This window comes from Symsagittifera roscoffensis, chromosome 2 (assembly GCF_963678635.1).
Source record: "Symsagittifera roscoffensis chromosome 2, txSymRosc1.1, whole genome shotgun sequence".
NCBI classification, from domain to species: Eukaryota; Metazoa; Xenacoelomorpha; order Acoela; family Convolutidae; genus Symsagittifera; species Symsagittifera roscoffensis.
The window spans coordinates 63,793,926-63,866,014 of NC_087063.1; the positions used below are offsets into that span (position 1 = coordinate 63,793,926).

Consider the following 72,089-nt stretch of genomic DNA (forward strand, 5'->3'; position numbering starts at 1 on the left):
TTCATTATTGCTACACTTATAGGTACTATAAGTTGTTGGTACATTTCAGATAACGTCAAACGCCCCCTGAGGAGTGATTCGTCGTCAGCCTTATGGAATTTTACATTTGAAAATAATGACCGGCCATTATTTTCAAATTTAAAATTCCATGACTTCATGCAAAAAAAAACAATTGAAATTTTTCGATTTTGAGTTCAGGACATCGTTTTTCTTCCAAATGGTATAAAAATTCGTCAAAGTGATCAAATTTTACTGGTCTGAAGAAAAAAATTATATATAACCAGTCACTTTCTTCGATAATCAAAACAATGAAGCCGACGTAACTCAAACTGTTCAAAATTCAGAAATGTAAACTACAAAGAATTGTTCAATTTGCTTTGGCCTCGAAAAAAAACGGATAATTAGTAGCCGATGAAAATTTAACTACGCCTCAATATCAATCTTTTAGAAAACTATAAGCGCGCGCTGAATCAACAAACTGTGAAAGCGGGTTGAATCACAAAATTCCAAACTCTGCAACCAAACTCAAAAATCCCAGAGAAAGTATAAGCGATCAAACAGTCAGAGAGCGTGGACACAATTATCACATGTTTCATGATACTGTAATTCACGCTAACAAATTAACAGTTGACAAAAATGGTCTACTATCCTTCGAATAGCTTGGATGGGTTTATCGCTGACACTAATGCAGAAATTTAAAACAACTTTTGTTTCTTGAACTACCTCATTGATTGATTAATATCAGCCTGAAAATTAATTAATCAGCATTTTAAAAATTGTGATCTGTAAGGTTTTTTGCTCACAACTGTTTTTTTTCTATAATTTTTAAGACTTTTTGGAGCTGACTTTTTGATTTTCTGGTGTTCTTCCAAGATGATTTTTTTGGATGCATTTTATAAATTACAAATATGCCATTGAACTTGATTAATTTTACTTTTTTGACAAATGTTGATGATTGTCATAGTTTTGTAGGACAAATTTGTTTCTCGGAAAATAGAAGGCACCAAAGAGGGTGGGGTAGGGTTTATTGAGTAGATTAAAAATCCTTGTGGTTCATGATGGAGGATAGAAGTTTTAATATAAAAGAAAACTCGAACAAGGATAGCCGGTTTTTGTGCAAGTAGCACATAATGTTCAGATCATATCCTAAAAAAAAACTAAAAAAGTTTTCTTATCTAATTTCTTTTTTTTGTGCGAGGTGTAATGAAGCTATCTGAACGAAAAACTAAATTTGAGGCATTTCCGATATTTATTGTAAATTAGGCAAATTGGAAAAAGTTTTCTTCGAAAAATGACTAAAAAAACAAAGTATTATAAAAAAAATCCAAAAATGTTTTTAGCAGAAATTTTCTTGAACTTTTGAAGTTTTTTATTCACAGGACGGTGCTCGAAAAAACTTTGAAAACTTATTTTATTAGCGTTTTCAGGGCTTGAATAATTAAATCATGGCTTATCTACTAATCTGCGACTATCGTTCTATAATAATAATCGCTTTACTCGCTCGAAGACGAAAAATCAAAAACTTGAAACCGATTTTTCTAGACAATGGAAAACTTTTGGAATAATATCTTAATTGTAGCTTGAATCAAGACTAAATATTCTTTATTATGATGTAAAACTCAACCCAGTCCGATGATAATTTGTGGTATCTGATTTTGCGTGGAGAATACTACGTTCCTCCCCATTTTCACTGATCGGAACAGTTAAGTCATTTTCTGATGACTTGAAATGAGTTCATTGTATATCGGCATGCTCAGTTCTAAAATCTCATCCAAGTACGTTTGGTCCTCTTCGCTCAGTTCAGGCGAGTTATCTTTATCATTAGATTTGAACTCTTCTGACTTCAGGGCTGCCGAGTGAAGGTCCAAGTTCATTATGGAGTTGTCTTTGATTTTGTGAGCGGTAGGAGGTTTCCACCAACTACATGGCAGATCCTCTGATGTTTTCATGCTTAGCATGGACTCCTTTTCAAATGGCAAATCTGCAAATTGGCAGAGAGATTCGATAAACTCCGCGCAGTTATCGCTCCCAAGGTCAGTTGAGTCGAACACACGCCATTCACTTCCGCTCTCAGTCAGGAAATTGCGCAACTTCAACATGACGTCATAATTTTCGTGGATCTTGGAATGCTCTTTTAGCAGTCGTGGTATGTCCATGAAGTGTTTCGTTTCTCCATTAACAATTATATTCGATAGAGCTACTTCTTTGGGATGACGAACTAATAACGCATGTTTGAAATCCGTTCCTTTGAACCAACTCGCGAAATCGTGATTTTCTACAAAGTAGGGAACATCTTTCCAAACTATGTTATCATTAGTGAACGGTTCTTTTTCAACCATTTCTCGTAGATCGTCAAATGTGAATTGGTTGTCGTAAAAGTACGAAAAATACGCAAATGCGAATGGTTCGAAAATGCATTTTATTGCCTGGTTCGAGGATAAGGATTTTAGTATGATGGTGGATTTACTTCTTGGAACTATCCATAGCATTAATTTACCCATTAATTCCAATCAGTTGACGCAACGATTTGGTTCAACAAAGCTTGTGAAAATTAGTCACGACATTATAACAAGAAACTGTCTGAAAACTTAGAAGTTTGACACGCCCTCAATTAAGCTTTTCGAACATATGATAGAGATAAACTAGGTGATTGCTTCAAAATTCCAACAACATCAATATTTCGGTTTTCTTCTCGATCCTGCGCTCTTAAGCGATCTCATTAACTTGTCATCATCTTGGACAACTTGGGAACAAAACATTTATACGAAAACTTAGTTTTTCTCATAAAGCGTCAATGAATAGGCAGCCGACTCAAATTTTTATCCAATATTATAGCATATGTGGAAATATCTGGCAAAGTTATTCAAGTAGATGTCGCAAAATGGAATTGGTTAACACGCAAATATCAATACGTTGTTTATTTGGAAAATCGGCCTTTATTTTGTCGAAAACGATCAAATTCTTGGTCACTGAAGGTAGTCAAACTAAACCTTGGTTACTTCGAAAACCGACCTTCCATTTGGTGAAAACAACCTAACTCCTGGTCACTTCAAGCAGTCAAACTCAAAAAAGGCCAAGCTTAATTCTACAATATTTGAAAGGCGGATCTCGGATCTTTAAAAGATGGGATGCCAATCTGTGAATTCTGTTTTACGTCTGAGATAGCAAATGGGTAGATTGGGAGCAAAAGTAGGAGATTCGAAACTGCGTATGAGCACGTATCCAGTACTAATTAATTACTGTGATATTTATACCTGCGCAGCGTTATAGCAACACTGTGCATCCCGATGCAATTCTGGAATTTTGCCGATAAATTACCGATTTAAAATGCGAGACCAAATCGGGCTTGAAACGTTCGTTTTTCCGACTGTGCCAGAAAATTTGTATAATTCACTTTTATTATCGGCTCACTTGTCTACTTTTTGGCTGAGGAACTTGACAGACACAATAAAAAATGAGCACAAAATAGCTCTTAAAAGAAGGAGAAAAGAAAAACGCTAGAAAATACAGACCAAAATATGCTTGAAAGAAAATCATTTTCAAAGACTTTTCGAATCAGTGCAACTCTTGGAATGTTCCGACTGCCCTTTAACATCTATTGAGTGGAGTTCGGATGGGAAAAAACTGGTAAAACTTTGAAAAACAAAAAGAATTTTCTTCACTTTATTTTGGAAACCATCACCCCACACTTAAATACAAAGCGATATATCTAGCATTTAGCAAAATATTGAATGGGGACCAATTCGCATACGTCAGTTCAATTTGGAACGATTTCTAAGACGGATTACACCTCCGCTTACGCGTTAATAGCACAAAATTTATCGCGGGTTAATTATCCCAAATTGGCAATCTTAAAACCCCCATAATTTCACGAAAAATAAACACAGATGAAATGTCTTTTTGAAATTAAAAAACGAAATTGGTCTGAAAAAAAAACACCTCGAGCACAAATAATCAGTCGGTTCCCAAGTTATTCACCCCGCGTTTTTTAACCCTTTTGTTAACCCCCTCTCGGTAACCTCAAAATCAGATAACCCCACTACAATGTAACCCCTTTTAATAGCTTTTGAAAACTAAAAACTAATCCGACCGGCATACCTTCTCAATGTTATAGGTTATCTCTGTTTTAAACGCGTGAATGAGGCATTATTTCTTTAGCTAATCGAAATGGCTTCTCTGGGCTCAATTAGTACACTTAATTGAAATACCACTATAGGTGTAAAAAGGACTTAAATTGAATCAAACTATCGTTATTAGCAGGGGGTAAATTGTTGTTGGGTTTCTCTTGTTACGGGGTTATAAAGTTTGGGGTGTAAACATCGCACATACTTTGGTCCAGCAAATTAATCAATTGCCAACTTTCAAAATTTACAAGAAATTATCTCGGTAAAATATCTTTTTGCAGTTGAGCTGAGAAGGTCGACCTCCTTAAACGGTTCTAGCTTGTTTTCTTATTTGTATTTGTATATGAGACTAAACATAATTCAAATACCGGATGCAGGATACTTGTCTAGCTAGAAGACTTGCATTGCTAGAAAGGTCAGAAATCGATTTGCTCAACCTGAGGCAATGAATGATTACTGATTCCCATGTGACGTAATTCAAAATTTTAACTAAGCTTATGTTCGTAAAACAATCAGCAGAAAGTTTTTTTTTAATTCGACTTAAAAAGACCTTTAAGTTCAAATCTTGATATCGGATACCAATAAGTTGTAGTTATCCATAGTTTCGTCCAAAATCGTTTTCATGTTTTTTATCTGCATTTCAGTGAGTTCAGGTAAGGCTGGTTTCTTGATGCTGTCAACGAACCCTTCAGTTTTCAATGCCGGCCCGTGAAAATCGAAGTTCATAATGGCATTATCTTTGATCATGTGCGATGTAGGGGCCGTCCACCAGGTACTAGGCAGCTCTTCTGAAGATTTCATGCTGAGCATGAGATCTGGTTCAAATGGCAGTCCTGCAAATTGGCAGAGAGATTTCATAAACTCCGCGCAGTTATCGCTCCCAAGGTCAGTTGAGTCGAACACGCGCCATTCACTTCCACTCTCAGCCAGGAAATTGCGCAATTTGACCATGTCAGAGTACATTTCCTTCAGCGATAGAATTAAATGCCAGGTCTCTTTCAAAAGAGGCTTGGTTGCTTTTATAGATTCACATAGCTACAATACGTAACTGACAGTTGAACTGAACCTACAAAACTGATAGATGGGGATTTTCAAAAAAATTCTAACCTTTTCGTTTATAGGTTCACCAAATTGATTTTCCCAGATCTTCAAAAACACTATGAAGACTAGTTCGCAAAAAATTCTGTGCCACAGGCAATTTTTCAATACAAGCCGTGTAGTTTTTATGGCCCTTGTTGGTACATTTTGAAGTTTATATATCAAAAATAGTATCCACGGAGGATCCCTTGGGAGCTTAGGGATTCGAATCCCTGGAGGGAGGAGCGTCATGTCTTCTTAATCCGCCCGTGCAAAAAGTTACAACGTGATTCAAGGATCAGTTTCCTCGACAAAAAATACGAAGCCCTGGTTAAAATCATTTGCGACCTTTATAACATTGATTATTTGAACGAACATTCCAGCTAATTATAGCAAATTGTATTGAATTTTAAATATCTGTAATTATGGTTTAGGACGCGTTTCAATTTTTAGTATGAGCCATACCCTACCGCCTTGTGAGACGAGCCTGACATAGTAATCTATCGCCGTTCCTTCATTTTCGGATGCCCAGTGTTGATGTCTAAGAAGTCCATGAATCGTATGGGATCACCATTTACGGCAATCTGGGACATCAATACGTCTTTTGGGTGTCTGATCAGAAGCGCATGTTTGAAGTTTGTGTCAGCAAACCACTTTTTGAAATCTAAATTCTCGACACAACTTGGAACGTCTTTCCAAACTATATTATCAGAGGTAAATGGCTCTTTTGTCATTACTTCTTCGATATCTTTGAACATGAATTTGAACTCGTAATAGCGAGCGAAGAATGCAAAACAGAATGGCTCGAAGATTCCTTTGATTTGCGGATTTGATGCCAAAGATTTCAAAATAATCGTCGATTTTGCTCTGGGAACTGTCCATAACATCAGCCGACCCATTGTAAGCTATGAGTTCAAATAACGAAACTGTTTGCGCTAGTTAGTTAGACCTAAACATACCCAATAGACAATTGGAAAAGAGCCATGAATGCAAGGAAACTGAAAAAAAAACGACTTGTTTTTTCAAAAAAACTTCAAATTTTGAATTCCAAGAAAAAAACATATAGCCTTAAAGCTCTTTGAATTTTAAGAAAAAATAATGACTGGCACTTTTTTGATAAAAATAACTCAATTTGAGAAAACTGGATCAATACGTAAACTTTTTATTCCGCTGGGAAATCTGTAAAAAAAATTCAACTTCCGAAACTAGAAGTCGATCATGTTTTTCTTGACCTCTACATTTTTTTTGTTCGCTAGTGGAGTTTGCCTTCCTTTGAAGAAAGAAATGAACTGAATTCAAAAAGAAATCAGAAGTCAAACCGCGACAGATCTTGTGTGAGCGTGAACAAACTTTTAAACGTTCCTGAAAAAAAATCACCAAGACTTATGTAAGAGTATTAACTACGCTCATGACTCTTAAAAAGTCAATGTTGTCTTCTTACCTCAGAATTTACTAAGCGCTATTGAGCTTATAGTGACATGATCAGATAAAGATAATTCAAAGGAAATACGCACACAGTAACAATCTAAGATTCATTAAAGCACAGCCAGTTGATTTTGATAAGAGTTTACAATATGTGTGTTCTAATACGATGAAAATGATATGAGTTGTAACACAACAGTTTTCTATCAGGCTTTGTGCCATAAACTCACACAAGCTAAACTGAGCTTCGCGAACATAAGCTCGAATTGAAAAAAAACAACGTATGAAAATAACTTAGTCTAGTTCATAGATTAGGAGAGACAAAACGAACTTCGTTTCATTCTTGCGATACTAAATTTAAACAAACGTTTTTAAATAATATGCAGATGCAACTTGAAAGAAATTTCTATGAAGGAACCAGTTAATATTTGAAAGCTAGATTTTTTTTCTAAATTTGAGATCAACAAAAAAATCCAGAGAGTTAATGTTGCAATACTGTAAGCCAGGGCACATGCACAGAAAAAAAACGATCGAATAACAATAAAAAATAATGGTGTAAAAAACAAACAAAAATGATCGAAGAAAATAGCAATGAAAGTTAATGTTGCAAAAAATCGTAAAGTAAAAATATGCTGCCAAGAAAGACAGAAAAGTTAGCAAAATCTGCCAGAAAAAAAAGAGCGAATAAAAAACTTGAAAAAAATCACAGTTCCCAGAGATAATTCAAAATGTGGAGCCTGGAATAATAATATCGGAGCAATTTGAAGAGGTATCTTATTTTACTCAATCTGGAAATGGAGCAATCACCTTGTGCTACAATCAGAAAACAGATAATGAAGATGAATTGCAGTAAAGAAAGGTTTTTACCCAAACTTTTCTTCCAACAATTTTACTCTTATTGTTATCAGAAAGAAAGAATTTATTTCTCCCATATCAATTTCTCACACAAAATCGTCAAAAATAATAAAGAACCAAAAGAACCAAGGAGAGGATAGACAATGGGCCAAAGTAAATACCCACTGAGAGGCTACCCTTGAAAGTAAAGATTATAATTACTTCTTGATTTTAAAAATAATCTTAGTAAATTAATTATTTTGAGTATTATCATTTTTATCTAATTATTTAGGTTAAAGCAATTTCTTCTAATTAACAGTATATCAAGGTTAGCTTAAAGCTGCACTATGTAATCGTTTCGCCATGAATTTAGTCTTATGTTTTTGATATTTAAAAAAAATTTGAAACCAATTATTTAATTTTTTTTGAAAAATTCGTAAATACCCACTGAGAGGCTACCCTTGAAAGTAAAGATTATAATTACTTCTTGATTTTAAAAATAATCTTAGTAAATTAATTATTTTGAGTATTATGATTTTTATCTAATTATTTAGGTTAAAGCAATTTCTTCTAATTAACAGTATATCAAGTTTAGCTTAAAGCTGCACTATGTAATCGTTTCGCCATGAATTTAGTCTTATGTTTTTGATATTTAAAAAAAATAAAAAAATTTAAACCAATTATTTAATTTTTTTTGAAAAATTCGTATTTTCAATAAAATGAAATTCGAGTTAAATAGATATCGTAACTTACAAGCTCAGTAATTACAAACCACGATGGAAGCGCAATACATCTTATACAGTATCATAATAAACAAAACAAAAAAAAATTAGAAAAATCACTCAAATTTCACAAAAAGTGCAAATTCTCGAAAACTAAGAAAAATTAGACAGCCATACTTTCGGGATAGATTCGCAACCTCAAATCAGATTCTATTAGTATCTAATAAAAGGGTTCAAGTTTGTTCTTTTTATGAAAAAAAAGATTATTGAAACATTCTATGAACCAGATCATTTTTGCCAAATATGTAATTATCCTTAAACTTATGAGCAAAAAAAATTTGTTTATTATTGGACATAAACAGCAACTTTTTCAGGAAGTATATTAATTGAGATTTAATAACTTGGAACCTCTATATGTCAATGAGCATGAATTTCTTTTATTGTTACAGAATGGCAGATCAAATGTACCAGAACTCGATTTTCTTGTATGCTAAACATAAGTTTTTAATGAAAAAACTGAATTCAAAAAAGATGTCGGGTGTTGTTGATTCAGAGAAGCGAAACAAAATTTTTGCAAATCATACACGCGAAGCTCATGAACAGTAAGAATTCTATTGTCAGTAAACGTTCGAGTGATGCTTACAAATTTTCTTTTGAAGTAAATTATTCTAAGAATTTTTCGATGTATCATTAGAAGTTGGTTCAATATTGTATAGCTTGTACCACCGTGAACCAACAAGCCATATTGCATTGATGGCTTGACGTTAGAATTGTAGTACTTCAACAGCACTGATTTAGGAACAAAATGCCTCATTTTTGAAATGACTCGACAATGTCTGCCCATTTTTGTATTTACTTTTGAAATGATAAGTAAGTATCAACTGGAACACCAAGGTATTTGCAAACTACGCCAGGATTATAAACAGTGATATTTAGTACTACATTGAGGTTAGAAACACTTCAATTTTTTATCAAATATAATTGAACTGGTTTTATAAGAGTTTAACGTTAGTTTGTTGCAATTCAACCTTCAAAAAATTTTATCACAAAAAATTTATCACAAAAAAGTTATCACTTCCATATACCTTGGGTTGAAAATTTCAGTAATTGTTTCATTGAACTTTTCGCATGGTGTGTTGCTTATTTGAATTCCTGAAAATTTACCTGTTTTTTTTTTTTCAATTTGGGTGTTTGTACCACTAGATAGAAATAAAAGTTTGAAGCGGCAACGAAGATGAAAAAACAAAGACAGACGCCGAAAAAAGATACACAAAATCGCGCTGCAAAAGGTCGTACAAAAATTTTGATTCATAATAGAAACAAAAATGCTGTCATTTTTTCAGTAAAAAGCGATTGAATTATTTGAATGAAGCTATATAGAATTGCAGGAGAACTAAATTAAGAGTTCCTTTTACACAGGGGTGGATCTAGGATTTTCTCGAGGGTGGGGGCATATTTTCAAAAAAAATTCGAAGTTTAAACGACCTTTTTTCAGGTCGAACAAATTGTTTTTCCGCGTGAGCTCTCCCAAATCACTAAAAAGTCCCTGTTTTGGCCAAAATTTCTGCGCCGCAGGCAAAACCTTTAAAAAACAGACAAGAAAATCTTGTTTTTTCCGCCGCCTGCTCCCCTCTAGCGCTTAAATTAGTATTTTCTATGATTACTCTACGCTCTCAGAAAAAGCTGGACCATCTGTGTATTAAGTGTCCCTGAGCGAAAGAAAGACATTTATTTCAGGCGCAGATCTAGGAATTTCTCGAGGGGGGTGTGGATTTTCAAAAAAAGTTTGAAATTTTTGTCGACCTTTTTTTTAGGTCGACCAAATTGATTTTCTGAGCTCTCCCAAATCACAATCTTTTGATACAACTAGCGCCAAAAAACTTTAAAAAAACGATTGAAATAAATTCAGCTTGCAAGCGGAGCTTCTCACCAATAGCGATGAAAAAAATGTGCCAGAATGACAGCGTTCAGAGTTACTATAAAAAAGCGACATATTTATTTTTTTTCAAAAACTTATCAAAATATTTCAAACGTAGGTACGATCTAGCCATATTATTAAAAACTCAAAATTTTTAAGAAGGCGCTATTGTTTTCTTCTGAATAAAAGAATAAGGCAAAGATCAAATAGAAAATTTCAAAAAAACTTTCATAAATTGTAAATTAAATGGAAAATCAAAAAGCATCAAAAAATAATAAACTAATATTTCTAGGAACAAAAATTTTTGCACATAATCGGAAAACCTATAATTGCTTAATTTTGATAGCTTAAAATGCTGAATTCATAGGATCAATTATGCCGATAAAAGATATCAGACAAAGACATTGTTTGTCACGCGTAAAGCATACCTCCCTTGCGATTAAACAATTCGGGTAGAAAACGACCCGCTATTATTTAAGGTATACCAATTAAGTTCGCGATGCAAAAAAAAGCATCACCTCAAATAAGTGAGTTTAAAACATTTCAAATATCTTAGTAAAATTCGCAACAAAAAATTAAAGCCGCGGCGATGTATGCTCAAAATACTTCAGCTGACATTTGTTCAATAGAAATCTAATTTTCAAAATTTGGAGACAACTTTCGGACAATTATAATTATCGGACAACTTTCAAATATCGGAGAAATTAACACAATGAGAAAAATGGATGCATAGTTAATTTTTTGTTCCGCTAGGAAATCCAATTTCGAAATATGAATACATTCAAGTTTTTATCGCACTATTTCCGCTTTCGTAATTGGAGAGCGTAATGTCAATTTGTAGCAAATTAAACTGAAAAAAAAAATCAAATCGTGAAAAAAAGGGAAAGTTAGACCGTGAAAACTAATATCAAACAGTGAAAAAAGTGCATATAAACAGTGCATATAAACCAAACAAAAAATTTAAAAATTTGGCCTAATATGAATTCAATTTGACGAAAATCTGTCGGGATATACTATTGCCAGCGTTAAATTAGCCGTAAGGCAAAGTTAACAGTTCAGTAACTACGAAAACCAAAATTGTGTAGAAGGCCGTAGAGCGGGTTAAAAAAGCTACACAAGTTATTGAATTAAACACAGACGAAGCGGAGATTCGCACCACTTGCGATACATCACTATCATTAAAAAAAAATGTTGAAAAAACTAGGCGAACCAAAATTTTCGTATGTCTCTATGACGGACACCTAGGGCCCAACTAAAGCTGAAGGTACCTGTTCGATATTTTTTGAATTTGTTATACTGATCCGGGACGAAATGCGTATTGTCAAAAATTGGACTTTGACCAAAACCTTAGTTGTTTCTCTACTAAAATAAGGGAGAATAATGAACATTTTTGAGAATTTGGAGTTTTCCATGAGGATAAACGGAATTAAAAAATAATGATCAGCCACTTCTGCAGGTAAAAATCGCGCAACCGCTTCTTTCGATTGAAATTTTCATCTCAGATTCGATCGGTTACTTTTAAAGAAAAAATTCAAAAAGTTTCTAACAAACGGCCAAACAAAGTTCAGAAACTTGACTTTCCGAAATACATGGCTTTTTTTCTGCTAAAAGCAGGTCGTAGCCGGTAAAGTAGAAAAGATTCTCAAAATTTCAAGTTTCTCGATTGAATACTTAATCTGAGAATCGGCACAATAAATTTCGATGAGTAAAAAAATTCCAAAAAACGGTTTCAAAAGTTTCACTTGTTTGAAGGCCATAATTTTTTTCCAAAACTAGCTGGGCGTAGAAAATTATTAAGGTAAGCTTCCAACAACCAGTTGTGTCGACTTAACTTATGATATCAGATTCGATAGAATACTAATCGAGAAAAGTCCAAAAAATGGTCAACATATCCAGAAAGTTGACATTTGCTAGAATCATACCTTTTTTTTAAAAAAATTGGTCGCGACCGCTTAGGAGGAAACAATTCAACCAACCTCTCATTTCGATTGAACCCAGAAACCTAAGTTGCGCAGAGTAGTTCTCGAGAGAAGTCGAAAGTTTGAAAACATGGTTTAAAAAAATTTAAATTCTGACTTTTCTGAGGGCCATACTTTTCTGTGTCGAAAAAAATTGGACATATTCGCGAATGCAAAGGAGCTTCTAACAACCTGCTCTTTGGATTGAACCCAAAATATCAGACATTACGAGTTTTCAAAAAAAGCGTGCCGAAGAGAAGAGAAGCAGATACACGCTAATCCGAAAACCAGACCTTTGTCTTCGCAAGCATACGCGTATCCTTTCGGCTACACGGGCTGAAACAATCTTTGAATTCGAACTTATTACAAAGCAAGTATCAAATGACTCATTGATACTGTTAATCAAGTAGTTAATCTGAAGATGTCTGTTCTGAGTTGCGAACGGTACCTTATCCAGAGCACAATATTGAAACTAATCAAAAGCTTTGAAGACAAATAATAACAGGTAATAACTCTTTTTTCGAGTTATGTTTTTTTAGATATGGGCAATAATTCACACATATGACATTAGGTGATAACAGTTTATTTTCAAAACAATCTAATTAAAACGCTAAGTTGTAACAAACAAGGTCCAACAAACTACGACGAAGAATAAGGCAAAAAAAATCGTTACGCGTTTTTTTTCCAGAGGCTCGGAGAATTTGATTTAAAGCTTTCAAAATAAATGATCGGAATTGAATCAATATTATATGATAAGGATGTAAAATAATTTGTTTAAAAATAGGTGAAGAAGCCGACAGATTTATAGCCAAAGCTCAATAAGCTCAAAACTAACCGAACATTTCAGGCAGCCCCAAAAGTTTCCGTTTGACGATCTTGTATGTACAGCCTATACAGCAAGCACCCAAGAGACCTATAAAGATGGTAAATGTAAGTGGTACATGAGAAAGAAATTTATCTAATTAGAAGCATTCTGTGAACAAAGTTATTTACAAAAAAGTATTACCCGATTATAATAACCTGGCTCTTTCCTGAGAAAACAAAAACCACGACCTATTTAACTAAGTCTTCACTAAGTTCACCGACACCCAAACATTCTTTTCAACAAGTTCAAACCTTTCGAACTTCAAAACCACAAGGAACACTGATCGCAGGCTTAACATCTATCTCTTTTGGAGCTCTTTATCTTCAAACCTCAATATTTCGAAGAAAAAAAATACAAAACTTGCACCCTTGGTTGGAAAAAAACGGAGGACTGACTGTATACCACTATGCTTGCATGTGAGATAAATATATTGCACTTCAGTTGCCTAAGGCGTTTCATTCCACGTGCATTTCTTTTTTTTACTTTGAAAACTTCGAAGACATTTTGTTCTATATATTTTATTTCAGCTACAAACCAACGAATTGAAAAACATAGCCAACAGTCAGTTAGAAAAGAGTAATGAACCTAAGGAAAAAAACTGATGTTTTCCAAAAAAAACTTTCAATTTTAATTAAAAAAATTAATTTTTTTGAAGTTCATTTAATTTATGGTTGGTTCTTTTTCGATAAAACTAACCCAAGATGAGAAAATTACATCAAATAGGTAAAAATTTTATTTCACTGGGAAATCTGATAGTTAAACTCCATTTTCGTGCATAGATACGATGGTTTTTCGTGACCGTTAAATTTTTGCTGTTCGATAGAGGAGTTTGCCTTCTTTTTAACTATGTAATTGAAAGGAAATTATACGTCAGTTAAAGTAACCAAACGTCAAAAGGCGAAAAAAAAACATGAGCTTCAACAACTTTCAAGACTTTTTCAGAAAAAAACGATGAAAAAAATCACCACGGCCTATATAAAAGTCGAAAAACATAACCACCACTATTAAAAGAGCTTTTAATATTTACATAGCGGCGATCAATCCGAAAAACAAAAAATTCCACAAGAAATTGTCATTTCTTTAAGTTTTTTGAACAAATAATTTAAAAACATAGATATCTTGTAAAGCAAACTACCTGAAATTTTCAAACAATTCCCGATGTGGCAACTCAGCCGACAAAACATAAGCAGACAACGCCGTCTAAAAATTCAATTTTTCCCGGAAAAATTATCAATTTCATACACACTGACAAAAAAAACAAGCGCCGGCCGGGACTCGAACCCCAGACCTTAGGGTCGAAGGCAAAAGCGTTACCTCCAGGCCAAGTAAGAAGAAGTCTCGAAGTAACCAAGGTTCACTACAAAGCAGCTTCAAAAACTGCTACAGGATTGTTGCAAAGTTGTTCACGGGAAACAAAAGTTCAGTTCCCGATTACAAGACATTTGCTCGGACAAGCGTAAAAAATCAAACAAAACACAAGTAACTTTATCACGTGCGAATTCTGCAATCAAGATCTGCACGGGAAAAAATCTAGTAGGCGGTTGCAGCACCCTCGCTTATCGCAAGAGTAAACAATTTTAATCAATTAATGTGCAAATGACATTTCAATAATATAGCCAATCGAATATTGGAAAAAAGTAATGAACGCAAGTAAACATAAACAAAACACTGACTTTCTTGAAAAATCTCAAATTTCGAATTTCAAAGAAAAAAAAGGTTGCTCATTAAGCTCTTTGAATTCCCAGATCAATTTAAGATTAACGCTTTTTTGATAACAGGAACCCAACTAGAGAAAACTGGATCAATAGGCAAAGTTTATAATCCGCTGGAGATCTAAAAATTAAATTCCATTTTCGAAACTAGAAATCGTTCACGTTTTTTTTGCGTCATTTCCACGTTCGTATTTGGAGAGCACTATTCACGTCACTTTCAGCTGATGAATTTCAATTAGTTCGACAAGTGCATATATACCTAAGTGCATATATACCTAAGTGCATTCAATATGTATGAATGCACATCTGTAGTTATTAAAGACTTTTCCTGAAAAAAAAAAAACAAAAAAACAGCAAGACCTGTATAAGAGTATTCACTACGTTCATTACTCTTAAAAAATGCAATTGAAACTATGGAAACAAATGGGCACGCTAAATAGTTTGAGGTTTTGCTTATAATTTGTATCCCATCCCAGTACAGGCGCGGATCTAGAATTTTCTCGAAAAGGTCCGATTTTTAATGGAGTACGATATTTTGTAGGCCTAACAGTCAGCCAAATTTATTTTCCGAGCTCAGCCCAAAACACTATGAAGACCTCATTTCGGATAAACCGTGGCAGGCCAAAAATTGAGAAAAAAACGGATCAAACTGACATTTTGGGCCCTTATTGAAAAAAAATGATTAAAAATGCGTTTTTCTTCGGCTCACTTTCCCATCAAAATAAAAGCATTTTGGCGTCTAGGACGCCTTAAGAAAAAAGTTTTCACTTAAGAAAAACTAGTACTTAAAGGTGACTCTTTGAGCAATAGTTGACCTCTAAACTTTTTATTTCAAATGATGAGTGGTCAAGGCCCTTATCGTTTCGTGACGCTCGTGCTAAATCATTGAAATTCAAATATTTAATTTCATTCAAAAAATTCGGACTCACAAACCAAATTCGATGTATTTACACTGATTACAAACTTGATCACAAAACTGTCTAGCAGCTTCACATTCACATGCCAAACGGATTATTACTACTAAATTTGTAACTATTTTCTTTAACTCGATTTTCTACAAAAACTGGTGGCAGTGGTGCTCCATTCGACGAGCACTGTTTTATAGAAGGACCAGCATTATTCGCGGAGAAATCAAGATCTCCAAAATTGTCCGAGAATCTTTCATTTTTCTGTTTGTCCCACGCAATAAATACTTCTGTAAGGTCATCTTCGAATGGTTCTTCGGGTTCCTCATTTGCAATGACAGTATGTTCAAAGGGATTTGAATCAGAAATAAGGTCAAATTCACGAAGGTGATTCCATTTTTCCGAGGAGTGAGAATTTCCAAATGGATTACCAGGAACTGGACTGTCGAAATCCATTAAATTAATAGATTCTTCTTGCTCGCTTATATCGTTTGGTTTTTCACTTTGTGAAACCGGTACACGAGTCTGAGGAGAGGAGAAACTTAAAGACATAGCAGGTCTAGTACGATTGCCAATGGATGACAAGTCAAGTTCCTCGCTTCGACGTTTGTTATTTACATCAGGATGAGGTAAAGTATGTGAGGATGATGATGCCATTATACTACCAGCCGGGGTGACCTAAACAAAACAGGTATTTGAAATGAGAATTCGCAAAGCAGGGAGAAAGAGGCAAAAACTAGAAAAAAAAAGAAAAGGTATAATTCAACCCATAATTTCAGATTTGGCAGGGTGTTCCAAAAAGTCTTCCAAAAAACGGTCAAACGTCTGACATTTCGGTGTAGCAGCTTATGCAGGGAAAATCCAACCAGAACTTGTTTTTCTGGTTGAATCCTTAATCTCACATAGTAGTTTTCGAGAACATGAGAAAAATCCAAAAAATGGGTTGAAAATTCCCGCATCGATTTCTATTGATAACACTTTTCCAAGGCGCCTCAATAAAAAGTAAAAAAAATCTACACGTTTTCATAAAACTGTTATTATCAAACAGGAACTAGCTAACAATAAACTAGAAAATGCTATGCAACAAAAGTAAACTAAATATAATGCTGTAAAAGTGCAATCTAATAAATGAGCATTTTTCCTGATGACTTAGGTTGAAAAAAAGTAGAGTCGGTATTATTTTTGAATGTACAACCATAGTTAAATTTGTCAACATTTTTTCGCCACTAAGTGATGAGTTTTAAGCATATTTGAAGACACCTATTGTAATTTCTCCTAATATTAAAAAAAAACATTGCTAACTGACAGAGTTGGAAAGAGTAATGAACGCAAAAAAAACTACTTCAACTTGAAGAAAAAAATACGCAAAATTCGGCTGGTAGTATAACTTTCGAACTTTGAAGAAAAAATATATGCAATTAAATCTCGCTGAATTTCGCGAACAATTTATGCTAAGAGCTTTTTTTGATAAATTCGCCCATTTTCGAAATAAGAAGTCCATCACGCTTTTCGTGAGCTTTACATTTCTGCTATTCGATAGTGGCGTTTGTCTTCTTTTTACACAGAGGCGAACCTGTGCTTTGCAAACTCTTGCGAGAACACGACCAAGAAGCAGCTCTATCAAGTGAAATAAGAAAAAGTAGAAATAAGCCCCGAATTAGCAAAAACTCGGGTACATGTAGGATTCAAATCTTCGACCTTGCTCTTTTGAGTTGCACGCACTAACCACTCAGCCACGGAGGCGCAAATTCCCTAAAAACTAGCCACTAATACCGAAGCTACATATTCTAATAAATTGCCAATTCGATGCTGCAAAAGGGACACCAAATACAAAAAGACACAAAGCATAAAGCCAAATTTTGTATAAAGTCTGCATCTAAAAAAATTGAGATATAATGAGTTGGAAAATTTTTAAAATCGAGCTTTTAATCATTGTACTTCTGTTTGAAACAAAAAACTTTTTTCAGTTCATTTGATGAATTAAAAATGCATCAACTGTAATAACTTTTTACTAATCAAATGTTTAAGCAAATTTGACATTAAATTGCTACAGCAGCCTACCGTTCGAAGAGCCAACAAAAGTGTAAACAAAGGAAACGAAATGAACTTTAAATTCAAACCCGAAAAAAAAATTGAAAAATTGAGCAAGAACAAATTTTAAGAATTTTTCCTAAAACAAACACAAAAAATCGCCAAGACCTATGATAGAGTACTAAAAACGAAACCTGCTGGGATTCAAACCTTGGATATTTTGTGCGTATCTCTCAAACTTCTTAGCGTAAAGACAGGAAAATATGATCTTACTCAGCAGTAATAGCATTGATCAATTCTTACATGATTTTCTGGAATTGCGCTGACATAAAACATGGATTTGCATTGTCCGATATCTGTGTTGCTTTCATTTGATCTAAATTGGATAAACATGAATAACTATCTTTGCTACAGCCACTTGGAATAAATTAAGAATAATTTACATATTTGAGCACCCTTACTTCATTGTTCTTTCGTTGACAGGTGCCGCGGGAAGTTTGAATTCGGCATCAGAGTGACGAAGGTGCCTAAACAAGATAACTCACCAGTTACAGGCATGAAAATTTATAAATTCCCGTGTACGATCGATTTTTGTTCCGACCATCCCCTTGAGACGTACGGTGTTTTATTTTTGCTGAGAGGATTATATGATATGAAGGCTGGGAGGATTAGAGAGTGACCTCAAAAATTAGTTCTACAACAAATTTAACGTCATTTTAGCTAGGAACAACCCTTCTTTGGTGCATTTTTTTTAAAAATCGGATTCGATGGCACTTGATAGAAAACAAAACATGAAATTTTCGACGAAAATGGATATTGATTTCAATTTTCAGCAATTTTTTATTTATGATTTTTTCTCGATCAGTCTGGTCCGAACATTCTGTGCTAGTCGAAGAGCAGCAGACTATCCTTGTTTTCCATATTACCTGGCTCTTTAACTAAAACAAATTTGCCATATACACCCACCCACAGATTGGATTTTTTTTTTCATTTGGGCGGAAAGCCAGACGATAAGAGGCTGTCAATCGACCATCTGTGTAAAAAAAAATAAAACAAGGACAGCCGGTAGGTGTTCATTAAGCACAGAAAGTTCCGACCATATTCTTGAACTACAAAAAAATTTAAATTAATTTCAGTTTTTTCGTGTGATGTGATGAAAGGATCTAAACAAAAGAATGGATTTTAGGCATTTCCATAATTTAAAAAACAGGCATACTGGAAAATTTTACAGAAGACTTTTGAGTTTTTGAAGTGCTTTGTTCCCAAAAGGGTGCTAAAAACTTTTGAAACTAATTTGACTAAACTTTTTAGGGCTTGAATAGAAAGATCATCGCTGATTTTGCTGGGTAATTGATTTTGCGAAGGAAAAAACTGAAAATGGTGAAAAACTTTGTATTCGGGTGCTTTTAATGATTGGAACAACAAGACTAGTCATTTGTGAAGAAAGACGGATCGAACGGTCCATATAGCAAAATTTTTCTCATTTCTAATTCTTCGGTCAATTTCCTGGAAACAAAAAGGTTATAGCCAAAATGCTTGAAAGCCGACAGCTAAACCAGAGTTGGATGACTCCAATCATACCCACTTCCTTCTGTAACTCAGTTTCAACACAGAGGCGTCTCTACGGTAACGCTGCCTAATTTGCGTCAGCGGTAGCCAAAAGTGTTTTTCTTAGCGCAATTTTCAGTGAGCGCGAAAATCAGTTGTCGCGTGTCACAGCCGCAAATCAAAACTTTAAAAAGAAATCGCCCATTTCTTTAGTCTTTATTTATTGTCTATTTCGTCAATTGAATTTTCTCTATGTAATTGTGGACTTATCGTGCATTCTAATAACAATTAAATGCCAACCATTCTGGGCCCAATGGCACATTCTGCGTTTTGAAGTAGAAAAATATATGGCCTTAAAGCTCTTTGAATTTCGAAACATTTTATGATAGAAACTTTTCTGATAAAACCAACTCAACTTGAGAGAATTTGATGAAACGTTTTTATCCCGCTGGGAAATCTACAAAAATCCGCTTTCAAAATAAGAATTCGATGACGTTTATCTAACCTTTCTTGTTTGCAATTATATGGTGAAGTTTGCCTTTTCCATAAAAGCCAAGCTGCATTTTGCAAACACAAGCAATCAAAACGCCAAATATTATTTTAAAATGGGTCAAAAAAGAAAAGACAGATGAAATTTGAAACCGAGAAGGGATCTTATACAGCACCAAAAAACACAACTTTTGCCGGTAACAATTTGGAATGTAGAAAAAAAGACAAGCACAATAACTTTGAATATAGCAAACTGAAAAAATATAATGCCAAATTAAATCTAAATTATGCATTTCAAACACTTCGTAAAAAAACTGGGTTGCAAATTTTCTCAACATGAAATTTTATGACTTTCTGTAGTTCGAAACAAATAGCTATAAAATAAATACCTTTGAATTAAAACTGAATCAACTGTGTTAACTTATTACTAAAGATAGCCAGCAGACAGTTTAAAAGTGTAGACCAAGGAAACCGAAAAAAACTTGTTTGAAATTTTTTGGGCATTTATCAACTTAGAAAAATAACACATTGAAGCTCTTTGAAATTCAAACATTGCTTGTGATTGACACTCGATTCGTTAAATTATCCCATTTAGAGAAAACTGGACCAATAGGTAGGTTTTCTATTCCACTAGGAATTCAGAAAAAAAAGCCCAATTTTTTTGGGGAATTCAGAAAAAAAGCCCAATTTTTTATCAATAAGTCATTCGATAAGCGAGTTTATACAGAGGCGAAGCTGTGCTTCGCAAGCACTAGCCATAACACGACAAAAAAAACAGCTTTATAACGTGAATAGACCTCTATACGTGAAAATCAATTCATCTTTTACAATTCATCAAGTATTAACTCATATGCAACTAAAAAGCCATTGCAGCCTTCTGCTGAAAAGTTTCATCTAAAGTAGCACTATTATTTGCGATTTAGGTTTAAAAAACGTAGCCTTGTAGAATCACAATACGCTCCGCTTGTTAAAAAAACATGATACAACAGGAAACCAACACAGACTTCCAGATTAACGATCACAAAATAATCTTTGAAAAAAAAGATTTGCCGACTAGAGAATTCGGTTCACGGAGCTCCATTATATGAGTCCCAAACAACCACCGTTGCACCATCAGACCGTGCTGCCTTCTATATTTAACACACTATCTAAGAGTTAACACCAAACAGCTAATAACGAGCTTGAATAAAGTCAAAAAATATGCTTCTAACGCAGAGGCGAACAACGACAAAAACGCAGCTCTATAAAGTGAAATAACAAAGAGTAGAAAAAAGCCTAAAATTAGTAAAAATTCGGCTACGTCTCGTATTCCAGCTGCAACCTGGAGAATATTAGTCTCGCGCACTAACCACTCTGCCACGAACGCTTAACGATCAACAAACACTGGCTAAAAATAAAGCAGAGAAAAGATGCGATGAAATTGCTAATACTGAGCGTAAGAAAAAAAATATGTAAAGCTCTCTGAAGTTTATTTAACTAATACGATTGCAATTTCTTGAACACAGCCAGCAGAGAGTTGGAAGAGTCAATGAACGCAAGAAAACAGAAAACTTCAATTTTCGAAATAAAAAAGATCGACTTAAAGCTCTTCGAAATTCAAGAACAATTTATGATCGTCACTTTTTCGATTATTGAACTAACCCAACTTGGGAAAATTGCATTATTAGGTAATTTTTAATACGCTGGTACATCCGGAAATTAAATTTCACTTTGGAAACTAGAAGTCTATCGAATTTTTTACAACACATTTCTGACTTGTCCTGAAAACAAAACAAAAAAAAAATCATCACAATCTGTAAAAGATTCTACTTTCATCAACTCCTAATAAATGCAACCCAATTTGTGAAAAATGAATCAATACGTAAAATATTTATTCCACTAGGAAGTCTGAAAACAAAATAACTGCACGATTTATCACGCAATTTAATTTATTCGAATGCAAAACTTATCTCCCTCCTTCTTTATAGCAAAAGAATTAGAATTCAATTTGAGAAATTGAATTAAAAAATCAAGTCAAACCGGAAAAAAAATCAAACTTAAACGTACCTTACTTTGAAGACTTTTTCCTGAAAAACCAAAACGATAGCATGATCTATGCAAACATCTTCGCTACATTCACGAACACTTGAACATAACTGGCTAAAGCTTTAAAGAAATTTGGGGCAGCCAAAATTGAATATCCGAATAATGCTCTTTTCCGGTTTCCATCTCTTCTTAAAATTTAAATAAAAAGCAATTATGGGGCAATTTTTATTTGAGAAATCTATTAACAAACCTTATTAAGTGACGCACGCCATTTATGAGTCTACATAATAGCTAAGTGACGCAAGACATTTATGACGCATTGCATTAGCATGTCCAGTCAGTTTGAAAAAAAAAGAAATTTACCAAGTAAAATGCCTTTATTTATAGAGCGGACGCATTTTATCTAGCATACGAAACAGTTCATTCAAAACATTGGCCCAGGTTCGAACCCTCTTATTTTGTTCCGTGTCTCCTTCCCTACCTCTGCGCTACAGATCCATGATACCTTGAAGCTAAAGTGCTATTTGTAATATAATAGTCAGTGTTAATATCCTTAGCATTGGCTGTACTTAATAGCTGGTTATTGATGAAATGAACACTTTCAAAATGAACACATTTTTTCGCAACAATATTTGCGACTTAGTTTGGATAAAAAGAGAGTTCATACTATAACACAAGCTTTGCTTGTGTAAAGAGTCTGAAATACCTTCAGCGTATCTTAATAAAGGGGGCTGAAAAAACTCATGGAACAGACCACAATCATAAGGGTAGGAAAAACAACCAAACATTGAGTTCCTCTAATCTACGTGTAGGAACTACAAATACACTCAATTGCACTTAGCACCAAATATATCTATCAACTCACGATATCAAAGTTGGCGGAGAAACATAGAATATGGAAGCTCCTTTCGCTCCTTCTGAGAGCTTGTTCTTCACAGACTTCCTCACCATATTGGATCGACTTTTCACTTCATTTTGAAATCTGCTTGTTTGATCAGTTAGCTGAAATAGACAAAACGAACTGAATGCTCGTCAGTTTTTAAATATAAATCATTTTTCACCTTTCGCGATCTTAAAATTAGTCTGCTCTGAGTAGTTCGGCGAACAAAAAACATAGCCAATAGACGGTTGGAAAAGAGTCAATAAATGCAAGTTAGAAAGAAAAATTACTTATTTTTTGAAAAAGTCTCGATTTTCTTCCGAATTTCAAAGAAACATAGCCAATCGAAGATTGGAAGAGTAATGAACGCAATTAAACATGGAAAATACTGACTTTCTTGAAAAAAATCTCAAATTTCGAATTTCAAAGAAAAAAAAGATGCCCTTTAAGCTATTTGAAATTATGATTGGCTCTTCTTTGATAACATTAACCCAACTTGAGAAAACTCTCGCAAGTGTAACTATGAAAACTATGCTGAGACACGACATTCTGACAAAAGAGTTTCCCAATATACAGAATTTATTATTTAGAAAACAAACGGTTCTACTGGTTCTCATGCCACAAAGCGATATCGACCTCATCTACAATGTTAACAGTGCGCAAACAGGCTGGGCACAATCCAATGATCAAACTGGCATTTACCACAAAAAGTCAATCTGTATAATAGTTCTTTATCTTAAACATAAATTCTGAAGTTTTCAATCAGAAAACAGCCAATTGAAGATTGGAAAAGAGTAATGAACGCAAGTAAACATTAAAAAACACTGACTTTCCTGAAAAAATCTCAACTTCCGAATTTCAAAGAAAAAATTAGATACCCTTTAACCTCCTTGAAGTTCTAGAACAATTCATGATTGGCATTTTTTTGATAATATGAACCCATCTAGAGAAAACTGGATCAATAGGTAAACTTTTTATTCCGCTGAAAATCTAAAAAAAAATTCCATTATTGATACTAGAAATCGTTCACGTTTTTTCGCGCCATTTCCACGTTCGTATTTGGAGAAGGCTATTTACGTCATTTTCAGCAGATGAATTTCAATTGAACTCAAAAAGTGCATTTATACCTAAAGGCATTCAGAAATGCATCAATATGTATGAATGCACATCTGTAACTATGAGAGACTTTTCCTGAAAAAAAAACAAAACACACAAAAAAATCGGCAAGACCTATATAAGAGTCTTCACTACGCTCATTACTCTTGAAAACAGGATGGCCCTAAAGCTCATTGAATTTCCAGAACAAGTTATAGAAGTTTTAGATAAAATTATTCCAATATAAAAAAACTGAGCCTAAATTAAACGTTTAAAAAATCTCGCGACTTTTATAAGAGTCTGAACTACGTTTATCAACACTTAATAACGACTGTTATAATAGCCAAGTTTCTAGAACAATTTATGATTGTCGTTTTTTTTGAAAATTAACCCATTTTGAGAAAACTGGATCAATAAGTAAAATATTTAATTTGCTGACAAATCTGAAAAGTGAAAACCATTTTCGAAACTAGAACTGGATCACGTTTTTCGTGACCTTTACTTTTTGCTGTTCGATGGTGGAGTTTGCCTTCCTTTTAACATAGTAAATGAACTGGATTCAAAGAGAAATCAAAAGTCAAACCTGTAAAAAACAAAATTGAGCATGAAATTTTCTTGGAACAAAATGTTTTAAAAAAATCACCAAACCCTATATAATAGTATTACCTACGTTCCTTACCCCTAAACACATAGCCAACAGTCAGTTGGATAAGTCTCAATGAACACAAGGGAACCAAAAAAAGAGACCTAAATTTTCTTCAAAAATTAACTTTCGAAACTCAAAGATAAAATATATAGCCGTAAAGCTTTTAAATTTAACTTCCAGAGCCTTTCTGGTGAACATTCATATTCAGAAAAAAGCATAGTTTGAGAAAACTGGATCAATAGGAGTTTGTGTTATTCCGCTGGGAAATCTGGAAAACAAAATCCACTTCGAAAATAAAAGTGGTCCACACTTTCTTACGTTTCCGCGCAATTTGCCTTTCTTTCGCCAAATCATATTGAACTCAACTTGAAAAAGTCAAAAGCCAAGCCACAAAAGATCAAAATTAGCGTGAACAATTTTCTTAAATATTTTCTTGAAACAAAAACAAACAAAAAATCACTACAATCTATATAAGTGTCTTCACTATGGTCAGTGACACTTAAAAAATGGGTTTAGAGAATGTAAACGCATTGTTAAGTGAGTTATTTAAAGTAAGAAAATCAAAATAAAACATTGCGAAAAAAGTCAACGTTTGGGTAATAATTTAATACTTCTTTATGGATAAAAAGTTGCAGTTAAGTATAAAAGTTATTTTTGTGTTGTCATTTTAAAATTATTTTCTTCTCCAGGTCACAGACCTTTGAGTATGCAGTGTCGACTTTGAAGTGGAAGTTGTCTCCTAGTTTAGCCGCAGGGTTTCGCTTTTCTGACTCAGTTCTCAGCACCCAGTTATAAACTAGATCGAACTGCTTGTAATGCTCGTTTTCACTCTTCTGTCTGCCTGATGAAGATCGGAGAATTCTTCTGTTGGCGTCGATGAACTGAAATTGAGGACAATTTAAAATTTAAAAAATAACACAGGCATAGCTGCGCTTCCCAAACACTAGCGAGAACACGACAAGGCAGCTCTATAAAGTGCAAAAAAAATAGTATAAACAAGCCTCGAATTAGTAAAAATTCGGCTTCGATCTGTCTCGGTCTCGATCTGCAACCTAGAGATCACGCACTAACCACTCACCCACGGACTCTTAATAAATCACAAACACAAGCCACAAATAAAGCAGAGAACAGATGCTATAAAGTTTCCAATGCTACAGATCGTGATTATAGCAAAAAAGCCACCAAATAAGTGAACACTTTCAATGAAGGCTTTTATTTGCGAGTTAGGTTAGGAACAAAGAAGGTTCGTACTAATACACTATGAAGGGACAGTCAAACTAACATAGTTCACCGAAAAATGATTTTTTTTACAGGGCGGAGATTCGTTAGTTAGGAGGATTGAAGGATATCCCCAGAAAAAAATTAGCACAAAACTGACAGGATCGGATGCCGATTTCATATTATACAGAGGCGAAGCAGAGCTTCGCAACACCTGCAATACAGGTCAAATTTTTTCTAAAAAAATCTATAAGCAAAAATATCGATTGATGTTAAATTTTAGGATAACAAGTCGAAAAACATATTGCTCATCAATAAATGAGCACTCAAACAAAATTTTAAAAATTTCATAAGTCAAACCGCAAAAATTTCTCTTCAATTTGGGAGAGAAAAACCAAACAAAAATTGAAACAAAAAAACATCAAGCACTAAATATGTGTCTTCATATCGTTCAGCGACACATCAAATTGCATTTTTATCTCTCTCAAAAAGTTGCGTAATTTAGACTTTCAAATTGCATTCTTACCTGTTCAAAGTATTGGCATTCAGTTAGCAGCTTTCTATAGTCTGAAGGAGCTCCAACTTGTTTCAGAACACTACTAGACTGATTCGAAGAAGAAACACAAGATGAGGCTATGAATTTATCACGATCAAATTTCACTCCATCTTCAAAATCAAGCTCATTTCCTTTCTTCTCACTGTCTGTTGAATCACCGTTATCACTTATCTAAAATTGTTTTACGCTGTTAATAACTGGGTGGGTAATAAGTTAGTAATCTGGTTTTCAGGGCAGTTCAACCTACATTATAGCAATCTTTGTAACCCAGAATTAGATGTGCGATGAATCTCTGCGCGTTTGAGAAAGCGCAGTGAGCAAATTCGTCAATTGTGATTTCGCACTGCGTTAGTTTCTTCAAAAGAGACTTCCAACCACTTTTCAGAGCGTATAACTAAAACACATTACTTGAACCTACTTAAAATGCTTATATCAACTGTTATACTAACAAAAAGATCAAATAATCGCTAAGTGAAAGTCGCAGATACCGTAATTGGATCCATGAAATTATTTTCAGCATGCACTTTGAGTTAAAGCCAAAAGAAAGTAGCCTATTCATTCCTGCTGTATCTCCAAACCCCGCACCATTTTCGACACAGTGACAAAACTGCACTTCGCAAACAAATGAAAAAACTGCACTTCGCAAACAAATGACAAAACGGCAAAAAGTAGCAATAAAAGAGTGAAAAACAGAAAAGGAAGAAAAGGTAAAATTATATAAATTCTGATATGAACTGGCATCGAACCCGCGAGTTTGAGATTCAGAGTCTCACGTCCTAGCATCTTTCCCATGGCTGCTTGAAAGGCAGTAAACACTAGCACTAATAAAACAGATACTGGGCTATAATGATTATGCAAAAAAAGTAAACCATATATAATGCTATGGCTGCGAAATGGTCATTAATTAAATGAGCAATTTCATCTGAAATTTGGGCTGGAAAAAAGACTTCGTAATATGACACTACGCTCCGTTGTGCAAAAAGCAACGGTCGTATCTTAAAGGGATAAGATTCAAAAAAGTTTCGGATGACTAACATCATGAAAAACAGCTGAGGGCATAAAAAAGTTACTCACCAGGAGTTGGAGACAGATCTTACAACAACGAGACGGGAGTGCAAAAACAAGCGTGGAAAACTATCAAATCTTAGCTCAATAAAAATAAGCACATTTTTAAATTTAAATTAACAAGAAACTTGAAAAGAAAAAAAACTGCCAACTGAGTGTGTAAAAGAACAAGAACACCGAAAAAAATGATTGAATATTTTCAACTTTCGAGTTTCAAAGAAAAAATGAATCAGGTTAAGCAATTACTTCTTGAATTGACCCAATTCCAGAAAAATAGAATTCGTTTAGATTTTTCCTGAGCTTTAAGCTTTTGCTGTTCGATGAGTTTGCCTTCGAAAGAAAAGAACTGAGCATAAAAATCAGAAGTCAAACTGCGAAAAATCAAATTTATGCCGAAATCTTGATGAATTAGCTACAGGTCCACTTGAAATACTTTATAAGGTTTTGAAAACGTGCTCAGCTGGATCTACTTAACAATCCCCCCTCCCCCCTATTAAGAAAGGGGGAAATTGTTAAGTATATTACTTGCAGCGAATTTTCGGCAGCGAATTTTCGACCAATCAGAATGCAGCAAAACTCGAATTTACATACAACGCTCTAGTTCGAATTTACTGTTTTTATTTACAGGGGTGGATATTCTTTAGTAGATACAATAAGGGGGGAGAGATTGTTAAGTAGATCTGTTCAGCATGCAGCACTGTTTATCTATTAAGCCGACAGCCTAAAGCAGACAAAAACTAAAAGCCAATACTGTCATCCGGTCTGGATCGACAAACTTACCTTATATGTATGTTATTTATATTACTAATAATCTTAGGCTAAACGCCTAGACGGCTGGTCACTTGACCTTGATAGACAGAGAGGACGAACTCTAATTGAAATAAGAAACAGAGTTGAATTAATGTTATCTGTCAACTACTCGTTTTATATCGCTCCGACTTAAAAATAACGTTTATCGATCCATTCGGATTCAAGGATTAGAATATCATAACCTCCGGTATTACATGGCGCAGCCAGCAGGATATTCCAAAAACCCACTGAATATTCCCCCATTTTGGGAGAGAGCGTCGGGCGAACCACCACTAGAATGGACAAAGTGGGCAGCTATATTGGAGATGGCTGTATTCGCAAAGGATGGGATCGAAATACGGAACTTATTGAGAGCCAAACCAACACTCGTCGAACCCGCTGAGCCTATGTATGAACTTGAAATACAGGGCGAAACAGACGCACAAAGAAAAATCGGGAGGTGCGCAATCAAGAGAAACGAGTTGGTTGGGAGAATCACGTCATAAAAGCCCGGGAGAAAGGAGTACTATGCAACTCATACAGATGGGACGAAGCAGACGCAAGAGTCCGGAGTTACCTCTTTCTCTGTCTGGGAGCCGAGGGTCAAAGACAAAATCAACAGAAAAGACCTAACCTTGTATTACACAATGTAACTACACAAGAATTCATGACAACACTGGAAGATATCTTTGTTGCTAACAGAATTGTAGCGTTCGACAGATATAATTTTAGTTGCCGTAAACAAAAGAAGTCGGAAAGCCTGGAACAATTTCAGGCAGATCTCGTCGAATTAGCCTCACGGGCTGATTGTGGAGACAGAGAAGATGAATGGGTTAGAGACATGTTTACAGCACACGTGCACAACGAAAAAATCGCGGAAGAACTGTTAGCACAAACACAGACTCCAGTAATTCGTCGAGTATGCAATTCGTCGAGAAAAAGGAATTGAACATAGTCGTACTATGAAGATAAACCCATTCGGGGGACAAACTACACCAAAACAAGAACCAATACATTATATTACTCGGGGTGGTCGATATAACTCTGCGAATAACCAAAACTCACAAAGAGGTCGAGGCGGTTTCCGCGGTCGACCATATCCGCGCGGAGCACAAAACACAAGAGGGCAACAAAGAAATAACAATACAAACAGCTCAAAACAATGTTATAAATGCGGAAACCAATACAATCAGACACCTGCAATCTTGCCCGGCGAAAGATAAAATTTGTTCAAAATGTGCCAAACGAGGTCATTTTGCAAAAGTTTGCAGATCTACAAACGTTAATTATTTAGGAACCCGGCAGGACGAACAACAGGAAGAAATAGAAACAGTAAGCCTTGAAACCGATCCGGTGGCTTTTGCCGAGTTTACATCAAATAACGGATGGGATGAATATCAAATAGACAAATTCTCGGTTATGGCAATTGTTAAGTATATTACTTGCAGCGAATTTTCGGCAGCGAATTTTCGACCAATCAGAATGCAGCAAAACTCGAATTTACATACAACGCTCTAGTTCGAATTTACTGTTTTTATTTACAGGGGTGGATATTCTTTAGTAGATACAATAAGGGGGGAGAGATTGTTAAGTAGATCTGTTCAGCATGCAGCACTGTTTATCTATTAAGCCGACAGCCTAAAGCAGACAAAAACTAAAAGCCAATACTGTCATCCGGTCTGGATCGACAAACTTACCTTATATGTATGTTATTTATATTACTAATAATCTTAGGCTAAACGCCTAGACGGCTGGTCACTTGACCTTGATAGACAGAGAGGACGAACTCTAATTGAAATAAGAAACAGAGTTGAATTAATGTTATCTGTCAACTACTCGTTTTATATCGCTCCGACTTAAAAATAACGTTTATCGATCCATTCGGATTCAAGGATTAGAATATCATAACCTCCGGTATTACATGGCGCAGCCAGCAGGATATTCCAAAAACCCACTGAATATTCCCCCATTTTGGGAGAGAGCGTCGGGCGAACCACCACTAGAATGGACAAAGTGGGCAGCTATATTGGAGATGGCTGTATTCGCAAAGGATGGGATCGAAATACGGAACTTATTGAGAGCCAAACCAACACTCGTCGAACCCGCTGAGCCTATGTATGAACTTGAAATACAGGGCGAAACAGACGCACAAAGAAAAATCGGGAGGTGCGCAATCAAGAGAAACGAGTTGGTTGGGAGAATCACGTCATAAAAGCCCGGGAGAAAGGAGTACTATGCAACTCATACAGATGGGACGAAGCAGACGCAAGAGTCCGGAGTTACCTCTTTCTCTGTGTGGGAGCCGAGGGTCAAAGACAAAATCAACAGAAAAGACCTAACCTTGTATTACACAATGTAACTACACAAGAATTCATGACAACACTGGAAGATATCTTTGTTGCTAACAGAATTGTAGCGTTCGACAGATATAATTTTAGTTGCCGTAAACAAAAGAAGTCGGAAAGCCTGGAACAATTTCAGGCAGATCTCGTCGAATTAGCCTCACGGGCTGATTGTGGAGACAGAGAAGATGAATGGGTTAGAGACATGTTTACAGCACACGTGCACAACGAAAAAATCGCGGAAGAACTGTTAGCACAAACACAGACTCCAGTAATTCGTCGAGTATGCAATTCGTCGAGAAAAAGGAATTGAACATAGTCGTACTATGAAGATAAACCCATTCGGGGGACAAACTACACCAAAACAAGAACCAATACATTATATTACTCGGGGTGGTCGATATAACTCTGCGAATAACCAAAACTCACAAAGAGGTCGAGGCGGTTTCCGCGGTCGACCATATCCGCGCGGAGCACAAAACACAAGAGGGCAACAAAGAAATAACAATACAAACAGCTCAAAACAATGTTATAAATGCGGAAACCAATACAATCAGACACCTGCAATCTTGCCCGGCGAAAGATAAAATTTGTTCAAAATGTGCCAAACGAGGTCATTTTGCAAAAGTTTGCAGATCTACAAACGTTAATTATTTAGGAACCCGGCAGGACGAACAACAGGAAGAAATAGAAACAGTAAGCCTTGAAACCGATCCGGTGGCTTTTGCCGAGTTTACATCAAATAACGGATGGGATGAATATCAAATAGACAAATTCTCGGTTATGGCAATCGCTGAATCTTTTGAGATCAAAAATACAAATCTCCTGTCGGAAGATGATCTGAATGGCCATATTGTGAAACTAAAAACAAATTCAGAAGAAGTATTCGCTATCGCTGACTCAGGAAGTCCAATGTCGTTTTTGAATGAAAAAACCGCACGGCGCCTTCAACAAAACGATAGATCAGCATTATTCAAGTGTATTCCACCGGACGACACAGCAAAAAACCTGGCTTGTTATAATGGTGAAACAATAAACCCGAAAGGACGATTGATTATAACATTCGAATCAGGAGGCTGGAATATTCAATCAGCTCCGTTCATCATTGTAGATGATCAAAAAGCCAATATCATTGGACGCATCATACTACCACAAATCAGTGTCAAGTTAATACAAGAAAACACAAACAAATTGTATTGAATGTACGCGAACAAGAAGAATCGGATCCGGAAATTAAACAACGGGTCAAAGATAATTTTCAGCAACTATGCATACATATTGGAAAATCAAAAAATCAAATGATGAAAACTCAATTCAGTCAAGACTTCATGCCAATACAACAAAAAGGACGACGTATTCCGGTCACTTACAGGAAAGAGTTGAAGGGGAGCTAAACAAATTGATGGATCAAAATCACATCATCAAACTAGATAAATGCTCAGACCGACAAATTATTAGTCCAATTGTAATCACAGTAAAAAAGGATCAAACAGTCAAACTCGCGTTAGATTCTAAGAAAATCAACAAATTCATCCACAAAAATAAATACCAAATGCCTAACATTGAACTATTGTTGGACAATATCGCGCAGGTGGTAAAATCAGACAAATCCAAACAAACACTATTCTCAACACTCCACCTTCGCTACGCATATTCACAAATCCCGTTGCATAAAACGACCAAAGAACAAGGCAACTTTAGTCTTATTGGGGTAACGCTAGTGGAGCTTATCAATTCCAAACAGGGTTTAATGGCCTCACGGATATGCCAGCTGAATTTTAAAAAGCGATCGACTTAACCCTTACAAATTGCACGAACACTTACGCTTATTTGGACGATATTTTAATCGTCACAAAAGGATCGTTGGATACACACAAACAAAAGTTGCAATCAGTTCTGAAAAAACTAGACGAGGAAAATCTGGCAATATCATTGGATAAATGTAAGTTTGCATGCAAACAAGTGGAGTGGCTAGGATTTTCTGTTAATAGTGAGGGAACAAAACCACTTGTAAAAAAGACTGAGGCTATTGAAAAACTATCACCACCAAAAACTTTTAAACAATTAAAAAGTTTTATGGGTTCAATACATCATCTCACACGGTACACTCCAAAATTGGCACAAACCGCTGCCGCATTACTCCCATTGCTAAAAAACAAAGAGAAAAACAGACCACTTGAATGATCCACAGAACATAACACAACATTTAAAAACATACTAAAATTGGTATAGGAGATTAGGGATTAGGAGCTGCGCTCGAACAATTTTCACCAGAACGGTGGGTTACCGTAGCGTATGCATCACGTTTTCTGAACTCACTAGAGGAAAAATATTCTGTTAACGAACTTGAACTATTAGGGGTCGTGTGGGCAATCGAACATTTTAAATACTATCTATATGGTAAATATTTAACCGTCATCACTGATCATCAAGCTTTAATCAGCGCTTTAAACGCAAGCGAACGATCAAAAACAAGTCAAAGCCGGCTCACACGTTGGATTGACCGATTAATTTCCTTTCACTTCGATATCAAACATCTTGCTGGGAGTAAAATGGGACTAATTGACTACATATCCCGAAACCCGGTCGGATTGGCAATAGCCCCTAGTGAGTATGATGAGGAATTTGTTGTAGCATCAATTAAGAAATTCATTAATAACCTGGAAATGATTGACAATGTCATTCTAAATAATCTGGCCAATCAGAACAAAGCACCATATGAGCTGATCAAAAAGCACGCGAAAAACAAAGGGCTATTGAATGCTGCTTCAAACATTCAATTACCAGTGAAACATTCCAAACATTCCGCAACCGGTCATTGCCAAACTAACCACATAAAAATCAGTCTCACTCAAAATCTGCTGTAAACCAGTCAACTCTTCCGATCCAAACGATCTCAATATCGAACAAACAGAAAAAATTTTGTCCATATAATTTCATTTCAAGGACATAACAACGCAGCGATGAGCCGTAAAGAAATCAAGGGATTTAAAGGAGGATTCATCCCAACGGAGCTTCAATCATCATGGACAAGAGGACGAAACGAATCAACGGAAAACTGGCAGGGCCCATCAGATAGAGAAGAAAGCCTTTCGGACCCCAGATGGCATAAAAAACCTCCCACAAAGGGAAAGAAAGGATACCCTGAAGTACAAAAACACCACAGCAAGAGCACACCAAACAAACAGCAACGCCCGTACGGGTCGCCAGAGAGGTACTTTCGGCTAAGAAGATCGACATCAGTAAAAAGTCAAATTTCCCGAAGATCACCTTCACAACTACGAATACATCCGGAAACAGAACGGATCGGATCACTTCAGGCTACAACATGAAAACGACACCGACCCAAACACAATCGACTACTACAGCAGCAACTACACAAACATTTACATCCGAACCACGAAATACAACAACTTCTACACAAACACCCGAAAAAAGCACAGTCACGGATATCTGTGTCAGCCATGTAGACCCGAACATCTGCGTACAAGAAGTACAGACACACAACATCGAACCACCAACAATGGGATCCACGACGTTAAAGCCAGTCACAAAATGATAACAGAAGAACTGGTCACCACGGTGGAGAAAGCTACAAATACGGTTGAATCTGAAGAGGACACGCCATTGTTTAGACAAAGAATACAGCGAGTATTGGGCGTTCGATTCATCGCCGCAGCCACCAAGAAAGATCGAAACCTTCGCCCCCTAATAAACTTTGTCAAAATGAGGGATTGGGAAGCAATCAAGGCTTCCTACGGCCAGTACTGGTACAACATTAGAAACAGACTCCATGTCCGAGAAGACGAAAGAATAGTCATCCCTACACAGTTGAGGCAGACAGTGCTCGATAGTCTGCATCTGACACACCCAGGATCGGCAGCGATGCTAGACCTCAGTAACTATATATGGTTTCCTCGCATACATCGGGCAATTGTGCAGATAGCACAAAATTGCAAACACTGCACCGAGCAAGGTAAAAATTTAAAACCCATCATCGGAAAAAAACATTCGTTCCAAATAGAACCAGTAGTTGAACCAAATTAGGAAGTACAATTGGATTTTGCAGTGCCACTTCCGGATGAACTAAATAGAGACGCATATATTCTATACACAATAGATAAGTGGTCAAAATTTCCAACTGCAAAAGTCGTTACAAACACAACAGCGGATATTGCCATTAAATTTATGCAACGATACATTTCCAATAACGGGGTACCCCGAAAGATAAGATGTGGTCATGCACAAACATTTAGAGCTAAAAAATTTCAACTGTTCTGTCATACAAACAATATTAAGTTATTATTTGCACCGGTGGATGATCATAGAGCAATAGTGGTAGTTGGGAGAATGATACAAACTTTGAAGCGTAGATTAGCGGTCATGAGAACTGACAAAACAAATACACCATAGAAACTCGCCTCAGATGTAGCAGAAATTATTAAAACACTCAGAATTACACCGCATAGCGTAACAAAAATTTCACCATTTGAGGCCCACATGGGACGTACACCAAACACACCTTATCAAACGTAGCAACTAGTAGTTCACCTAACAATTTGAATTGGGAGAATGCAAAACATGCATGTTTAGATCGCAAGAATCTTACAAAGCCGCCCCTACCCGCTGAAGTAATGCACGACTTACAACGATGGTCGGAAGACGAAGTAAACATCAACAAAAGAGATCAAAAACTCCAAATGCCGCGGGACTTGACAAACTCAGACTTAACAACACAACAGAAAGACACAGGTGCAAAATCTAAAGCTATAAAAATAGTCAAGGATAAATTAAATTTAAGGTATAAGGGATTACAAACAACGGTAGACAAAAACACGAAAAAACGGATAGATCAGGTAGCACGGAAAACATTAAGAAGAGCAACCAAGGTGAAGGATCCGAGAACATTGGAACAGTAATATAAAACCATAGACGGCAAAATACTTGCATATACCCCACACACTGCTTGGGTTCAAACATTCGGAAAACAATCAAGATTACTAAGAAATAGTGGTGTCGCATTTGTACCAAACCCTTTAATATACGGACCATGCAGACCGTCTCGCCTCAGTGATTACGTTGCTTTTAAATCCGCGCGGAGATCAGGACCTTGCCTACGTTTTTTAGACATCGAGAATCCTACTGCTCCCCAGCACCCAATGTTCAAAGAAGACGAAAAGACTGGCCTCCCGAAAAGTTGACACAAAAGAAAAGGATGCTAACACAAGGAAAATCCGATAGTACGACAAAACGAAAAGCAAAATCAACAGGGAAACGGATCGGCGGGCGACCAACAAGGAAACTACAAACGAGTGGGATGAGTATACAAGCAGAAACTCCGGCCGGGACTTCGCAATCTAACAACAACATACCACAACCAGCAACACCAGACACCGACAATCACGAAGATGACGATCAATCATCTGCCTCATCCGAAGATATTGCCCCATCGCCTAAACGGCAAAACAAGAAACAGACTCCTCCAGCGAATGCAACCGAGCCATTGAGAAAATCAACGAGAAACCGCCAATCGGCGCTTTCACATGCTTTTGGGAACCCGGTACCCACTAACGCGATCGAAGATAAGAACGATGAAGAGACGAAACAACCAATTAAACTTCAAATTGATTCACCACCGGACAAACAAACCGACAATTATCCAAGTTTAAAATCCCTGATACAAGAAATGGGTTTTTCTGGAAAAACCCCTCAAAGCAGAGCATGCGTCAAATTCATATAAGCAATTAGCCCGAAGAACAAGACAGGCACACCGAGGTAGTCGATTTAACCTCGCCGCCCATTGAAGATGAAACAACTGATACCAACAACGAAATTCTATTCATCAACACAAAAATCTGTCAAGAAAGCGGGGTGGACCAAAACAAGAAAAATGTTGATGACGGGGAACACGAAAGCCAGGGGAAGACAACGTCAAGCAAGACATACAAACAGAAAAAATGATGCCAAAAGAGTCCTATCGAGACTATAGAACTCAAAGCTATTAGTCCCAAGGGGACTTTAAAACTCAATTTAACAAACAATAGGTATGACAAATACATTGCGGTATGACAAATACATTGCATGGTTTTTTCAATATAAGTCGCAAACTTATATCTATGACAGCGAAACTTACATCTATGTAAAAAGTTAAGCTTTGGTCTCAAGAAACAAAGCAATAACCCATGAAACAACTAAGATTATTCATAAGTTTTATGGTCGTGGCTGGTACATCTGACTACGTACATGATTGTGGGGAAAATGATGGAACACTCTAGTCTCCCTGTTGTGCATGTTGTCCAGTCGAGTGAATCTGGCCGACTTATCTGGGTCGTCCAAGTTAACTAATACATAGTAGCCGGTGTTGTTTTTATCTGGCGCATTCTCTAGATTCGTCTCAATTATTTCGTTCTTAGCTTTTTCAAATATGGAGTCGTGGATTCCAATAATACACGGGAGGGGAGCACTACAAAAAAATTTGATTTTGTATTAGTGAAAAACAACTTAGTGACAATAATATAAGTTTGACTCAGACGAACCTGCATATTTGCAGCATGTTCGGGCTCAGAAGTGGAATTTTGATTTGTTGCCTGAAAGAAAATTAAATCGCGATGCCATAAACACCGTACAGGTCAACACTCTGTATAATTTTGTCAAATTAGTACAAGATAGATGAATTTTGTTTAGTGACTCACCATTGGAATGGTCTGATAAGTCTGGTGATGAGGAATATTGCACTGGAGATCTTGTTTAGCTTGTTACTCGTCACATACACATTACCTTCCACCAGGAGTCTAAAACAGCCAATAGATAGATGGAAAAGTGTCCATGAACGCAAGGAAGCCAAAAAAAGATAATTAACGTTTCTAATTTTTACTATGCTAATTGCTGTCCTTTACCGCCGGAAAGACTAATACCCGATTAAGACAACACCTCTACTAATCGCAAGGGTAATATCATTATTGGCATGCATGTATGCAGAAAATTCCCTTATAAAATCATAGCTTAAAATGTACGCACACGCAGAGCAGGTCAATGATGTCGTATAGGTCAAGATTCGTGAACAATTCGGCTAATGCCTAAAATGAAGATTTTCGAATGCACCCAATACATATTAAATAAATTTTTTAGTCTTTTTCAAAGCTAACTTACGATATCTTCCAACTTGTATTTTTTATTTTTGACAGAGAAAGACGGCAAGGCTGAACTCTGAAAGACAAATTGGTTTCAAGAGACTTTGAACTATTTTTTTTTGAAAACTGAAAAATTTTCTTTGTATACGTACTGAAAAGCTGTATATATCTATATGGCTGAATTTGCAACAATGGTACAAGCCATTCACTAATTTAGTCAGGTTTTCACGACTGGGCTTCAAATGCGCAATCTGTTGTAGGATTTCTTGGAACTCTCCGAAACAAGGTTTCCGACTAAAAGAAACATAGTAAGCACAACTCTCAAATCTTTCAACACTAAAATTTATCAATTCTAACACATCAATCGTCGCAAGTTTGGGCCCCATTAGCTTCAAATGATTTCTCCAGAATGTTTTCACCCTGTGTTATTTTTTTCCAAATTAAACAAGTGAAGCTGCGCTTCACAATCACTAGCGAGAAAACCACAAAACGTAGCTCTATAAAGTGAAATAAGAAAAAGTAAAAAAAAAATGCCTCGAATCAATTTTAAAAACATTCGGCTATGTGTCTGATTCAATCCTACGACCTATATATCATCATGAGTCTCACGCTCTAACCACTCAGCGTGAGACAATTCACAAAAATTAGTCACAAATAAAGCAGAGAACAGGTGCTACGAAAATTCTTATACCATAGATTGTGATTATATCAAAAGGGCCAGTAAATAAGATTTTTTCATTGCGTAATAGGGTGGGAAAAAAAGGTTCGTACTAATACACTACGCTCGCAAGCTGGCTAGCGTAAATACAGTAAACAGAAATTTAAAAGCAGTTACAAGTAATTCCATAAGATTAAGTGAACTCAGGCTTTTGTCTGCCAAAAAAAACCAAACATATTTGTTTAAATAAAACTTTTTGTTGGAAAAAAAAGGCCAACAGACAGTTGGAAAAGTGACAATAAAATCAAAGAGAGCATTTTTTTCAAATTTGCGAGTTAAAGTGGAAAAAAAGAGGGTTCGTAGTAATACACTTTGTAATTTTCACCTTTTGAATTTTTTACGAAGAAACATATCACGTTGAAGTTATTTGAACATTATGACTGATTTTTTTTCGTTAAAGTTAAGAGAAAATTGGATCATTAGGTAATTTGCTCTTCCGCCAGGAAAAATAAAATCCATGTTCGAAATTAGAAGTCGATCATGTTTTTCGTGACTTTGCTGTTCAATAGTGGAGTTTGCCCTCCTGTTAACAAAGGAAATGAACTGAGCTTAAATACATCGAGAGCGAAAAATCAAACTTGAGCGTGAAACAATTTGACTTTTCTTCAACAAAAAAACTTCTGTGTGAAATAAATTTTAGAATTGCATAAGGATAGCCGATTATTGTGCAAGCAGCACATAACGACCCAACCATAGTCGTTAAAAAATACGCAAAAAATTCGTTTTCTGCGTGGTGTGATAAAAATACCTGAACAAAAAACTAGAATTAAGGCATATTCGACCAGTCATAATAAGATAAGCTAAATGGAAAACAGTTTTTGAAGAAAAATTTCTGGAAAAACGAAAATTCAAAAAAAATATTAAGAAAATCAATTTTAAAAATTCGACTTTCGACGTGTTTGATTACTAATATGGCGCTAAAAACTAACTTTACTTGAATAATCAAAACTTTCAAGGCTTAAACTAAGCTAATGTAAGCCTACTTACTCGCTCGAAATTAGACGAAAAATCGAAAATTTCAAAGCTGAGCTGAGTTTGGCTAACAAGAGCGAGAACAAGAAAAAAAGCAGCTATAAGAAGCAAAATGAAAAATTAGAAATAGGCCCCGAATAAGTTAAAATTCGCCTATGTCTCGGATTCGAAACTACGACCTAGAGATTATGAGTCTCACCCACTAACGACTCAGCCAGAGACGCTGAATCTATAACAGAAACTAGCCACAAATAAAGCAGAGAATTGATGCGATGCAATTTTCAATGCTACAGTGAAATTTCCTTATAAGTGAACACTTTTATTTGCGAGTTGGGTTGAAAAAAAAAGAACTTTCGTAGTAATACACGAACGCTCGCAAGTGTGAACACGGTTATTACCTGATGATTCCTTGGATAGTGAGCGAGTTCCAATGCAAAAGACAGGCCACGTACAAAATGTCTTCTTCTTTGTCGTCATTTTCGAAGTAGAAAAACTCCAGCTGGGAGCTAAAAGGCGACAGATAATAAGAAAGAAGATTATGCTGCATTGCAAGTTCTGTTGTTCATGTACGCCTGCCTACCTTCGAAGCAGAAAAAAAGATGGGACAAAAACCAAAAACAGGTCGACATTAAAATATGTGACAAAAATTAAAACAGGTCCACATCAAAAACTAGTGGTACTTCAAGTTTTTGAAGAGATCTAGTCCACAATCCCTTTTCGCAAATGCAGTAGTTATATTCTTTTATAAACTTTTTTATTGCTCATGGCCAGAAGGATGATTGTATATTAAGATCGCTTCAATGCAAACTAAGCATGCAATACCGACAGGAAATAATTCAATGCAATTTTTAAGCATGCAATAGCGAAATGTAATAATTCAATGCATTTTAAGCATGCAATACCGACAGGAAATAATTCAATGCAATTTAAGCATGCAATACCGACAGAAAATAATTCAAACAGACGATTAGCTGGTGAGTATAAAACTTAAATACCCAAAAAATAGATGAGTCCCCGAAAAAAATGTTAATTAAAATATTTGGACGTGCATTTTTCATTACTTATTGACGTGCATGTTTCAACGTTTTCATTAAAATTTTGGACTCATCTTTTATATTTGCTTTTCCAGGGACCAAATTATTGAACTCGCTCCAATTAGTGGGCCATGACAACATTTAAGGTGACGGACTGACACACAGCACTTAAAGCAAACACCAGTGGCACAAAAAATGTTCTAGCCATTGAGACCTAACGACCATTAAGCACCGAATGACAATAAGAAGCCTTTTCCGTTGTACCACACGCAAAATAAATCTTTCTATTTTTTTGTAATATGGCCAAAAGCTTGCTGTTAATGAACTTATAAAACCGAAAAAATATATATTGTTAGAGCTCTTTGAATTTCAAGGAACTTCTACGGCAAATGAAACAGTTGCAAGCAAAAAGCTAGGGCAGTGAGAAAGGTATAACCGAAAATACCAACAATAAGAAAGGCATACGTACCTGGCCGCCCATACACTAGCAGCAGTAACGTACACTAAATTAGCGACAAAGTTAATCATCTGTATAACTACTAATGTTATCAGGCAACAAGCAAACAGAAAACCACGATAAAAAAAATTGGAATTATTTACCTGTGCAGTATTTTTGGCTGGTGGTTCACCTCGAAAGGTACTGTCAACTCTGTGGCAATGTTGCGCAACCGACTCTAAAAACCATACTAATTTTTCCAAACTCTTCGGGCGATGAATTACAATAAAATTACCATCAGAGTGAGCCTCTTCTACATTGGTGAGCAAATACCAAAAAGTTTTACCGATACTGGCAAAAATAAAAAGGCTCGATAAGCTTAATTATCACTATCACGCTTAATTCATGTCAGCAAAAAATTACTGCTTTTTACGATAGTAAAATTTCGACACTATTAGGACAAAAAAAAAGATAATTAAAATGAGTTCTGACCAGGAATTGGGGAGTGTGTTGATCGTCGAGACAAGAATAGGTTATTTCTAAACCCAAAAAAACTTCAAGTTACTCAAGCTCACTGAACATTTAAACTTGAAAACAGACCTAACAGAGTTCCTACCGGCTAGATTGGGTTTTTCGGCTCTAGCTTCGATGCCAGGTTTTACTTTGTGATCCACAGTGAAGAACCACTCAAAAAGGGAGAATTCAGGAGGTGTCGCCATGCGTGCTAATACATACTCAGAAAAGCTGTCCTTTTTTCAAATATGGTGCATATTGTTTGTTGAAGACTTCTCTAAAACAGATAAATATATTCATACGACGTTATACCACGTGTCATGATGACATAATGTTCTACATGGCAAGATCGTAAGTGCCTATCCATTTTCCAATATTTAGAAAAACAGGAGAAGTAAATAATACTAGCGTTTAACGCACTTCCGGTGCTTCCAAATTTTTAGCAATTTCAAATATTTTTGGCAATTTGGCACCAACGGGGTTGGGAATTTCAAATTTTGAAGAAAAAAGAATTAAATTTATGTCTTCTGACAAGTTTCTTAAAAATCACAAAAAACGTCTTATCTCGAAAACTAAAAGGATTTGAGCAATCAGATTTGGAGGCAAGAAGTTTTTTATATCTTTACAACATCTATGGAAAAATTCAAACGGATATAAGAACGTCACATCCTCGAAAATGGAAGCAAATGACGTCATAACAAATCATAAAAACGTCATATCTGGAAAAATACAAAGATTTGAGCAGTCATATTTAGAGGCAAGAATTGCAACCCCTGAGAGTACTCTGACAGCACCCACACACAGGGTTAGGAAATCAATTTTAAAAAAAATTCAAATTTAAGTTTTCTGAAAAATTTTTGAAAAAATCCGAAAAAACGTCATATCTGGATAGCTACATCGATTTAAGCAGTCATATTTGAAGGCAAGATTCGATAGCCCAGAGAGTACTCTGACAGCCCCCATGTAAAGAGTTCGTAATTTCAAAACTTCAAAAAATTTTCATATGAAAGTTTTCAGAAATTTTTTTGACAAAATCACAAAAAACGTCATATCTCGTTAACAAAAAAAGGATAAGGGAATTCATAATTCGAGAAAAAATTCGCAACCCCTGGGGGAACCCTGACAGCAGCCCACAATTGGGTTGATTATTTCAAACTTGGTGAAAAAAACACTGAATTCAAACAGGAAAATCTAAAAAAAAATCTTCACCATTGCAATATACGATATAACTTGAACGTGAAAAAATTCTTTCGTTAAACATGCAAAAATTTTAACGAAAAGTTTAAATGTGGCGAGACAGTGATGCCCGCATTTAAATATATAATAGATATATTAGTCGGACAAAATCAGGTGTTCGTAAAGTCCGGTGTTTGAACAAAAATAAATATAAATGGGGTAAACCACCAAAAAAAGGATGTAAACCTATCTGGTAAACTATTGACAACAAATATATAGATAAAAGAAATCTGTAGTCTCTCCGCTAGAATACTTGATTTGATGAGGTGGGATAAAATTTAATTCGATATCTGTCACTCATGGATCGAAGCATACCGAGATAAATTAATAAAAAGTCGGCTACGTGTCGGATTCGGTCCAGCGATCTACATATGATGATTCATTTATAGCATAATGAAATACGTGAACACTTTTAATGAACATTTTTATTTGCGATTTAGGTTAGAAAAAGAAGAAGGTTCGTACTAATACACTAACGCTCACAAGCTGGCAAGTGTACTGCAATATTTGAACAAAAAAGCTAATATATGTTAAAATTCACACCCATAACAAATTAAGAATAAATACAGGGAGTGACCATCATTGAAAACCAAAAAACATTAAGAGCAATTTTCTTGACAGGCAGAGCTTTTTCCGACACTTTTCTATTCTAAGCTAACAACAATTCAATTTGAATTCACCAGAAAAGGTAGCTCCTCAGGTATGAGCCTAAGAAACATTGAAGTAGATAGTTTGACTTCGCATATTTCGATTGTAGTTTATTCGCCTTCTGGAACATTTTATCATCGTAAACACGCACACAAACTTCAAGGTTCCAGATTAAGATGATTTCATAACATTTTTCACATAAAAAGACTGCCGACCATAAAACATTTCAAAAATGAGCGATTTTAGCAAACTATTGAATCGGGTCGTAAAATTCTAATTTCTGAGACTTTCGTGATTTGGATACACAGAATGATAGTAATTTTTTGCCAAGTTGCAATACTTAATAATGTCAACCAGACGTCACTCTTACTTACTTCTGAACATTTCACCGAATTGCCACAATTGAGGTCGACAATATGCATGCCTATATATGGAAGCTTTCATCGTCAATCTATCTCTGCTTTGGATACAATTTTGAATGGAGAATTTAAAACAATTGTTTTGGTATCTGAAAAAACTGAGACTACCTTAAAAAGGAAGACAAAAACATGACCCTCGGAAAAAATGTAATTGAAGAGGATTGACTTGCCCCAAAATTAAAGCCAATTACTGGGCAAGTGGCACGAAAAGTTTTAATAAACTAGCATAAAGTGAAAACCTTTTTACCTGAATTTAATTATTTATTTGGGATAGGCGCTTTGCTTTGTAAGGTTCAAAGACTAGTTATTGAGTCTGCTTACACAAACAAACATCATCTTGTTCTGATTTCATATTGAAACAGAAACATGGAATTTATTGTTCACACAAAGTGTGACACCGTTACTAAAAACAATCTGTTTATATCCATTTGCAAAATTAATGAAAACCAATGCTTAGCGTATTTGGAAAAGCTTATATAACGTTTTAGGTATTGGGAATAAAAACATTCGTACTTTACGAGTAGATTCGTTCGTACAAACGACTATCACAAGAAAATAGTTTTTAGCTTCGTTATCTCTCATTTGCTACAAATTGAGAGATTTCCCAATAAAGTAGAAATAGAAGCTGAAAACTACTGAATTTTATTCCAACAATTTTTTCATGACACTTCAACCAAAATATCCCCAATCCAACCCTTAAATAAATATCGAGAATTAAGGCAAAATTTTACTAAGTTCTTTTCTAGTAAAATATTTTCTAGCGAAATTTAGATTTACCTTCTAAGATAGAGAGAAGAAAGGACCGTATATTAATCAACCCAGATTGGTCTGAAAATCAAGAATATTCGACTTTTTATATGGACATCGAGAAAGTGTCAATTTTTGTTTTAAAAAGGGTTTCGTGGTCTTCTGTATCATAACACAAATTCCTTTTCTGAAAAAACGCCAGACTAATGCTGATCACTAAAAAAAAAACTTTTGTAGATTGAATTTTTTCCTCAAAAATTACACGACTAAAACAAAAAACTTGCTTCTTCGATTAAAATTGCTGACAGCACAAAAAATTCGCCGATAAAGGAGCCAAAAAACATTCTGAAAAATAAGAAGTCCGGCAGGAAGACTCGAACCCCAGACATAAAGGTACAAAGGCAACGGCGTTAAGTGTAAGCCAAGTGGGAAGGAGACGCGAAGTTCTAACAAGCACAACTAAATCAGCTTCACAGTTTCTTACAGATATGTAAGAACACCTGTTTACGGGAAAAGATCTAGTTCTCGATTACAAGACACTTGTTCTCGCAAGTGTAACTATGAAAACTATGCTGAGACACGACATTCTGACAAAAGAGTTTCCCAATATACAGAATTTATTATTTAGAAAACAAACGGTTCTACTGGTTCTCATGCCACAAAGCGATATCGACCTCATCTACAATGTTAACTGTGCGCAAACAGGCTGGGCACAATCCAATGATCAAACTGGCATTTACCACAAAAAGTCAATCTGTATAATAGTTCTTTATCTTAAACATAAATTCTGAAATTTTCAATCAGAAAACAGCCAATTGAAGATTGGAAAAGAGTAATGAACGCAAGTAAACATTAAAAAAACACTGACTTTCCTGAAAAAAATCTCAACTTACGAATTTCAAAAAAAAAATTACATACCCTTTAACCTCCTTGAAGTTCTAGAACAATTCATGATTGGCATTTTTTTGATAATATGAACCCATCTAGAGAAAACTGGATCAATAGGTAAACTTTTTATTCCGCTGAAAATCTAAAAAAACTTCCATTATTGATACTAGAAATCGCTCACGTTTTTTCGCGCCATTTCCACGTTCGTATTTGGAGAAGGCTATTTACGTCATTTTCAGCAGATGAATTTCAATTGAACTCAAAAAGTGCATTTATACCCAAAGGCATTCAGAAATGCATCAATATGTATGAATGCACATCTGTAACTATTAGAGACTTTTAAGACTTTTCCTAAAAAAAAAAACACAAAAAAATCGGCAAGACCTATATAAGAGTCTTCACTACGTTCATTACTCTTAAACACCATCTTTTGTGTGAAGTAGCAGCTTGAAGTCAGTTATTTCACAAAAGAATTCTCATCAACTTGATTATTTTATTGTTCCTACCATTGAAAATGGAGTGAAACTGTGAATTCGGGATTATTTTTTTTATTCCGACCATTGAAAATGGGGTGAAACTGTGAATTCGGTTGTTTTAGTTTTCTTCGCGCAAAAACAGGTACCACAAATAATTATCGAAATGGATCGAATAATGTATCAAGTTGAAGCCCTTCCAGTCGTGATTCGAACATTATACGAAAATTCTAAAAAAAAAAATAACTCAGAGTCGAGAAAAGCCTGTTAGAAACTTTCGCTTTTTTTGGTCGAGCGAATAAAAAGAGTTCGTCTTAATTTGTTTTCAACCAAAAGCAGTTACAACAAACAATCATCAGAATGGTTGGAGTGATAAACAGAGGCGCAACACTTGTGATATAGGAAAAAAAACACAGCAGATAACACAAAGAAAATGACGAAACACGAAAGACGGAGTAACAGAAATTATTCTTTTTTTTTCAATTGATTTCTCTTAGTTTCGTCCAAAATGCGGTTATTTTTGAGGAAAGATACAGAGAAACACAATTACCAGAGTTCAATTAGAGTTTTATAAAAATCATCAAGTGGAAACTGAGCAGACCTAACTTGGGTAGACGACTGTTGAACCGACCAAAAAATTGACTATAAAACATTTTGAGCCATAAAAATTCTATTATAAGTATTATATTCTGATGTATCCGGAAGCACAAATAAATTTCAAAAATTTGATCCTTCAAACGACGAATTATGGGTCAAATAAGCAGATGTAACTTCATCGAAAACAATTTAGGCCGGAAAAATCATACGTAAAAAACCAAAAAATGAAATTAAAAAAAAAGATAGATACAACTAACAAAGAAAACTCGAAAGGAACGGCCATTTAAAATGACAAGCTCGAACATGCTCAAAAGAACTATGATGCCAGATAATCTGCTGCAGCCATCATAACACCAACTGATTTAATTGATATTGTTAATTTAGTTGTTAACACGAAGAAAGTCTATATTCCGATTTGATAACGCATGCTAACCACAAGCGTAGTCATATTAAAGCCATTTCAGCCCTGATTCGAGAAAAACTTAAAACTTTCAAAAAATGTCCCAGTGTAGAGAAAAACCAGAGTCTCAGCGCAATTTTGGGAATCAAAAACTTAATTTAAAAAAAAACTGCAAAACCGGCTATCTTTGTTTACATTGTTAAAAATTTGATCTCAATTATTTTTTATGCAACTATTTAAAAAATTGAAGAAAGTACATATTCAACATTGATAGAATTAGCCGAGTTGTAAAACAGTTGAGTACTATATTCCAATCAATCTAACACGTTCGAATCGACAAGATATAATACCGATTAATAATTCAAACCAGGCATCTCTCAGCGTAATATTAGCCAACACCTCTCTTTGATATCAAGTGCCGCAAAATTAACAATATAGCAGCCCCTACCTAAACTAAGACACTATATCATATCTGGAAATGTAGGTCATTACAAAAAAACTTAGAACCAGATCAAGTTTCAATACTGTAATCACAGAAAAAAGCGAACTTACCTTGAAAACGATGCTCAAAAAACACATCACTAAAAAAGACATTTTGATACAAAATGGAGCAGGAGAGCTTAGCACGGCAAGATTCTCAGCATTAAAATGAGACGAAAGCCATAAGAACGAAAATATATAGGTCTACTTTTATACGTTTGACTCGATTTATATTGAAAAAAAAACTTTCAGACAAAACCAATCAAGACCATTGCATCGACAATTGAAACAAAAAAGAAGCGCTAAGTGAGCAAACAATAATCATGGAAAACGCCGAGAACAATATTACCATAAAAAATTTTGCAACCGTAATGCATTGAACGACCCAAACAGGCGAATAAGCTGACAAGATAAGAATCCTTGGAAGCCTAATAAAAATTTGGATCTGCATGGGCGTTGTGAACTTACAATCCAAGTTAAAACAAAACAAATTTATATGCTTACATGCTCAAAACTTCTGACAGAAGACAGGTCTGTGGAAGTGCGAGACCTAAAGAGATGATTAATGGGAACAAAATTTTACACAGAGGCGAAGCTAAGCTTCGAACCGCTTGCGATACAATAAGTACATTATTAAAACATCATGACGCTCGGCATGTCGCAAAGACGACTTCGAACAATGAAATTAGATGAAATAACTAGACAAACAAAAAATTCAAAGATGAACATAGCCAATAGACAGTTGGAAACGAGACAATGAACGCAATTAAACAGAAAAAAGAAGATGACCTTAAAGTTCTTTCTAGAACAAACTATTATTGACTTTTTTTTGATAAAGTCTGTTTAGGAAAACTGGATCATAGGTATTATTTCTTTTAGGCTGAGAAATCTGATTTTTGAATTCCACTTTCGAAATTGGAAGCTGATCACGTTTTTCGTGACCTTGACACTTTCGCTGTTAGATAGTGGATTTGCCTTCCTTTAAACTAGAGAAATGAACTGAACTGAAAAAAAAATCCAAAATCAAACCGTGAAAAATCAAATTTGAAACTGAAATTTTATAACTTTCCCTGAAAAAAAAAGCAATCATTGCGACCTATATAAGAGTCTGAATTACGTTCATGGACTCTTATTCATGAACGTAATTCATGATTAAGTTTATTTAAGGGTTTTCAAATAGGTCCGTGTGTGTTTGATTTTGAGCATTTGAAAATATGGTGCCAGAGTCTTATTGAAAAAAATCGTAAATTTGAAGGAAACAAAAGATTAGGTAAAACAGCCGACAGAAAAAAAACCGACAACCAATAAGTTGAAAACCAACCAAAACTTTCAGCCAAAAATTTTTCGAAAAAAGCATGTATTTCCTACGTAATGTTTGCATCAAAACAATAACAAGACGGCAAGGCTAGTTGCGAGCAGAACAATCGCGTATGTGATCTTTCATGCCAATGCGTGGACGAGGCAAAACAATTTGAAAAAATTCAAAAAAAAATATTTATTAGAAGTTGAGAATAAAAGTATTGAGCAAAAAATAGTGAAGACATTAAACAAAACCAGGGTTAATAAATTACCAGTTGAACACAGAAGCTAAGCGGAGCTTCGCAACACTTGCAATGAAAAAAACATTGCGCTACGAAACAGTGCATGGAAAAAGGGACAGAAGTTTGGATCGAACCCTGTTGAGCCGAAAACAAAACTGTTGCCATAAAAAATTTCAAAAAGTTTCAAAAAAATTTCACGACTCATCGAAATTATGCACTATCTCCGTTTATTCAATCGATATAATAAAAACGTGCAGTTTTTTCAATAATTTTTATAAGAAAAAAAAACAAGAAATAAATAAAACTAGCGTTTAACGCACCTCCGATGCTTCGAACTTTTGGCAATTTTGGCGACTACGGGGTTGAGAATTTCAAATTTTGAAGAAAAAAAAATTAAATTTATGTCTTCTGACAAGTGTCTTAAAAATTCCAAAAAACGTCTTATTAAGAAAACTAAAGGAATTTGAGCAATCATAATTTGAGGTAAAAAGTTTTTTATATCTCTATAATTTCTTCGGAATATCTTAATTTGGACGCAGTCGCATTTGCACGCAATATTTGCAACTCCTGAGAGTGCTCTCACAGAACCCAACTACGGTTGGGAATTTCGAATTTTGAGAAACTTCAAAGTTAAGTTTTCTAAAAAATATACATTTTTTGAAAAACCATGAAAAACGCCACATCTCAAAAACTAGAAAAATTTGAGCACTCTTGTTTCAAGGCAAGATTTGCAACCCCTGAGAGTACATTGACAGCCCCAACTACAGGGTTAAGAACTTCAAACTTTGAAAAATATCATAAATTTAATTTCTGATTTTATTTATTTTTTTTGAAAAATCACACGAAACGTCATATCTGGAAAAACTACAAAGATTTGAGGAATCATAAAGGGATACAAGATTTGCAACCACTGAGAGTACTCCAGGGTTAGGAATTTCAAATTTTAAGCTTAATCTTAAAATTTTTTCGAAAACATCACAAAACGTTATATCTGGAAAATACAAAGATTTGAAAGTAATGATTGGATACAAGGATCGCAACCCCTAAGAAAATTCTGATATCCCACAAATACAGGGTTCGTAATTTCATATTTTGAAGAAAAAAATTAATTTAAGTTCTGAGAGTTTTTTGAAAAAATCACACAAAACATCATATCTGAAAAACTACAAAGGTTTGAGCAGTCATATTTGCAACCCCTGGGAGTCCCCAACTATGGGGTTGAGAAATTCAAATTTAGAAGAAAAAAATTTAATTGGTGTTTTCTGACAATTTACAGAGAAAAACGTCTTATCTCAAAAACAAAAAGCATTTGAGCAATTATATTTAGAGGTAAAATTGCAACCCATTAGAGTGCCCTGACAGAGCCTCACTATAAAGATTTTGTGAAATTTTTCGTATCTAAGTTCTTCAAACAATTTTAAAAAAGTAAAAAAAAACGTCACATATCGGAAACGAAGAGAATTTGAGCAGTCGCATTTGAACTCAAGATTTGCAACTTGAAACTCATGAGATTACCCTCACATTACCCAACGACAAGGTTGGGAAACTCAAATCATTTGATTTTTTTAAAATTTAAGTTTTCTGAAAAAGTTTTAAAAAATCAGAAAACACGTCATATCTCGAAAACTACAAAAATTTGCGAAGTCATTTTTAGAGGCAAGATTCGCAATCCTTGAGAATACTATGACAGCACCCAACTACACTACAGGGCGGGTAATTTCCTTATTTTTTTTTTAAATTAATTTTTGAGTTTTCTGAACACTTTCTGAACTTTCAGAAAAAAATCACAAAAATCGTCTCATCTCACAAACTAAAAGGATTTGGGCATTCATAATTCGAGGCCAAACTTGCAACCCCTGGGGAACCCTGAAAGCATCCCACTATTGGGTTGCTTATTTTGAATTCGGTAAAAAAAACACCGAATTAAAACTGGAAAAATTTCTTCATTACAATTCACGATATAGCTTAAATGTGAAAAAATCTTTAGTTAAATATGGAAAAGCAATACGTTGAAAAAACTTAGAGGTGACGAGATAGTGAAGCCCGTATTTAAATATATAATAGATATATAAATCGAAGTTAGACTTGGTAGATTAACAAATTATAGTTTAAAATTTCAATTATAGTAGGAAAAAAAAGTTATAAATTGTAATAAAACCCACGATTAAGAAAGTTTGCCCTTAAAAAACCGTACCAAATAGCATTTAAACAAACACGGAAAATGAAACGACAGACGTTACCAACTTTACCTTATTACTACCTAAATGATGGTAGTTTATTTGAATTTTCAAGCATTTTAGAAGTGAAATTTAACAACATTCCATCTAAATTGACTATCCTGTGAGCTAAAAAATTATTAACGGGAAAATTCTACAAGGCTAGCCGCAAGGGAAATTAAAATTAAAATGAAAACAGTTTAAAACAAAATTCCGCACTGTGGCTACTATGGGGATAAACATTAGACATGATAGGCCGAAGATGACGTGGAATTTGAATTTATAATGAAGCGAACATTCGAAATGATTCAATGATGCTTCTAGACAAGTGATTTAGATGGGAAAAATGTGTATCAATTTGGTAACGCTTGCTAATCGCAAGCTTCTTGATGATTTTTCCTCGCATAAAGATTTCATAAGAATTTGTATCGAAGACTGTTACGCGAGTGCCTCAATCCAGATTTAAGGTTTGAAAACTTGCACTCTGTTAACAACAAGTCAATACTTTTAACACAAATGGCCTGAAGCGCATGCTCCTGTAATCATTATGGCAACATTAGGTGCAATGCTTCAATGCAGTTATATTGAAACACACCCTTTTACACGGATGTTTGGTTGCGCCCCTTCGGATGTTTGGTTTCGCAGCGGCATATATTATTTTACATTAATCCATACATTATGAGACAGAAATTAAAGAGTAAGATTGAGAACGACTATCACTCTAGCTCAAATTTGAGTGGAAAACGGAGACACTGAGTCAACTTTTTTGAATTATCAATTTGGAGCCCGCATCACGAGGAAAGCGATACAAGATTATCCATGATCTTGCATTGAGATACCTCAAACCGCTTGAAAATAAAATTATCAAATATGCGCCATAGTTCCTCGCTCGCCACTTCGAGGGTTCCATAACAATTAATTGGGTTACACAGCAAAGAGTAGACAGGTCATTAAGTTGAAAAACAGTACAGTACCCAAACAGAATTGGGATGTCAAGGCACCGCCCTGACACAGAGGCAAAGCGCCGCTTGGCACCACTTGCAATACAACAGACAAGTAGCAGTGCAAGCTAGCAGACAGTAAAAGAAAGCCAAAAGTCCAAAAAAAAGTACTTAAAAAACACTTTTAAACAATTTTTTTTTAAATTGAAATAGTTGTCTGGAATCATGTTCTATTTGCAAAAAACAGGTCCATAAACACAGTCGATGGCAATTAATAAAAACTCAAATATTAAATAACAAGCGGCAACTGAACCGACAAAACTTGAGTCTCCTCGTGGTTCAGTATTTGGGTCTGGTTTCCGATAAACTGTTGAAAAAAGTGGAGCCCATTTGCAGCAAGATCAGCATTGTCTTCACTGTCAGGAAGTTTAAGTCTTGTTAACCTTCTCTGAAATAACGCATTCCGGACGAGCTGAGAAGCCGAGTGTTCAAGCTGCAAAGCTTGCTATGTCGGGATGACTGCCCGACATCTGACTACGCGCATCACTGAGCACGTCTAGTTCCCCGGTCGGACAGCATCTGTTGGAATGCGACTCTGATCATCAAAGGAAAATCTTGGATTCGAGCTACAATGTCATTAAGCTAGCCACCCTGGCGCCTCTTTACATCGAGAAACTCAAACCAGGGTTGAATACCAAAGAGGAGTACGCGGGCCGCCCTCTGACAATGCAGTTTTAAATTACTTTATTGTGACACTCGTCATTGACGGTTTAGTGTTTCGGTTATTTTATGTCAGTTCTGACCAGGGCTTCCCCAAAAATATTGGGAAAGGACAAAAAGTATGGCCATTATGTATGGAACTACCTTCGATTATCGCCATAATTTAGGGATGACGTAACCCCATTGTGTAAAACAAATAGTGAGCGAGCAAGCGCGTTCACCTGCAAAACAAACAACGCGCGCACTTGTATTGTTCGCATTGAGCCAGCGTGGTTTTGCTTTGCTCAAACCGAGTTTGTAAAGCATGTCTCCACGTCACCTTGAGGCTACTCTTTTCTTAAAAGTCAATAAAGAGCTTTGGGATACTTAACTCGCTTAGAAAATTTTGTAAAATTGAATAATTTGTTTTGATTTTTCATTTATAATTATGGAACGAATAAAACCCATAATGGCCATTATTTATTTTTCCAGAGCGATTATGGAAATAATGGAGGGAAAGAAGGATGATTTTGGCATAATGTAGGGCGGAAACCCCATTATATGGCCATATATTTTGCGCCTGGTTCTGACATACCTATAATGAAGTATGATTTTGTATTTTGTACTATTTTTAGACTGATGCCGAAAGCCGAAAACGTTTTCGAATAGAATATTAACATTGATCCCTGTTTCTCTACTGTCCCTACTCCATGTGCGGCGGTCAGTGTTTAGTCGAAGTCATTAAATGTCTAGATGGGCCAGGTCATTATATGCGGCGATCAGTGTTTGGTTTCAGTCGTTACTGCTTCGGACCGGCCTGGTCACTCTTTTCTTTAATATCACAATCACTAACTTGGGGCATTTCAGATATTAATTTAATATTTTCGTTTCTAAGTTTCTTTACGCTCTCACATTTAGGATCAACAAAAATTCAATACTTTGTTGGTCTACTTTTTAACGAGTAAGAAATAAGGGTTGTCTACTAATTAAAACGTAGGGTTCACTTGTATTAAACTGGAAGAAAGGGAAATAACATCCTCCTATTACTACTAAAGTGGTAGTTCAATTACAGAACCATTGATAAATGATAATTACATTGCAGCACTAACTATTTCACAATCAAAATGTCTTTAACTACCATTTCAGAAGTCAATGCACCGCCCTTTCCTTTCCCAGTCTCCGTACCGCGTAGGTTCAGGCCCTTTAGGCCCGTTAATTTCACTCTGTTTCTCGATTTCCTTGGCAGATTTATTCCCTTCTTCGCTCTTATTGGAATCTGTTTCGGTTTTGACGGACGCACTAGTATCTTTGATGTTGCCGTTAGAGGAGAATCTCATAGGGTAAGACAACAATTGACGACCCGATAAAATTTTCAGCAAACTCATATCATCCGGTTGTTTCTCAAAATATTACCTGAAAACAAGCGAAAAGTTAAATTTTGGGTGAATAGATGAAGGAGTTAGTTTTCCCAATCTGGTCGGCTTGAATACTGTGCCAGTCGGTCATATTTAGAAGTTTGACCTTGAATTAGAAGTTTAATTTCGATTTTAGGGACAGAAGTAATTTTTTAAAATGTAACATTCGCCCGGAAGTACATATCGACGGAAAAAAAGCTAGGTTCTAATACGACTGGCTAGCGTCTAAAAACAGCTCTACATGCTTTTCACCGTCTCTGCCAAAGCCAGTTCTTTTGGTGGTCTTTCTAACATCGGGTCGACGAAAAAAAACCGTTACTGTTTCCGGCTTCGTTCAGAACGCTCTAATTAACTTAATTATGTGCAGAAATAGTGAGCTCATGGTTGGGTCTCAGTATCCCCAGACCACGAGGTCACTCCTACAAACAGGGCTACTACTACTATATTATATTACTATTGTTTTTGTTCAGTGTGACATTCGACCAGAATGAAGGAAAATGCAGATTCGGCGATTTCGAATTGTTAGCAGCTAACCTTCCGAATTGACAGTTTTTAGAGATTAGTGACGTTATTGGGACGATTAGTAAAACTGTAACAGTCGCCTACTTCGGTCACATATGAGGTTAAAGAAAAATAGGCCCTATCACCATTGGCTCAAGAGTCAGGGACACTATCTCTTGTGTTTTTCTACCTCGAACGGTCGGAGCCAATTCGGTTCACTTGCGACATGAGACTAAAAACCCGTTACAGCTTAAAGGCCGAGTAGGACCGGAGGCTTCCAAGACACCTCTGCTGACCCATCGAAATGCGATCACGACGGGATGGAAAAGAGTTGGTAGAGTATCCAGAAACAACACCAGAGCCAGGGAGTCGATACTAGACGAAGACCTGGCGAAGAATGTGAGCCTGAGTCTTCACAATTCCTTCTGTTTGAACCGAGAGTCGAGGGTAAAGAGTTTACCCAATCAAGCGAAGAGATTGCAGGAGCAAAAGGAGTGGATGCGATCCTATGAACAGCTGAAGGTTTGGGAGGAGATCGTGATCAGCTCCGATGATGAAAAGAGGTGTGTGAGTCGTTCATATCTGGAAGTTTGACCTTGAGGGACACGAAAATACGTGGTTTTCGAGTGAAGTTTTAATTTTTAAAATTTCGAATGGAGCCTGTCATTCTCAGTTTTCTCGGAACAACTGAAAAAAAAAAGTGAAAAATCAGAACGACCGAATTTACAATTGCGGGAAAATACTTAAGAAAACAGCAGGCAATTGCTTTTCGCAATTTCCAGATACAAAATAAGACACGAGTAGAGCCGTCTCATCCTGAAATAGGAGGAGTGTAACATTTGCCCGGAAGATACATATCGACGGAAAACAAAACTAAGTCTTAAGACGACTGGCTAAGACCACTGAATCAAGCTCGTTAATCTTGATTTCTTCTTAATCCGGAAGGCTGTTCTCCACCCTTCACCGTTGTCTGCAACGGCCTTGCAACTATTGTAGCGACACAATAGTTGCAACTCGGAGTGCTCTCTGTTAACTCCGCGATTTGTTGTCGTTTTTTCTCACAATTTCCGTACTTCTCGTGATCGTAGCTAATGTTGTTCTCTTGTTTTCTAGCTTTTCTGCCAAAATGGCCGTTTCTGACGTTTCTCAGAAATGTTACGTAATCACTTCGAAAATTTAAAAATCAGCAATTTCCGAATCCTTTAACCTTCACGTTTTGTTCAATCGTTCAAATAACGTTCTTAATTCTTAATAATCACCAATCCGGAAGGCTCGCTGCTAAAAATTCGAATTCTGCAGAGATTGCATTTCGGCCATTCTGGTCGAATGTCACAGAGAGATAATCACGAGAAAAGAGTGCAATTATTCATACTGAACCAGAGTGAACCTTCAACGGAAAGGTGGACAGCTTGAGTGTCCCAATGGTTCAGACTACAACTTCAATTCTAGAGTCTAAACTTATTTTCTTTATTAAAACTGGTTAGTATTGAACTAATCAAGTTATTTTATTTAATTCTCGAGTTGCTCATCAATTTAATTACTCCTTATACTCGAGTGCGTCAACATGTGAGTTCCTAATTTAGTTTTCTCGAGTGTGTTTTATGATTTTTATGTTGAGATAAGGCGAGTTTTAGGTTGATCCATCTGAAATGGATCAAAGTTCCACTGTCCAATAAAAAGTAACTTAACGGATTGTTCCGACCCTGTTTTTAACGGCGTTCGTGTATTTTGGGTATCTCGAGACCTAAGTATGGGGACGTTCTTATTTTCTAGAGTGGGGGATATTTTGGTAGTAGCCTTTAAGCTGTAACGGGTTCTAGTCTCATGTCGCAATCGAACCGAATTGGCTCCGACCGTTTTTGAGGTAGAAAAACACAAGAGTTAGTGTCCCTGACTCTTGAGCCAATGGTTATAGGGCCTATTTTTCTTAAGCCTCATATGTGACCGAAGTAGGCGACTGTTACATAGTGTTTTTATGGCGCTCCTGGGTGTTTTTACGACATCATGACTACGGAGTCGAACCCACTTGACACAGCTCCGGGCTGCATGCCCATTCTAGAGTACCGGTGGTACGGTTCAGCGGGAACGTGTAAACCTTCCGGTTGTACCGTGATAGCTTTTTAAGAAAACTTGAGAAAACTTCCTGGTACGCTCTCCGAACGAGGCCTAGCTAACCGAGTAAGGGGGGGTAACTAGGGGGACAAAAAGCAAACAAAAAGACAAAAGCGAAACAAAAACAAGAAAAAAGTATAGAAAAAGGAACAAAAAACCATAGAACAAAAAGACAGTGACTTGGATACCAGATTAGTTGGATCAAACCTTGATATTATTTAAATAGTATACCCATACTGTTTTATAAGACCGATCGTTTCGATCAATCTAGCAATCTAAACCAGTGACATCAATAAGGTGCCCAAGTGGGGGGCGTTGTTACGGGTTTTCAGATAGCTTGTAACCTAGCCGGACCTCTAGGAGACTTGACTGGAAGAGGTGACCAGCCGAGTGGGAAAGTGGTTCACAAGGACAGAACCGGACCACTAGGAGACTTGACTGGAAGAGGTGACCAGCAGAGTGGGAAAGTGGTTCACAAGTACTGAGCTGAACCGCTAGGAAACTTGACTGGAAGAGGTGATCAGCCAAGTGGGAAGGTGGTGCTGGTGTCAAGTGCAGTGCACGTCAAGGGGACAACTAGCACGGGATCGCTACAACAAGAAGAGGACGCACAGGGTTGTTCTCAATTTGGGCAAACGGGTATCGTTAAAATCCACTTTACATTATAGGAGATAAGTGTAAAATTGGATAAGCGGAGCCCCATTGTTTTGAGGAAGTTTTTACACAAGCAGGCCTGGAAACAGGTCTACGGTTTTCTCTCGAGAGGTTTAGCAGCCGGCGCTTAAGGGTTTTTTCGGCTTAAGAGGGGGGCTAAAGAGGGGGGAGGTTAGAAGGGGGGCTGGTTAGGTTAGAGGTTAGCGGTTGTAAATTGTAAAAAGGGGGGACACGTTAGAGTAACTAATTGTTCGGCATCGTCGATTTAGTTACATTAAATACTTACACGCGTTGGTTATAAGAAGCGGATATCCAAATTTAAAATCAGGTTAAGGTAGGTACCCTGGTCGGATCGTTAGGGGGGAACGGACATAGACAGTTTTCGTGATAACCCATAAGATCGCTAACAGGGGGGGGGGGGGAGAAAAACGCGCGGCAATCGGGTACCAGACATTTTTTCGGACAAAGATTGACATCTGTCAACCTTGAATTTTAAGAGAATTCATCTCTCTGTTTTTGAAATTTTTCCTGTTTAAATTTTTACGTTTTGGTGAAAATTTGTTGTTGGTATTTGAACGAACAGGTGATCACAAGATACCTGCGAGGAATTTAGGGTTTCAAATAGCCTGAAACATCGAGAGGGATATAAATACTGGGGGATTAGTATTTGGGTTTTGGCCATTAAGAAAGGGATTTTGGGAAATTTTTACAAGAACTCAAGTGGTGGTAAAAGGTACAGTGGTTCAAGAGTCCCTACAACGAAGAAGAAGAGATCCGATATCGAGACACTCATTGACAAGTCTTGGGTCAGTACCGAAGAAGTCTTGGGACATTGCAGTCTGGGGACAGTCTTGGAGCAACACGGTCTTGGGACAGTCTCGGAACAGAGCAGTCTTGGGACAGTCTTGGGACAATGCAGTCTTGGGACAGTCTTGGACCAGAGCAGTCTTGGTACGAAACAGTCTTGGGACAGTGGTCTTGGGACAGTAGTCTTGGGACACTGGTCTTGGGACAGTAGTCTTGGGACAGTGGTCTTGGTACAGTAGTCTTGGGACACTGGTCTTGGGACAGTGGTCTTGGGACACTGGTCTTGGGACAGTGGTCTTGGGATATTGGTCTTGGGACAGTGGTCTTGGGACAGTGTTCTTGGGACATTGGTCTTGGGATAGTAGTCTTGGGACAGTGGTCTTGGGACAGTGGTCTTGGGACAGTGGTCTTGGGACAGTGGCCTTGGGACAGTGGTCTTGCGACATTGGTCTTGGGACAGTGGTCTTGGGACATTGGTCTTGGGACAGTGGTCTTGGGACAGTGGTCTTGGGACAGTAGTCTTGGGACACTAGTCTTGGGACAGTGTTCTTGGGACACTAGTCTTGGGATAGTAGTCTTGGGACAGTGGTCTTGGGACAGTGGTCTTGGGACACTGGTCTTGGGACAGTGGTCTTGGGACAGTAGTCTTGGGACAGTAGTCTTGGGACAGTAGTCTTGGGACAGTAGTCTTGGGACAGTATTCTTGGGACAGTAGTCTTAGGGCAAGGGTCTTGGGACAGTGGTCTTGGGACACTAACAAGAAGTACTGGGACAACACTGAATAGTCTTGGGACAGTAGAGAGAAAGTCTTGGAACAGCATAAAGAAGGGGGGTACTAAAAGAGTACTAAGTCAGGTTGAAGTAGCCAATTGCAAAATCAAATGTTCTATCCAATCCTAACATATAGAATTTTCAAAAGCTCAGGAAAAGTTGTTTTTAGCAAATTGTAAATTTCTTTTTATAAAAATTTGTCAAAAGAGGTTTTAACCTTAGAGTAGAATTTTGTAGATAGTATTACTGTAAATAGGAACAATTGTAAATAATGAGGCGGAGCAGGGTACCGGTAGCTGAAAAAAGATCTACCGAGGCGAAGACAAAGTATAATTCGTCACTACCGTAAAACAAGATCAATGGGTCCGATGGTGACAAAGAAGAGCTTTTTAGTTAGTATGGTCAACACGAGGAGTACTACGGAGAACAGAGCAAAAGAGGGCACGGAAGGGGAACGAGTAGAACCCACCATCGAGACTGAACTAGAGACACCGGATCAAAGCGTGGATGAAGTGGGAAAGAAAACGACAGAGTCAACTCCGATGCCCAATGCGGAAGAACCTAATCCGAAGCCCATGGAGTTCTCACCGATAGACAACGGGGAAGACACAACAGGCAACACGCCAGAAACGGTGAAGGATGAGTCTCAAAAGAGAACGTCTTTTACTGAAAGATTGGCGATGATGGTCGGAATGAAATCGAGAGACACAGCAGTGAAGGAGACGAAAGCCGAGAAAAGCAAAACATTCGGAACAGTATCCACGAGAACGACAGAGACCGACCAAAACGAGGATCAGAAAAAACCGGGACCAGCGACCGACTACAGGACAATAACGGACCATGGAACAACTACTCTTGAGCTAAGCGACTTGATGGCGAAGCTAGATCAGATAGATGAGAAACTGAAGCACAGTGAAGAGGACAGAAATGTGATAAGGAAAGAAATGAGAAACAACAAACACGAGTACCTGGACAACTATTTCCATCTAGCGAGAGCAACGGAGGAAAAGCTTCAGCAGATGTCTGACAAAGTAGGCACCACTGATGGAGAGCGAGACAAGAACATCAGAAAAGACATGCGAGAAATGAAGCAGCGATATGACGCAGTGAATAGCCAGTTGGGGAGTTTGGAAACGAGAATGGATACGATGAGTAGGGACCAAGCTGAGAGCTCAAGTGGGTATCGTTATCTTGAGGAACTCAACAACACAAGACAGGCCAGCGGCAGAGCGGACACAAGGTAACAGAGTTGACTTCGTGGAACCACAAAGGAACAAACGACAGTCAACACCGTTACCAGCAACCCGAGAGGCTGCGAGTACGGCACCGGTGGGGGCCAAGGCTATTATAAAAAGTGGAACAGCGAACACAACAAGTGGCCAGGAGACTCCACGACTCAGAAAAACGTGGGACCGGATGCCATGACATGGGGAAGCACCTGGGAAATGATGAACAGGACACTAGAGGCCTTCGCTACAAGGAACACCGACTCGAGTGACAGAGGAAGCAACAAATCCAGGAAAACTTTCAAGAAACCAAAAGAATTCAAAGATGATTCAGACGGATGCATTGACACTTGGGTAGAAGTCATGAGGTTGCACTTGGAACAAGACAACTTGAACGATGCGAGGCAAGCATGCACAGCGATACTGAGCAACCTGGAAGGCACAGCATTGAAAAGCGTGGTTGCGAAGAAAGAAGAGGAACGCGATACAGCGGACAAAATCTTTGAAATATTGTTAAATCGATTCGGCTGAGGCATGAAGGTCATCAAGCGATGATGCGATTTGAAAAGAGAAGACAAAGGGACGATGAATCGATAGACAGGTTCCTAGATGATCTTGAGAGCTTGAGAAGGAGTGACCCGGAAGAACCTACCAATCGAAGGAACTTCAGCATCGCCTCAAAGTTCATTGATGGGGTAAAGAGTGATGACTTGAGAACGATGTTAGCAACATACTATACATTGTCGAAAGACAGTGCACCAACTCCAGAAGAGATGAGGCAGAAGTCAAGAGAATATATGCTAATGAAACCCAAGAAATACTCGTACTCAGACAACACGAATACGCAAGGGGGAGCCAGCCACAAAGGTCGTCATGGTACAAGCCCAGAGATGACATGGACAAACGCAGATCATGCGCGAACTGCGGGTCAGCTGACCATCACGTGGCGGATTGCACGACATACAAACAGGGCATGAAGAGTTGGGATATGCACCCGATGAGGAAGATATGAGCCAGATGGAGGAACACGAGTTCTATAGTGGCTTGATCATCAAAATAGGTGCAAGATGCTTCTTCTGCAACCAAGAGGGGCACTTCAGGATGGACTGCTCGTTGTTTTGGGAGGCGGTCAAGAATCAGAGTCATCCAAAACACAAGTTGGCGTTAGCAGCGGTACAGAACCAGAGAAACAGACAAGGTGAATTTGAGACGAAAAATCTAGAAAAACCAAGTGCGGAACTGCCGACAAAAACAGTGAAAGCTGTAACACAATGTAATAGTGCAAGAGAAGCCACGGCAAGGAACCCACTAGAAAAAAATTATGAGAACGCGGCAGCGGAGGCCATCAACAAAGTGAAACAGGATCTGGCAGCGAAAGAAAAAGAATAACGGCTGAAGCAAGAGATGGAAAAACAGAAAATGAACAAAGCATTAAGTTGCTCACAAACATTACCAGAAGCTGCAGCGGGGTCGACAAAAAATGGAAACTGCAACACTGTAAAGATGGTTACAGGAAAACCATTTGGCATAACAAACATTGGGGCAAGAATAATGTCAATAATCAATGTGGGCGGCCATGAGGTAACGAGAAACTTGAGCGAACCAAGTGACCAGACAATGATGCACATTGATGTGTACGCAGATTACTTGAGTTGTATAAGCCCACAAACGACTTCTAAAGCATTGAGGGCAATACTCACGAGAGGGGGTAGCAAGTCGGTACGAGTTGATAACAGGTACACAGAAGCTTATGGTCCGCATGAGGTGATGCTAAATATAGATGGAATCAACATCTAAACGAAAACAATGATAACATGTGATGAAGATCTAATTGGGCAAATCTACGTGGGAAAATAAGAGTTGAAAGTGAGATCGATTGGAAACTGCGCCATGCTGGAGGAAGATGCAATGCACATCGGGACAGAGGCAGATGTGATAGCACGTGTGCTTGACATAAGTGGCAAGAAGACTCAGTTACGTGGGTTACTTGATACGGGAGCCGTCTTGAGTGTCATACCAATCGAAACTTGGGAACGAATGGGCTTCAACAAAAATGATTTGATAGATTCAAGAATACGGTTGTCAGCTGCAAACAAAGGGGCGCTGCGGGTGTTGGGCAGAACGCCGATAATAGCCCTGAATCTGGGGGAACGTAACCTGTGGATGAGCTTTCTCGTAATAGAAAACCTAGATGAGTCTGACGAATTTATTTTAGGCAGAGACTTCATCAGGAACGTTGATCTAGCGATTGATCTAAACAACGCAATGTTCAGGATACGGAACCCGGATAGGAGGTACGCAATCAAACCGGTAGATTTAATAATGGCAAATGAGACCAAAGCACCAGTGTTCTTGAATAGGAGAGTGAGGCTAAAGGCGAACGAAGCGGCGATCGTAAGCTTACGAATGAAAAATTACAATGAACTAAGTGGCAACAAGCAGGTATGCATAGTCCCAAATCCAAATAGTCAAAGTGCTGCTGTTTTAGGAAGATCCTTCTCAATCACGAAGAGCGGTCTCTGCGTGAGTGTCTTGTTGAATACCCTTGACATGCCAATCACGCTACAGAGGGGGAGGAAACTGGGATATGCTTCACCCGTAAAAACATGATATGAAATGACTGAGAACCATAAACAAAATGAAGTTGTTGGTTGTCCCAATCATAGGGACAAAAATTGTATCTTGAGACGATTGAAGAAAATAAAAGGTTCATCAGGTCTTGTGAAGTCACTTAAGTCAGAGACAGACGATGGACTATCGAGCTGTTCGAATTTCCCGGAACGGCCCACACTAGATGAAATACAGAGTGATAAACCGGTCCTACCAGAAATTGAACACTTAAGAGGCAAGTTAACGGACGAACAGCTCGAAGCCATCAAGGACGTACTAGAACGGAACGAGGAGGTTTTTTCAAGACATAAGGCAGACATCGGGTGTTGTAATTTTGTTGAGCAAGAAATAGAACTTGAGGAAAACGCAATACCGCACAGGGAATGTGCGAGGCGCATGACCCCACACAAATCGAATGCGTGTAGAAAGGAGATTGAAACGCTACTAGAGTATGACATGATAGAACCATCCAAATCACCGTCGGCGTGTGGAGTTGTGATGGCAAAAAAATAAGGCGACCAGTTGAGGTTTTGTTGTGACTTTTGATACCTGAACTCCGTCAAGGTGAAGGATGCCTATCCCATACCTAGGATTGATGAGAGTCTCTCGAAGTTAGGTGATGCAAAATTTTTTACGACTCTTGATTTAGGCTCGGCCTTTTGGCAGGTACCACTCAGGAAGCAGGACAGGGACAAGACAGGGTTTGCCTGCGAGTTGGGTCTGTTTCAATGGAAACGGATGCCGTTTGGACTTTGCAATGCCACTGCCACGTTTCAGCGGTTGATGGCACACGCGCTGATAGGCGTGACGAAGAAGTATGGCAATCTGGTAATGTGCTATGTGGATGACGTGGTTATAGCGACACACACACTAGAGGACCACATTGAGAGACTTGAAGAAGTACTTGCGTGTATGAAGAGGTCGGGGCTGAAGTGCAAACCATCAAAGTGTGAGATACTCAAGGACTCGATAAAATATTTGGGCAGGATGGTGGACAGACACGGCATCAGACCAGATCCAGACGCAGTAGAAGCAGTTCTAACTTAGAAATTGCCAAAAACGGAACACCAATGGATGAGCTTGCTGGGTTTTGCAAATTACTACAGAGAATTCGTCAAGGGCTATGCAGACAAAGTTTATCCGATGCAACAGTTAATGAGACACAAGGGCAAGAAGTTCACGTGGAACAACGCAGCGGAAGAGTAATTCCAGAGAATAAAGAAAGAGTTGTGCGACGCACCAGTACTAGGGATGCCAACAGAGAAAGGGATGTACGTGCTGGATACGGACGCGTCGGTAGTAGCGATATCTGGAATACTCCACCAGGAACAAGAGTGGAACGGGAAAACAGTCTTGAGACCAATAGCGTACGGGAGCAAAGTCCTAAGTGACACGGAAATGAAGTACGGAGCACCGAAAGCAGAGATGTTTGCGGTGGTTACCTTTATCGAGAAATATAGGGCATACCTAGGCAGCGAGCCATTCAAGCTGCGAGTTGACAACAGGGCACTAAGCTGGCTGAAGACGTACTCAATGGACCAAAGTCACATTGGGAGGTGGATAGTTCGCCTGGACGGGTACGATATGACAATTGAGCATAGAACACGAGACAAACATCAAAATGCTGACAGCTTGAGCAAGAAGACGGAGTTCTACGAGAGACAAGAACAGAGGGAGGCAGATAGACCTGAGATCAAGGATGGTTTCTCCTTCATGGACAAGGAAACGTATGACAGTCTTCCTCTCACGAGATGGTTGGACAAATCAGGCAAACCAATAGAAGATCACCCCGAATTACCAAAAGATACTACGAAAGAAACAATCTTGAAAAAGAACCGAGGGATGCCGATAGGAATAATGCTCAAGTCAAAGATCGTGAGGGAGACGCTCAAAGCAAAAGGTTACAATCTTAACCAGGTAGAGACTGGGGAGGCACAAATAGACGATGACTTAAAGAGGTTACTCGAGAAACTAGCAGATGATAAGCCCGTGATCCAAGAAAATTGTAAGGAGGAACCTGAGGTCACAATACTGCGAAAGAGCGGGATAGCTAGTGATGGAAATACCTCGAAGGTGACTAACCCTGATGGGAAGGAAGTGGTGCAGTCACTGGTTGAAAAAATCCCAGCCGACTTACTTGAACGGACTAGGGTTAAGAAAAAGAGAGTGGAGTTCAAGGAAGAAGCTGAATACCTGGGACTAGGTCAAGAGTCCGGGTAGCAGTCCACGTCCACGAGGAAGGAAACACTGAAGGAGGAAAATTGTCCGGGGAGTGTGAGATGTGGTATGAGGACTCGGAAGCGAGCAGTGACAATCAAGATAGTCTCTGCATGATATTGGCAGAAGAAAAAATTAGACACCGCGATAGGGAATTACAAACAGATCCGTCCTCACGAACCTTCAACTTGGACGTGCAGGAAGTACGAGGATGTGAAGAACTTGAAAGAATTGCAGTTTCAAGGAAACTATTCAGGGAACTATCATGCAACTCAAATGTCAGAACAAATCTGGTGCCAGAAAATGACATGAAGATAGTAAAGAGGATAGTATGCGTGAAGCTGAATGACGACATCCACAACCCTGGGGAAATGAATGGACAGATCATGGCACTGAAGGAATATATCAAGGCGAGATATAGGCTGTCGGACCTGATAAGAGCCCAGAAGAATGACAAGATGACGAGTAACCTCTCCAAATGGATCCGAATGGGGTCCAAGGAGAAAGGGGAACTTGAAGAAGACAGCTACAAGATCCTGAGCCAGTTCTACAAAGAAACGAAAGAGTTACTCTATCACACAGCTGACGGGGTGGTAGCATGCAAGATAAAAGACGAGGAGAAGGTATTACACAAACACAACCTCATCATATTACCGCAATTGTATCAGACAGAGGTGCTGCTCAGATCGCACGATCAAATGGGGCACCAGGGGATAGACAAGGTGCAACAAAGAATACTTCACAGGTTCGATTGGCCAGGATTGAGGAAAGCTTGCGAGAGGTGGGTGAATGCATGCCTGGCATGCCTGCAAGTGAAAGACCCAAGGAAGATGAAATTCCCACTCAAGTCGGTGGAAAGCTCGGAATTTAATGAAGTGGTGCAGATAGACCATCAGAAGATCTGCATGACGGAGTCGGGGTATAACCAGATACTGGTTATAATTGACCACTTCACAAAGCTGGCCGAAGCGGTGCCGTGTCAGACAGCTTCGGCAGATGAGATTTGTGACCACTTGATAACCCATTGGATATCGAGGTATGGTTGTCCAATGACTTTTCAGTCAGACAATGGCAAGGCCTTTGTGGGGGATTTGACTAAAGAATTAATGAAGAGGTCACACATTACTCAAGCACACTCGACGACTTACCATCCTCAGACCAACGGGCTGGTAGAGAGACAGAATAGAACGTTGGTGAATATGCTGAGGGTATACTGCTCAAGATACATGACAGACTGGGATAAATATCTACCGCAAGTCGTAGGGGCATACAACAGTACTCAACACTCAACAACGGGCATAAGTCCTTTCATGATGTTGACAGGCAGAGAGAGAGCAATGCCCCTGACATTATTTTACCCGGAATATGAAGGGAAGAGGACGTCGCCCCAAGCTTACGTCAAAGAAGCGATCAGGAGACAGCAGGAAATAAACGAGCTTGGCAGGAGGAACACTGCGCAAGCACAAATGAGACAGCGCAAGAAATATGATGAAAGGATATTACAGGCGAAGCCATATGAAGTGGGCCAGTACGTGTGGGTTTTCCAGAATGTTATACCGCCCAAAGGGACGAAGAAACTACTCAAGAAATGGAGAGGACCATTCATGATAACTGAAGTACATCAACAAGGACGGTTCTACCGCTTGAGTACTGGGCGAGCAGCACATTATGAGAACCTGAAGCCTCATGTCCCATCCCCTGAGGACTGGTGTATACCAAAGGACATGGAGGGACTAGAGTACCTACTGGTGGAGCCAGCATGTGAAGTGAACGAAAAAGGCACCAGAGACAAGAATGATGGCAATGAGAACTTGAGTTTGGATGACAATGAAAAAATAGAAGCGGACTCTGAAGCGGAATCTTTTGTGGAAGAAGACTGGAACGGTCCGGAGCAAGGTGAGGTGCCTAAGAGGTGACTTATCAATACCAGCGGGGACAAGAAGTGGCAATCGCAAACGCACAGGCATGAGGTATAACAGGTATGGGGACGATTTCCTGATTGATAAGATACAGCCCGATGACCTAGGCAAATAACTAATAAGTGTGGGCGAGCTGGCGGCAGATGGTGAATCGCAAATCATCAATGATAATGAACACTACCCACAGGAAGACTATTCGACACCGGAGCGGGAGACGGATTTAGAACAGTCCGAGATAGAGAGGAGGGAGAATACGAACCTGAGGATATTAGAATAGATGCGCGATGTCAAGAACGGAAGCGAAGAAGGACAAAGCATACAGCAAGTTGACATATCAGCGGGGAAGTACATGAAAACGGAGAATCCTCTTTTCGGCTGGACGGCAACAGACACACCGCTCGACATTCCCTCAGATAATTCAGACCCAGAATTATCGACGGGGACAACGATAAATATTTTTGTCCGGGGAGTGGGGGTAGGACTTACCCACACCGAAAATTTGATGATAAAGAAACTCAGGGAAGTGAGAGAAACGTGCGGACTGGAACTGGATGGGGAGGAGGCCGAGCCTACCACAGGACGGAATTTCAAAACGAAGTTTGAAATACCAAACGATAGTGACTTCATTCTGTCAGACAGGACTAGCGCAATCTGTATCACGGCGGATATGAGTTTCAAATCAAGACTGGAGGCTGACTTCAAGAGAGAGAACCAGAACGTGGAGTTTCTGTTTAGACAGAGACCGGGACTGGGAGGAATGGCCGCGCTTCCACCATCAGTAGCACAAGTCCCGGGCAAATACCTGTGCTTCCTAGTGACGAGGGTCAATGACAGGAACACGATCGATCCTGAACACGTGATGTTGGCACTAACAAGACTACGAGACTTCATGATTGAAAGAAGGATAATGGAGGTCTCAATGCCGGTGTATGACCCGAACAGGGGCAAATTGAGCCCAAGGGAATTGTACGCTATCCTACACGTGGTCTTCGCAGAAACTGAGATAATGGTGCATCTTCATAAGAAATACTACTTGAGCATCGCCTGAGTCGGGTACACGGGAGTCTCGAGCTGGGCAAGAGGGGAGAATCTCGAGTTAGGTGTGAGGGTACAAAACAGGTAAAGAATCTTAGAAGTGATTGGCATGACAATTGAAAATTTAAATGATTGATGGTGTTAAAACATAAAATGAATCTGCATGTTTTTAGAAAATTTCCAATTGAACTATTTTAGTAGGACGAAAAGGAAAGGGTTTTAACTATAGTAGTAAAGGGGGTTTTTAGGTTAGGAACACAGCCTGTTAGTCTAAAAGTCGGGTTTTTTTTTCAGATTGTTTTGGTAAAGTCAAATTGACTACCCAACTGTATTCAATTGAAGAAAGGAAGTCCTTAAACGGAAACCCAAATTGAACGACGCTTCAAGAAGTATAACTCAAGTTGCTCAGGTAAAACTCAAGTTGCTCAGGTAAAACTCAAGTTACTAATACTCAAGATCACCTGCAAATTACAGAAATGGCAGATCAATTCTGGAAGTCCATGCCATCGGCCTTGAAAAAGCCCACACTTGATGGGTTGTACAGACGCCTGAGGGACCTGGATTACACTCAAGTGGATGAGAGAAAGGCAGTGATGCTGAATGCCATCCTCCAGTTGGAGGAACAGGGCGAGTGCCGGGAGTCTGCGACAGAATCGGTTTTGATGGTCGGCTACACCACCGATGGAATATCCAACCAAGAACAAACCAGATGGCTGTCCTGGAACGTGGATGGAGCAATAAGGGGGTTCGACTTGGCAAGGACCCCTGGATTGAGTAACAATTCTGAGTATGGTGCAGGGGAGTTCCCACTGTCGATCAGACCATCAGTCAGATCCACGGGCCAGAGCACGAGTAAGACACCATCGATGACACGGGCGCAACAAACGGGGGAAGCGTATTCAGACCTCAGTATCATGAAGAGAGAGCTTGAGAGGACTCAGCGTGAGGGGAACAAGGCGAACCTCGACCGGGATCAAGCGAAGCTCGAGAGAGATCAGGCGAAACTTGAGAGGGATCAAGCGGTCGTCGAGAAGGACCAAGCGCGGAGGGAACTGGATATGTTGAGAGCTGAACATCTACAGGCAGAAATAGTACGAGAGAATGCCGCGAATTGTGAGCAGCTGAAGTCGGAGCTTGAAAGGATCCAGCAACGACAACGCGAGCTTGCCATGCAGAAAGGGGCTAGGCCCAAAGAGCGGGTGGTTACCGGCTCAAGGCCAGAGTCACGTATGGAGGTGGATGAAGCTCCTAGATCGATGGGACGATTTAACCTCGATCGCGCGGCTCAAGAACATATGAATGAACGGTTGGAGGTGTGGATACCAACTGAAACAGCGTCCTCCCTGCGTGGTCTAGAGACACAAGTAATACGCCCGTTGATGGACGTCGCGCTGCCTGGATATACACCAGGTTCAACCCCGAGTAGTAGTCAGGTGAGTGGTAGCTCGTCACGACTGAAAGAGTTGCACGAGCGGCTACAGCTAAGGAATCGTGAGAGTCCAGCATGAGTGGAGCTACCCTCGACGTGGAGGGAGCAACCTGTCAGGAGTGTGGTGATCTCAAGTTACAAGAAAAATACGGAAGGCAGATACCACAGGCACAATCGGATGGACTGGAGCACGGCGCAGAGAGACAGGAGAGATTGCTTCCATGACGCGGCTTGGGTGGAATACCTCACGCAGCCACGTGTGCCTGAGGGGGCGGTCCACCTGATCATAGGGGACAGCTTGTTGCGGGTGCTGACCCGGATTCAGTCCCATTGGCAAACGGGGATCTTGAGTTTCGCTGGAGCTGCGACGCCGCAGATGTTAGCAGCACTTGAGATGCTAGGGATGGCAAGAGTATACACGGTAACTCTGATGGTCGGGACGAATGACGTGTCTAGGGGGAAGCAAGGAAGGTGACGATGCTGCATGACAAGATGTGCTGCATTCTTGAGGAACTGCGGATTCAAATGGATCCGGCCATTCTTACGGTGTGCACCATTCCTTACAACATGAAAGCGGACCAACATGCAATGGAGATGAATACAAAAGTGCGAAACCTGAACGAAATAATCAGGCAGATACACCAAAGGAGCATCCTCCCCGTTGGACTGTTGGACTTGGCCGAGCAGATGGAGCTATCTGCTTTCCCTGACGATGCATCCTCGGATGGGATTCACTTTGACAGGCCCAGAGGGGTGGAGTGGTTAAATGACGTCTTCCAAAGGCACATAAGCGCATTGGAGGCAAAGTTGCTAGAGACGGCCCAGGTTACGTCCGGACCACCCCCAAATCCACCCTTCTTCAACCCGAGGGCTTTGTCCAGTCACTTGGGAGCGATGGCTGATTCTAGAGACAGTTCGAGGAACAGCCGGACCAAGTTGCCGGGCGCCGCACCCATGGAGGCCGAGGAGGCAACGTCATCAACTCCTCAAGGTTCGGTAACATCCTCGGTGGTGGTGGCGGAGAAGAAGAAACCGGAGAGGCCAGCGGAGACCAGTAGGTCGAGATATGTGGAGAAGGTGAAGGAGCTGGACTTGGAAGATCTGGAGTGCAGGCTAGAGTTGGCGGAAGCTTTGGGTCTTGAGCGGGTGTCGCACGAAGACTTGGGTAGACACCAGTGCGTGGACTGGCTGAAGGCTCACGAGACGCATTTCTCGAGAGCGAAAATGATGGAGACAGCGGATCTGACTGGGATTCCCACGAAATCGGTCATGGGACCTATCAACTATAGACCTCTCAAGTCATTGGGGAGTCCGGGACTCGTGGTGGAGCCTCCCAAGCATCGAACCAGCATTGCCAGGATTAGATTGGCAACTCCAGCACAGTTGAGGGTGGTGGATAAACTATTGGATCCGAGAGAAATGGAACTACCGGACGTCGCGTATGAGGGTACGAGATTAGCCGACGATCCCAGATACGGGAAACCCTGCGGGAACACGCAGCTGGCCAAAACCTTGGCAGTTTATGACAGGGCAGACCCAGCCACTGCGAGGGTGGTCATCGTGGCGGGATCGGATTTTGAGGGAACGTCTCCCAAGTTATTGAGGATTTTGAGGGAAGTCTCCCGGAAACTCTAATATATTCACTCAAACAGCTCAAGGGTGAGGAACCGGCACCGAAGAAGATCTGGGAAGCCATCCAGACGTTATTTGCAGCCATGAACGAAGTACAAGAGAACTTTGCCTCACGATATGGCTCCAAGACAAAAGTAGTGTTCACGACGTCTCCCTGCAATTTGTATATGCGATCTTGATCTTGATAGCGGAAGGGAATAGGTGGCGTATTCTGATGGCAGCTCCCAATCGGGAGCTGCAACCAACGAACTTGAGACTTCGCAGATCAGAACTGGCGGCGGCGTGGGCGGATGTGTCCCACGGGCTTCTACGAGTTGGCTGACATCCTCATTGTATTGGACGAGGTCCTCTTGCTAGAGATATCCAACTTCGCTAGGCAACTCAAGCTCAGTCCGGTTATAGGGGATGATCATCCAGTGGTGACTCACCTGACGGCCAGTCTGTGGTTTCGAAGTATGGAGTTGACCATCACAAGCTCCACCAGTAAATCTAGAGGGCCGAGCAACGAAAGGAAAAACGTGGCCGCAGCGGAGAAGCAGCTGGAGTCGATGGTGTATCGACTGACACAAGAGAGAGGCAGATGGCTCTTCCTGACACCAAGGCTGGAGAACGCCACGGAGAAGACAAGAGAAGATGCCCCACCTCTGGTGAAGCAAATCTGGGATTTTCTTGAGGAGCAGCTGGAAGTGGCCGAGAAGAGGGAAATGACAGTGGCCAGGTTCGTCACAGCAGCCAAAGAAGTCACGATTGGAGGATTCTGGAGGGAGCACGCAAGGGGGGAGCTGAGGACGAGGAGGGATCACGAGATTCTTGAGTTCTTGAGTCCTTGTTGGCGAAAGGAGTTCATGGCTGGAGTGTACAGCGCGAAAGAGACCATCTTTGGAGCCTTCATACAGGAAATCTTGAACATGCCCATCAGTCTGTTGTTGGCACTGTACCTGGTTTACCCAAGGTACCTGTTCAATATGGGCCCAGCCTACATGTTCAGTCGGGGCGTGGACACACTCCGGATTGACGGGTACTTGGCATTGGTGCTTCTAACCCATGGGGAACTGATGTCATTTCACCGACTAATGAAATACGGAGAGCCTCTGTCGATGGAAAGAACACAATCGAGTATTGACACATATTCGTATAAGTGTGCTGCCGGGCTAAAGACGCTGCTAGTGCAGTACCTACTGATGCAAAACCGGCACCTGACTGGTGAAGAAAAGAGCCCAAAGACGCGAGATGAGTGGAGGAAAGTGAATGGGGGCATGCCTCTGTTGACGGACCTATGCCTGGCCATGAGATTGGACCCCATGGGGATGATCCGGGGACTAGAGGAGGTCGTAACCTGCATTTATGGACCGGCCGTCACGTACGCGTTTCCAGATCCTCTGGTGACGGCTTATCGCTACTCAGTGACCCACTTGAGGCTCATAAGCATACTACATGGCACAACACTCAATT

The 72,089-nt window shown here is 38.3% G+C and overlaps 1 protein-coding gene across 3 annotated transcripts; it reads right to left on the minus strand.

Moving 5' to 3' along the window:
- Positions 1-15,555: 15,555 nt before the first annotated feature.
- On the minus strand, positions 15,556-53,718 carry LOC134840045 (DENN domain-containing protein 1A-like). 3 transcript variants are annotated; one of them, XM_063855672.1, is made up of 19 exons: positions 53,448-53,718; positions 41,128-41,301; positions 41,004-41,050; positions 40,676-40,749; positions 40,545-40,559; positions 39,440-39,547; positions 37,504-37,645; positions 37,371-37,427; positions 37,239-37,297; positions 36,914-37,012; positions 36,758-36,808; positions 36,465-36,684; positions 26,273-26,419; positions 25,996-26,196; positions 24,950-25,132; positions 22,496-22,632; positions 18,030-18,095; positions 17,872-17,944; positions 15,556-16,215 (listed from the first exon to the last, which is right to left on the minus strand). In XM_063855672.1, exons 2-19 carry the CDS (start codon positions 41,228-41,230, stop codon positions 15,628-15,630), a joined length of 2,370 nt encoding a protein of 789 aa, XP_063711742.1. In that variant the 5' UTR covers positions 41,231-41,301; positions 53,448-53,718; the 3' UTR covers positions 15,556-15,627. The 3 variants fall into 3 exon arrangements, with proteins under 3 accessions (XP_063711742.1, XP_063711743.1, XP_063711744.1); XM_063855673.1 differs by lacking the exon at positions 53,448-53,718 and adding an exon at positions 42,941-43,100; XM_063855674.1 differs by lacking the exon at positions 40,545-40,559.
- Between the last annotated feature and the right edge of the window lie 18,371 nt (positions 53,719-72,089).

Bases quoted from the DNA above. Each gene is read 5' to 3' on its own strand.
- LOC134840045 (XM_063855672.1), bottom strand. From the start codon at position 41,230: ATGGCGACACCTCCTGAATTCTCCCTTTTTGAGTGGTTCTTCACTGTG. The intron at 37,298-37,370 runs GTAAGTTAGCTT...TCTTCATTTTAG, and splicing joins AATACAAGTTGGAAGATATC to GCATTAGCCGAATTGTTCAC. The intron at 18,096-22,495 runs GTGAGTTGATAG...TATCTTGTTTAG, and splicing joins TCTCCGCCAACTTTGATATC to GCACCTTCGTCACTCTGATG.